This window comes from Spea bombifrons, chromosome 8 (assembly GCF_027358695.1).
Source record: "Spea bombifrons isolate aSpeBom1 chromosome 8, aSpeBom1.2.pri, whole genome shotgun sequence".
Lineage (NCBI taxonomy): Eukaryota > Metazoa > Chordata > Amphibia > Anura > Pelobatidae > Spea > Spea bombifrons.
Genome location: NC_071094.1, coordinates 33,807,726 through 33,879,814, shown reverse-complemented (window position 1 = coordinate 33,879,814; position 72,089 = coordinate 33,807,726). Strand labels below are relative to the sequence as shown.

General features: G+C 39.7%; 1 protein-coding gene across 1 annotated transcript; it reads right to left on the bottom strand.

Annotated features, from left to right (window-relative positions):
• Positions 1-27,716: 27,716 nt before the first annotated feature.
• GPC4 (glypican 4) lies at positions 27,717-69,261 on the bottom strand. Its single transcript, XM_053473451.1, has 9 exons — positions 68,789-69,261; positions 46,011-46,169; positions 40,047-40,438; positions 35,228-35,393; positions 31,018-31,148; positions 30,552-30,698; positions 30,264-30,394; positions 29,960-30,135; positions 27,717-29,867 (listed from the first exon to the last, which is right to left on the bottom strand). The coding sequence occupies exons 1-9, from the start codon at positions 68,946-68,948 to the stop codon at positions 29,644-29,646; spliced, it is 1,686 nt and encodes a 561-aa protein (XP_053329426.1). The 5' UTR covers positions 68,949-69,261; the 3' UTR covers positions 27,717-29,643.
• Between the last annotated feature and the right edge of the window lie 2,828 nt (positions 69,262-72,089).

The window sequence follows — 72,089 nt, the reverse complement described above, 5'->3', positions numbered from 1 at the left end:
AATTCACTAAACATATCACTTAATGTAAAAATTAGCAAAAATCGGTTGATTAATAATACAATACTTTCATTGAATTCAGTTTTGCAAACAAACAAAATTGCTCAACAAATGATTGGTTACATCCTACTAAGGGGATGCTTCTGGATTTAAGCAATGGTTATACGATATTGGGTGACAGCCACTTGTTTTCAGTCCCAAGCTTTAGTCTATTTTATTTATATATATATATATATATATATATATATATATATATATATATATAAAATATTATATGTATATATATTCTATCCCCTCTTAACTTCATTTCATACTGTACATTTCTATGGCTTGAATATGTGCCATTTTTGTGAATTTATTCAGTGATTAGTTCAAAGCATAAGCGGCAATCAATACCTCTAAAAAATTCACATCCCTGTAAAGAAAATGCGTCTCATAAATCATTTTCCCCCTCCGCTATACTTCTAACTTAATGAAACTAACAAACGATTTAAACTCGATTGAAGCAATGCCCCGGTTTTGCCAAATTTCAAAAGATTTGCATTCCTTTACAGAAAAGATTGCCTTATCAAATAATGCGGCCTTCAAATTAGATTGAGACAGAATAACAAAACACAGGCCGTTCCCTCTGGGTATTCTATAGGTGCGCGCGTGCGCGCGATCGAAGCGCTAGCTCTACAGCTGTATGAAGCAATAAAACTTCAATGACATATAGTTCTACCTGAAAGAATTTTCATTTTGAATCATTTTTCACTTATCTGAAACATTAAATTGAATGGAATTTCAATTTAGGCAGACCTATATATAATGGAAGGTAGAATTATCCCACTTTTATTGGCATCTAGAGAGCTATTATGAATTTGGATTGGAGTAATTGTTTTGTACTAATGAGCCATATTTTAATTGCAATGCCTATTTTTAGAATGCAGCTGCAGCTCTTAAAAGTGGAGGTTGGCTGCCTTGTTCGTCTTTTTTTTTTTTTTTTACTGAAGGGGGTTGAATTTCCATTAAAAAGAAACCTTTAAATATGAATACAGAGCTGTAGCCACATACATCTTCTTTGTGAGTATACTTAGAATGTTAATAATCCTTCATCAGCTGCCTATTGGTGCTTTGGGCAAACATTCATGCATATATACAGTATATACGTACATACACACATTTAGATGATTTAGGTAAAAACACTGTTAATTACCTATATGACCACGAGAAATTTACGTTTACAAAGTTTTTAAGTAGATGCTTTTGTAGATATGAACAGCCTTGTATTCAATATATTTTATTCCTTTGTTTTAGAATAGGAATAAGAGGTAAATCTACTATCGCACTCATCAGGCCTTCCATAGATCCACTGAGATTCACAGTGAGAGGGTCCTCAGAAATTTTAGACATATGGCTCAGCAAAGAAAAGAACAAATAAAGAGGAAAAAAAGTGAAAATGATTACAAAGGTATAGCTATGGGTTATGGATCCTTGTCTCCCCCTTTCATATCCTCCGAGGGAGACCCTTTGATCAAATGGTCCACTAAGGAGCTGCTTAATCTCCACGCATGTTACCACGTACAGAATCCCCTAATACTGACTTGCAAACTTTTCAAAACCAAGTAATACTAGTAAAAAAAAATATATACCGGTAATTGACTCCCCAAAACACCCTGTGCAACTTTTCATAGAAAATAATACTAACCAGGGTTAATGTTGGCCCTGAGTTAGCCAGTAAAATAAATACAAAGTGGAAACCTTAGTATGATGCACTGACTTTAGTGGAAAAACAATGTGGCAGAAATAATTGATCAGGTCATTCCTTTATTCTCTCTGAATATAGCCCTTACATCTGTGGCAACAATGTAGCATTTTGGGAGAATATGCAAATTAGAAATTTTCAGACTTTTCTTCCAATATTTTTGGCATTACGGCAAAATATTAATGAAGTCTATGGCTTGACGGCATTTGATAAGCTATATTTACAGGTCATTTTGCTGTAACTGAGTTTTTATTTCTATATCCCTGTGTTCCTTAAAATATTGGGGTTTCATTATATAGTTACGTCAACCCTGCAAAAAAAAACTGGGTTATACGTATGCTGCTTGCACCCTTTCTATTGTAAACGGATGCAGAGTACAACTTTATCATTCTCTGGATACAATCCTGTGTATCATGTCCTTTTGTGAGACAAAAAGAGCCCCAAATAATATAATAGCCCCAAATATATATGATAACCCCAAATAAGTGCATAGATCCTAGATCTAGATCATAGAGCCAATTAACACTGCAGGAATCATGATGAACAGATCTTGATGGGTCTTTATTGATCATACAGAAAACAAATCCTGGATGTGTAGCACTAGCCAAAGAACTGTTAATAAGCTCGTACCGTTTGTGATAAGAATGATATTGGCCAAAATAATATAGAGTGCATTAATACGTCATGAGAGTATCATTTCACATAAAACATACAAACGGTCTGCTTGTTATTGGCTTCGGGAGCGAAAATAAATAAAAGATATTCCGAAAGCACTAAAGCAATAACTCTTCTTAAAAATAAATACCACGTCATTATATCAAGTTTCTGACATTACAGGAAATGCCCATTAAGAACTAATTTACACTGCAAATTTCCACTGCCGCTGAGAACACGGAGGAAACTTGACACTGCTTTGGGAAAAAAAAAACATTCTATATGCTCATGAAGAAATTAAATTCTCAGGTCTGGATATGACAGCATATGCCAGGAAAAAACAACCTAATAGATCATTAATTAACTTATAAAATGGAGCAAATGGTAGTCTGAATAATTTAATACAGGAAGATCCGAGCTGCATTCACAAACCTAGATACAACTTGGCTCAGTAACTGAATAGAATTCATTAACAAATGGAAATATATATCCCCCCCCCGAACATTATTTAACCATTGCCTTGCCATAGTTTTTTTTTTTTCAATACATGCATTTATTTATTTATTTATTTTATGTATTTATTTATTTGTTTTTATCACAGTCTAATAAGCGCAATTGACATAAAACACCAACATTGCATAACTCTTCGCACTCAGATGTAAGCTTATGGAGACTGACACTTCCAGAAGTATGACATCATATCCTTGTGTCATCAGCCATCAGTATTACACCTGAGGTAAGCTAAAGAATGAGTAAAGATCTGTGTGATCAGATGCCCAGGACTCATGTTCAGTTTCATTAGTGTAACATGGATCGGGGACCTAAATATCGGCCACAGAATGAGATTTGGTCACAAGCTCCTTCACACCGCATCAGGTCCACATTCAGATTCTGGTGCATAGAGATACAGAATGGTGTAGTTTGGTTGAACTGATTGTATACAGGACCACAGCTGGTAAACATGAAAATCAGGATTAAATGAATTAAACAAAAAAACAAGGCTGGGCTGAGTTTACTTATTTTTATCTACAATCCTAGTTTGCAAACCACATATCCAATGCATTTTAACAGGGAACAGTAACTTTCAGCTCGGAGTCATTTTTCTTAGGCAAGTGACAATTGTTATATATACCCATATTAGTGCTACTAATAAATATTAACCGATAACAGCCTGACCGCTGCATGCCGCCTGCTTTCTGGATTGTTCAGGCTCACAGGGGTTAAATCAAAGCAAGCTGTTCTAGAATGACAAAATGACCCGGCAAAGTGAAATATCCTGTGAAAAACAAATGTAAAACACAGCACAGATGCACAAATGATTATTTCATTATCTGATCAACGTTGAAGCGACAGATACAAATCGTTCCAATCATATAGTGATGAAAGAGTAATGAACAATGGATTCTTGAATGAGCACAGGAAGAAAATAATGAATTGCTGTTTAAATGAAATCAGGAGTCAATGGAGTGGATCAAAGACTGTCCTTCACATGCAAAAATTTACATTACTTTAAAATGCTACTTGGTGAAGTGTCCTTTAGCGGGGAGAAAAAAATGTGCTAAATTTAAATTGTTCTAAATAGTCTAAATTTAGAGCTATACTTTACTAACCTTACTGAAGAGTATGTTTAGCGCTCTAGAAAAGGACCCTCTGTCTGCTTTTAATACGAGCCGGTGCAATAATTGGTTTCCTGGTCAAACCAAAAGAAAAAGTCACAAGAAATATAAAGATTTATTAACGAGGGAAAACCTTATTTTACAGTTTTTTTAATCTTAACAAAATGCAGATTCTAGAATGTCTGCGGCTAGAAGAGAAGTAATACGAACTTCTCTGCATCTCTGTGACTCCCGCGTCTTCCGAAAGTCAGCGACCTGCCGGTTCCTGTTTGCTGTTGCATATTTTCCAAGCGTCTCTCTTCAGGAAGGACAGTCCCTCTTTGGGATATTAGTGTATAGTGGTCAATGTTACAAGGACGTGCATATAAAGGCAGAAAATGTGTAAGTAAAACACAATGTTCTTCTTAAACACATGACTACCCTAGTATACCCGGGAACTCCCTCCACATATGCCACATATGGGGGATAGAGCTAGCTGAGGGTCGCGGCTAGCCATGTGAGGGATGGGGCTAGCGCCAGATAGAATTAAGTGGTTTGGGAGTAAGAGCAGGGCAGGGAGAAACCATGTCTAACTGCCCCTCCTCTGCCCCAAAGAAAGAGGAGAGTGACCCACAGACCCCAGTAAGCAGAGTTTCACCTGGAGACTATGAGTCAAACCTGGAGATTTCTCAGGTATGATAAAAAGATATCAATAGCTAACAAATTCACATCAAAAAATCCCTGTGGCCACTGGCGTAACAAAGACCCCCGCAGCCCCCTGCACGGCGAGGCACCCAGTCCAGAGGAGCCCCATCAGTGCAGCCCTGCCAAACCCCTCTGAGTCTGAGCACTGGGGTGTGATGTCATTTCCCATCGCTCTGACATAGGCCTCTGAGAAGCATAACCCAAGTCACGCGGTGAGTGCGTGCGGTTAAATTGTTCTAAAAATATATAATAAAAATAATAATAATAAAACAGGAACGGCCATTCCTTTAATAGAAGTCATTCAGCAGCATGCGGATTCTAGCTTGCGATGAACACAGATCGCAGGAGATTATTGTGACATGGAAAGGATTTTAGCTTCTTTCCTGTAGGTTATTACCATGAGTTTATCACCTCCTTTTTACATAAATACATTTGACATTTCTGCATAAAGGGAGCACAGAGCAGCATCAAAGAAGATGAGGTATCCGGCTAAACAAGATAGATAAAACCCAGTAAAGCAAAGAGACTGCACAGTAAAAAAAATTGTAATCTATTTTATAATGCAAAATCTATCTCCTGCAGATAACATAGATTTAGCTAATGGCGGAGCACTAAAAACAGTAAAAAGTTTAAACCTCGCAATGCCAGCTAGAAAAAAGCATGCAAATGGTTAAACTCAAATTTATCCAGATAAAATATACAATAGAGGCACATATGAACGGGGATCTAACTAAATGACAAACACGTGGGATCACACTATAGTCTTGCATGTTCTGGCCACGTGTATCTAGCCCCTGGCTGCAAATTTAAAGGACCAGAACCGCCACATCAGCAGCAGTAAAGGGACGTCACCTGCATCACTTGCCCAGTTTGGCAGACAGCCTGTCCGGACCTGCATATGGATCTCATTGTGTGGCTTACACTAGCCCACCTCTAAACATCACAATTTGGGGGAATTAAGAATCTTCGTGTTCGTCTACTAATCTCCCCGGTCCCTTCCCCTTCTCGCCAACCTTATCTACGCAGCATCGCAGGAGTTAACGGAATGGGAAATCCATAGGTTCTCCGTCATGAGTTAAAGGGTTGTGCGAGTGAGTCTATTGGTCACCTGCAGGGGCCCCCTCTGGCATCAACCAATAGCCAGCCTTCTCCTGATCTCCTTAACCTCATATCATTTTGGAATCATAGAACCCTATACATTATAATTCAGACAATTGGGTTAAAGACTTATAGTTTTCCCCTCACCATTAAAAAAATGGTCAAACTAATTTCAATATACGGTGATAGAAAAAAAACCTATATGTTATGTATGTTACAGTAGCTTAGAACAAAATGCGACGCTTTAAATTAAACGTTTTAAACTTAGTTTCATCATGCCTCATTATTTCATTACGTTGGAGTTGTCAAACTGGCCTTCAAAGGTGGTGACCAAATGTTTCTTTATATACAAGAAATATAAGTAGGATATTTCTTGAAGGTGTTCAACATATTAGACAATAAACTGAAATCGTCATTGATTTATTGTATTACAATTCCATTGCTTAAAGGTAATGGTGAATTTTAAGACTGAACACATTAAATATGACCATTGTAGAAATAAGTGCATAACAGTATGCTCTAACGAACTGAAAGGTACTTAAAAGCTCAGAGGACAATGTAATCTTAAAAACATATCATTAAAAATGTATCAGCCTATTTACTTTTAAGCATAGTTGGAGAATTGGTGTTTGGCATATAATGATGGTAAAAAACATACAATTATTTAGCAGTTTGCAATCAGATTTACAGAATGTGAAAAGTATATATATATATTCAGTTTTGTTTCTGAAAGTAACGTTTCTGGAGCAATAGAAAGGCAAAACTGTGATATTTCTTTATCTTTCGTCAAAAATATGTGTTTTATTTTTTTAAAGCACGAGAAATGCTTAACTAAGAAGAACCTTTAAATATGATCATTGATTGATTGACAGCAGTGGTCCTACAAGGAGTAATGAACATATTGTGCTATGCATGTTTGGGACTTTTTGGTTAGACAGCCTCCAGAAACACACGAGCACCGGGGGTCCACACGTGTGGATATTTTCCACGTGGACAAAGGATGACATTCATTTCTTAAGAACTTGCACCTTATCAATAAGCCCTGACCTCGGAGTTTAAGCAATACACGACCCAGTAGAGACATTTGAGTAATCAATTTCTTACTAGCCCTGGGAATACCAGGACGGGGCAACCCGTTCCATAACTTCTAGATTATAAGAGTGCAGGTGTTGTAGATCACGCTAACAGTGAAACCATAAACTGTTCCAGGGGAAGCTTTCAAAGGTGGAGGAGGTCGGAGGTCTATGTTGGGGCTGGAAGACACTAACTCTTGCCATTGTGAAATATAAGCAAATGAAGACAAAAGGTGTGGAGGGCACCGATTGCTAGACCTTACCGTCTAAAGAACGAAAGCCAACAAGGCCATGTAAAACACATTACAAACTTTGCTATTCAAATTGAAATGCCGTTTCAGATTATTTATATCTGACATTTTTATGAGAATGAATCCTATTTCTGGGATTTTCGCAGATCTGAATATTTAAATCATATCAAATTGTTTTTCAGAACTAAGTATCATCCTTCAAATAACATTATTCTGTACTAATGAGCCCAATTATGTAAATATCTCTCTGTGTAAAGCAGAGGTACAAAGCATCTCATCCTGTTGCAGCGCAGGTGTCATTATCTGTCCTAATATTAATCTAAACCTCAAGCCGACTCCATTTATCAGCGTTAAGTACAATTAATTACCAAATCAAGGTTGTGTCATTAATATCCCACTTCCAAATTAGGCTGACACAACTATTTGCACGGGTGATTTTATTACTGATAAGGTATGAGGCCACTTTATACCTCACTAATTATACGTTATTAGTTTTTAATAGGCAACTACTGTGTTCTGACCACATATATATTTATACAAACAGTACATTTATACATCGAGCAAACTAACTAACTAGACTCAAACTTTAATAAGTGCTTGGTCTCGTCTTAGAGATACTTTGTATTTATATGAATATGGCCGTGTTGCTCTGAATTCACATATGGGCATTTTTCCCAAAGCATTCCAGGAATTCTAGGCCGAGACATGCAGATAAGGACACAAGGAATATCTCTTTTTGAAACCTTACCCACTGATAGATGGGCATACCTGGGAACGTTATGGCTCTGGCTACCCAAAGCCCCCTTGGGGGATGTGGGCAGGAACTCCTGATGACATTGGTGGGCAATCCTGTCCACAGGCAGCCCCACGACCTGGAGTTTTCCGGTGGCAACTCATGGTCAATACAGAGATCTTTTTGAAGATCTCTTTATAAATCATACCTTCCAGGCAAAACACAGAGGCATCCCTTTCATCTCAAACATAGAGAAGATAACTTTACTATAAGGGCAGTTACATTGTGGAATAGACAACTAAAGTAATTTGACCAATTCAATCAATATATTAAAAAAAACATTTGGATGTTTTTATAGATATGAAATTAGATAAGTAAGTAAATTAGATAAGGTTATGTTGATCCAGGGTGAGTCCGACTGTCTTGGAGTCAAGAAGGATTTTTCCCCCCTTTAAGATGACATTACTAGCTCCGTGGGTTTTTTGCCTTATTCTGGATCAATTTACATGGGTTTGTGGAATGGTTGAACTTGATGGTCTATATGTCTTTTTGCAACGTAAACAACTATGTAACACTTTATGTTGTTTCTATATGGTGGTAGAACACTGGGATACATTCATACCCATCAAGCATTCTAAACTCCTAGAAAAGAGGGATATCAGGGGAAGAAAGAGAGTGATGTAGGGCTAAGAGTGAGACTGTCCCCCTAAAAAGAGATACATGGACGAAATAGCGAAATCCACTAATTAGGGGTGTCCACGTACCTTTGATCATGTAGTGTATATCGGGTGAAGGCAGAGGTTGATCAAAAGTTCTAATCATTCAGGCAGCATCTCCAAAATTTGAAGCTATTATTCCTGTTAAAGCTTAACACGTATAGGATGTTTGACGTTTTTCTTCTGTATGAAGAATTTTGTTTCCTTTCTAACGAGCATTTGCAGAGGCAGCTGAGAAATCATTTATGTGCATCGGGTTGATACTCTTGGCTTATTTCAGGCAGATTAGTCTACGGCTCTGTAATGCGGTGGGCTTGTTTCTATCGATATACTACTAATGATGGATTTTGCTGTGTGGTTGATGTTCTCTACATGACTCCTCAAGACTTAGGATCGCATGTAGGATATCAAGTGCAACAATAAAGACAACTGCTGTTTTACGAGGTGTTACACATTGCACTATTTTAGTGGGGCAAAGTTTTTAAATCCGTATGAGATCTCCTTAAAAAAGTATCTTTGAATAAAACATCTAGATCTATCCTGTTAAAGTATTCTCCAGCTCCCCCTCAGTTAAAATACACATAAAAGGGACTAAACTTTATAGAGTGTCATCAGAATCGTATCATTATTAGGAGAATAAAAAGTAACAATGACATTAGAATTGACAAAAACAACGACAATGACTTTGACATGTTACAACATGTGGTACAAGAGCTCCAGGTGCTGGTTCTGAAGAAGAAGAGTATGTTTATGCAGGTTTGGGGTTATATCCATGTATTTAGTTAATTGTACTTGATAGTGAAGATTTTTTGTCACTAATGGTCTTTAGTTGTAACACAGTCAAGAAATGCACATCTATCCAACGCACCAGAGAGCTCTTAAACTATGGTCCAGATAGGAGAACTTGTTAGTGTATTGTTCATGAGGTCACAGACCATATAATCCATCAGATACAAAAAGTGATACATTGGGAGATATTTTTGTCCACTAAATGGTTCTAAACAAATAATGAGACCTAGAAAATTTCAAGGCCCCGAGAGGTCTGTAAAGTTTTGTAGACATACAGTGCCTTTATTTGTCAATACTCACATTTTGATTATCTGGTTTATTGCTGTTTAAAAATAACCCAGCAGAGGGAACCAAATTTTGCTTTTAATAATGAGTGGCACGGAAACTCACAATTAGCAATATTTTGTGTACAATATTAGACCTTGGTTTACCATAATTATATTTAAAATTAACTTTGTCACTCATAAAGTCAAGTTACACAGTTTTGGCGCCACACCTGAATGAAATACTTATTTCACAAAAATAGCTTGTCTAATCTGAGCAGGATGTCTGATTTCCTCCAAAACAGATCAGTGGTGTTTATGCATAAAATAACTTACAAAAAAATCCTAAGATTAACTCCCAGAGGCCAGGCTTAACAACCCTAGATGTAGATTTCAGCCGCAACGGGCCTTGTCATTGTGCTCCAATTGTCCAGGCAGCAGATAGCAAGGTGGGCCACATCTGGGCTCACTTTTTGATGGTAGTATACATATTGGTTGTTGGTTCCATTGTGCAGAGAAAATCTGCCTTGCATCTCACTTTATGGCAATGGAGTTGAGGAGAGTAGAGTTCCCTGCCAATAAAGAGTTAGTGGGAGCATTAAATGTGCAAGTTCATATTTTAACTTGCATTCACACAAGGGTTCTTTCCCAAACGGTCCGCAGTTGATTTGGTAATAAAATATTCTCCAACCATCCTAATTTTGTATTAATTGTCCTGGCATCTATTTCCTTTGGTTTAAACCAGTGGCATGGGTTTAGTAATTCACATCCTACCGCTGGCAACAATTTATAGATGATCATCAAAATCTCTGTTGTTCTAACCTGCCACAAGCAACTTAAACTCTCTAAGTAGCATGCTAATTTTTTCTTTAAAACTTGTAAAATTTGTCATCAAACTTATCAAACACGGTTGTGTGGAGAAGACAGACTGATTTTAGTGCAATCACTTAACTACGATCCTACTAATTCATGAACTGATACTTCATGGAAAAATACGCTTCCCTCGTCTTCATCAAACTTATATTCTTTAAGCAGGAGTTTGAGCAATTAACATGAATTTAAAATCATCTACTCTTAACAAATTCCTTGGACAATACAATCAGGATTATAATATATATATATGTATGTATACAAGCGTATTGACAGGTGTCAATTTTTGCTAAAAAACAAGTTTGTGTGAATCTGAATGCACAAGTCTACTATGGTCCTCAGCATTGCCTGTTTCTTTGTGCTTCTTCAAAAGAACATCTGGAGACCCCCTGTCTGCCTTAAAATTTCCACCTGGGATAGACCTTGCTGATGCAGGATAACTACCTTGTGTCTTGCTTCTGTGCTCAGTCAAGTTTTATTCCTCCCACACAGATGTTTCTGTTTCAGTTAGTGATTGTGTTTCAACATACATATTAAGTTGATGATAATTAGCACATGTTTGTATTATTAATCATACACCTAACTATATGCCTACAAAATCCCCGAATTTGAGCAAATCTACCTAGAACAATTGGTGCTGTTTTGAAGGCAAAGGGTGGTCATACCAAATATTCATTTGATTTTAATTGTTCTTCTGTTCACTCACCTTGCATTTTGTTAAATAATAAAAATAAACTATAAACATGCCTGATATTGGAATCAATCTTACTTTAAAAGCATTTTTCACACCTGCCTAAAACTTTTGCACAGTATTGTATATCATGACCACATCAGCCATGTTTTTCAGGACATACATCATTTTTACATGTGGCTGACCAGCCCAAATTTTTTTTTAAAGAATTCTTTTTGGACCTATGTTTCAGCACAGGGGCGTAGTCATGATGGAACAGGAAACATACACTTGTCATATTGTCTTCGTATGTTGTAGAATTAATATTACCCTTCACTGAAATTAAGGCGCCCAGCCCAAATCCTGAAAACAGCCCCACACCGTTATCCCTTCACCAAACTTTACCGTAGGCATTCCGGTACGTAGCGTTCTCCTGGCGTCTGCCAAACACAGATTCATCCATCAGATTCCCACATAGCGAAGCGTGATTCATCACTCCAAAGAACACGTTTCCGGTTTCCCAGAGTCCAGTGGTGGTGTGCTTTACATCACTCCATCTGGTGTTTGGCATTACGCATACTTTGTTACTTTGTTGTTACTCCTAGACGCTTTCGCTTCACAATTAGATCACCTACAGTAGACTGGGGCAGATCTAGCAGGGCAGAAACTACGCAAACTGACTTGTGGCAAAGGCGGTTGTAGGTTTTCATGAAGGTGAAAATGTAATCTTCTTTCAGCAAGCACGTGATTAAAGCAATAAGTAAAATTGCACTTGTTTTCGCACAAAAGCCTGGTGAATGTTCATGAGATGTGCCACAGAAGATGTATAGCAGAAACAAGTCCAAATTAAAGTGGAAATTTCTAAAATATGTTTGCATCGTAATTAAAATACTATCTTGTGGCCATATTTGCAGCTAAAAAAAAGGTTTTAGGTCATCAAAGAAGAGTTGCCCAATTGCGTGGTGGCCCCTAGCCTTGCGTGTCAGCTGATCCCACAACTAGTTTACTAAACACGACGAAATAGACTATAAATGAAAGACTTTCTACGAATGAAACATTCCCCAGTCCCAGGAACATTCATAGACAGCAAGCACTAGCTGCACATAAATAAATAATTACACGCCGCTACTTTGCAATCTGTGGCTTGGATTATAACGTGAGGATTTTAGTATGATGTAACAGATTACGATGATATAGTAAACCAGTTTCGCTAATTTCTGAATTTTGAATTGAATCATATATAGCCTTTCCGAACTATCTTTAGGCCTTGGTCATCTAAGCCACCCAATATAACCCAACTAATACTCCTGTAATGGTGTACTTTTGTTTTTAATGCCATGATATACACCCCCTGACAGACACTGGGTTACCTGGATGGGATCCTCTATGTTTCAAACATCAAATTACTCTTATACTGTAGATATTGGAGTCTTGAGAGATGATCCCTTGATAATTAATTGGATAGTATCTCCTGGCATTTATTAATGTTAAATCTGTGACATTCAAATTTAATAATAGAATAAACTACGGTGCTTTCAATAAATGTCTAGATTTACGCTATCCTTGTAGCGCCTTTCAGAATGTCTCATCATAACTGTTAATGTATTTCTCCGGAGCATGAACCACTTCTCATTCTGTGTTCCAAAGATGCCAGTATGTTCTTCGAGTTTAGGGCAATAGTAATGCATATGGGGTTAAGTTGGATGAATGACAAGGCACTGCACAGTCAGCATAAATTAATATGTTTTCTTTGTTGTTCTGCCAAATAAAATATAGTTTATTATTAATGACAATTTGTGTATAACGAAAAAAGATTTGAAAATTAGCATGGTCATAAAACATTTAAAATGCCAAGTCAAAAGGCTTAAGACCAAAGAACCGCTTAAGAGAAGCTCTCTGCACATTAATTGTATGGCAAATACACACCTGAACTCATATTTAATCAAAATACTACGATCATATTCTCGGCCATGGATAATGATTTACGCACAAGCAATTAATTTATATTATGTACATCACATTTGGCTGCTTGGGACATTAACATTTAAGATAATCTCTTTGGTGGAACACAGCTTTGGAACTATTGACCTGTATTTCGCTTCAAAGCCTGAACCGGGCAGCAGACGCGGAGTTATAAATAATAGTAGATGTATTCTGAGCGTTCATTTGGATGGGGGGTGAACTGGCAGGGGCAGGGAGCAGGGACGGGTCGGTGTGATGGATAGCAGGAGAGACTTCACACCAGCAGAAGATACAGAATGCAGAATCAGGACTTCTCGTGAATAAACTGAGTGCAAACGTGGAAATAAAATCCAGGCCTGAAATTTGATGTAAAATATACCATATTTCCTATTTGTACATCACCAGAACAAAGCAACGTAGCGGGGTTTGGGACTAGGTAAGGGAAGATGTGTGTGCAGTAAACAATGAAAGTGCTCCTTATACATCAGGAGTGGAATAACATGTAGGTGTCCGTGCTTAAGACCAGTAACAGGTGTGCTCTCTGAGATACATATATGTACACTGCGGGCAAGAGAAGATAATGCCAGCCAGCACCTGTCAGTGGTGGATTACCCATTAGGCACAGTAGGCATGTCCTTAGTGGCCCCTGAGCTCTGGTAGGCCCCAGTGCTCTACGATAATCTGCTGATATTTTGGAGTAAGCGCAATATCATAGTCTGGGGCCCAGTCTTCCCTCCTTGTGTGCATTTTCCAGCCATTTTAAAGCCCTTCATCTTTACATCTCCACCTGCCTTCCTTGTTCTACATCTACCACTATGCTTTCTCTGTACTGTTGTACCCAGCTTTTGCATTTTGTTTGTCCCTCTTCATCCTTATACTTTTCCGGCACCATTTTCATTCTTTCAAGGTCGCGTATTCTTGCTGATCCCTGTATTTATTCCTACTATTCAGTGTCTTTATCTTTCATAATGATTTCTTATCATAACACAAGCTTGCCTGTTTATAAGCCCAGGTGCTCTTTCACCCTAATGGTGGCCCTGGCTTGGGGTTATGTTCCTGTCACATGAAATGTTCGTCATCAGGAAAAACAAGGAATCCAAGGACGTTGGCTTAAAGTAAGTTCACCCAACAGCTATCAGCCATGTACCCTACTGACTGCATGATTATACCACTATCACAAAAAAACCAGCGTGAGTTTTCGGTGAGTGCCGAATAAGATAAAATCTCACATTAGTAAATAATTATGTCTGACGCCTGATTCAGTTACAAAAGTGTTAAATCCAGCAGAGTGAGTGGATAGTCAGTCCACAAAAACAAACTGCTTACTCCTAGGTCCTGACAATGGGCCGCAACACACGCTTCTTCCTCGCAGCTGGAAGGGTTGGGGCCGTACATTAGCACATCATTACAATGGCCATTTGCATTACATCATGTGTGCTCAGTGAAAAATGTTCAATGAATCTGTCTCATCTAACTTAAAGGTTGCTGGAAAGATTATCTCGGACAGGCCTCTTCCATTGTACTGCCCGTACAATATTTAGAAAAAATATCCCCTGTGGTGTATCTAACATCCTTAATGAATGTGATTTGATGTAATCTCAGGCTGTTAGATGCCCAAATTCTCTCTACTTCATGCCCCCTGCTATCATAATAGTTACAATATAACCATTTTATTCTATTTACTTCTTGTTACCAAAGACACCTGCGGACAAAGCAGCTCAGTAATACACATGCAATATACCAATTCAACTTCAGACTCGGGAAATCTGCCTGCGTTTGTACAATTTCAGCACAATGGAGTGGATTGATTTAACCTGAGTGCCCCCTAGTGACCGTTTATACTAACAGCAAGAACACTTCACGCAGCACTTTATTCCTGGAGAGTCAACAACAATATAGTAAAAATGTATGTTTTGTTAAATCACACATGCTCATATACACTAAATGGACAAAAGCATTGTGACACAGCTCTTAATTATTGAACTCAGGTGTTTCAATCAGACCCATTGCCACAGGTGTATAAAATCAAGCACCTAGCCATGCAGTCTGCATTGACAAACATTTGTGAAAAAATGAGACGTTCTGAAGAGCTCAGTGAATTTACGTGCGATATTGTGATATGATGCACTAAGTGGAAGTGTTTGGGAACAGAAGCAACTAAGCCATGAAGCGGAAGACCGCGTAAAGTCACAGAGTGGGGTCACCAAGTGCTGAGGCGCATGGTGTGTAAAAGTCGCCAACGCTCTGCTGATTCCGTAGCTGAAGAGTTCCAAACTTCCACTCACATTAATATCAGGACAAAAACTGTGCGGTGGGAGCTTCACCGAATGGATTTCCATGGCCGAGCTGCTCCATGCAAGCCTCACATCACCAAGCACAATGCCAAGCATCAAATCAAACGCCGCCACTGGGCAGTGGAAACGTGTTCTGTGGAGTGAGGAATCACGCTTCTCTGTCTGGCAGTCTGATGGGGGAGTCTGGGTTTTGCCGATGCCGAGAAAACATTAATGCTTCAGCAAACCAAGACATTTTGGACAATATAATGCTTTGTGGGGGCAGTTTGGGGAAGGCCCTTTTCTATTCCAGCATGGCTGTCCCCAGCGCACAAAGCAAGGTCCTTAGACATGGTTGAATGAGTTTGGTGTGGAAGAACTGGACTCACCCCCATCGTACACCTTTGGGATGAACTGGAACGGAGATTATGACTCAGGCCTTCTCATCCAACATCAGCGCCTGACCTCACAAATGCTCTACTGAATAAATAGGGACAAAATTCCCACAGAAACTCTCCAAAATCTTGTGTAAAGCCTTCCCAGAAGAGTGGAAGCTGTTATAGCTGCAAAAGGGGGGACAACTACATATTAATGTGTTGAGAATGCGATGTCATAAAAGTCCCTGTTGGTGTAATGCTCAAGTGTCCCAATACTTTTGTCCTTATAGTATATATATATATATATATATATATATATATATATATGTATATTTTTTCATACCTATTTGTTACTGAACAATGCATATATATATATATATAATTTTATTTTTGGAAAAATATTAGCAAGGCTTAGTGTATTCAGTATTCCAGCTACGTTCTCCTAATGTGCTGATATAGAAGTGGAAAATGGAAACTTTCTACTGGCCATGACGGAACAGAACTGTTCTAGAAATTTCCCGTGCAGGAAGCCTCTATCTGGTCCCATTGCGTATTTTATTTTACACATCAGGTAACGAGTGTTGTTTCAAAAAAATAAGACTGGCAAAAAAGTATCTCAGTACCTTTTCATGCCGTTTCATGTTTATTAAGTAATTTCCCAGACACAGCAAAGCAAATGGTTTAGAAAAGTAAAAAATAACATAACAGTAAGGCACTTCACCTACAGATGTTATGGATGTCTGGAGCCTGGTACACTCCCGACTAGTAACATTTCCCTTGTTGTGAAGCTAGGGGGATAGACAACCTCCAGAGGCATAACACAAAATGTTGGGGACTCTTGCACGCTGTATTGAATGGTCTCCTCTGTTTTATCAGAATATGTCATTGCACATGTGTGAAAAATCAGAACTAAATTATGTACTGTTTCATCACAGTTCCGATTCATTATTATAGTCATAATTAGGAGAAAATGGCATGCGAGTCTCGTATAATCTGCTGCATCCTTGAACATGAGGATTTTGTACTGAGATGGAGGAATGAAAGACTCTAGAACCCCATCAATCCATTGTACTTGGCATTGGGAGCAATGATGTTGTTTAAAGGTACTAGATTTTAAAGCTGTCCTTCTCTGGATGTGAAAATAAAAATACCTCTGAAGCCTTTAATCAACATGCACTGAAGGTTTTTCCAAGACTGTCTAATATCTTTTCATGGTACAGAGCCATGAACATCTGATAAGACACCTTGTAATGAGGTATGACCACGTCTAATGACTTAGAAAAGGATGAGCATCAGATGTTTGAACTAGACTGCATTTTTCAAGCTAATCTTCTTTCTTCTGAAATTTGATGTAAAACTACCATGAAATGTAAGAAAGTGTCTTGAAGATATGACAGTGAATCGTGTCTGGGTGCCATTAAGGTACATAATTAGGGAAAAACACAGGATTCTTAAAGTATAGCCAAGTTGATCCCTCCCTCCTTGAATCAACATATAATAAAACACAGAGGAGACACACATCTGGGTTGAGATAGACACACCTTAATTACCCCAGCAAATTAGTATTAGATTTAAAGATAAACTTGAAGATAAACCACGAGGAGCGGATTCATTAACGCATCATCCTCTACATCAACCAGAATCTCTAGGCCACGGTGATGCACACATTCAGCAAACTAGACCCTGAAACCATACCTCCCAGAGATAAGCGTCAACCTCCACTGCACCCATCCATAGTGAACGGCCATTGTAGGAATTCAGAAACAAATCCTAAACCGCCAGAACATCCTTGTGACACCTGGTCTTACTCACAAAGTGGAAAGGAGCGTTTACCCCGCAAGTAGTAAGTGATCAGCGCCTACAAAATATCTGCCCCATCGGCGTGATTCTACACGCAAAGCACAACTTCCCAAATAGTAAAAACTGCTGCAAAGTCACCTTTTTAGCCTGATGAACTGCAACCAAATGATCTGCTTCCGGACGAAACACCAAAAGAAGCTCTTTCTCTCTGGGTGGTGGTGCGTGGCCGTTCTTAGTTGGCGGAGTGATTTGTCTGGTTAATTCCGATAACGAACGAGACTCCTCCATGCTAACTAGTTACGTGACCCCTGGCGGTCGGCGTCCAACTTCTTAGAGGGACAAGTGGCGTTCAGCCACACGAGATCGAGCAATAACAGGTCTGTGATGCCCTTAAATGTCCGGGGCTGCACATGCCCTACACTGAAGGGATAAGCGTGTGTTGATGTGCATGTCTTTGTTGTGAGAATAAAACATGTTGCTTTGCAGTAATCTGAGAGTTTAAATTACTGGATTATCACAGTTTGAGGAAGGATAGCCTTTTCCCCTAAGAAAACCCAAGGTTAGTTTGAATATTTGGTGTCACTTAAGGCTTCAGTGCCTCTCTTTCTATACAGTCCAAAAACACCCACTCTCTAAATGAGGGCCCGGACTAGACATCTGCCACACTGGGCAAATGCCTGGTGGACCGCTGGCCTTTGGCTCACCATACTTTCCTGATCTATCGCTGCAGCATATTCTATGGCTGGATCATCAGGCGTCTGCCAGCCATAAAGTGCTAGGGCTGCCTCATTATCCCCAGTCCTGCCCTGTTTATGATCCCAAATACCATGAAGGACAGAATCATGCCCCAAGTATAAAGACGAGTCCTAGTGGTTTCACCATATCTGGGAACTCTCTGGGTTCCTGATCGTTCTTTGTGTGAAGGGGGAAGAAATACTCCGGATCACCACTGTTGATGATTTGCGAGCGGGGCCAGACTGTCCTACCGGGATATCTGCCTACCCTGGGGCTCCCATTCAAACTCCCACTACTCATCTGCCAATGATGTCATATTTGGCACAGCACTGAGGATATTTGACATCCCCCCCCCTCTCCTTAACTGTATTTTTTATACTTCTATTAATAGTCAAAAAATAAGAAATAATGAGTCAACACTACAAAGTGTCCTTAAAATTTCTTATCCTTAAGAGGAAGCTACACATATGTTTCTTCTCATGATTCACACTCAGAAAGCATGCGGTTGTTTGCTTCTGAGACTAAACACAGCATACAATATATACATAGAATTGTCATTCCCAGATAAACGTCTTCGTTGTGAACTTTATCTGTTTACTCCAAGTCCTGGGACCTTTTTTTATATGAACTCAATGAAATAATGTATAATTAAATAGTTTTGTAAATTGCTAGAAAGGTCCAGATTTCTACATTTGATGGGAAAAAACCTCAAAATCCCATTGGACATGTTAATCATCCAAGACTTACCGAAAAGTTATCATGATATACTTTTGTCCCTAATTCCCGTATTAAGCTCATGCAAAACACTTGCTCGGTATGGCAATATGTCATTTACTTATAAGATCGGGGAAATAAAAATAATAGGCATTAAAACAACGCTGCAAAATAATGGTTTTTATTCACAATTTGGGCATATTTATTACACAGTTGTTACATGGTAATTGTAGTAGAAGATGAAGAGCAGGATTACATATGAATTTGTCTTTTTAGTCCATTATCGCAAGGCTTATATTCTATTCGGAGAAAAACTCTCTTTCTCCCTACATTTCCCTGCTTTGAATGTGTTACGATGTCATGTTTCTTTGTGTTGTAGTAAATATAAAGAACCAGATTTATTATTTTTTTCAAGTTTTACTGATCTGTAACCACAGCTTGTAGCAGGATCATAAACTAAAAATGCATGGCTCCAAAGCCAGATGTTTTAGCTAGGCACCCCTGCCCCCACCCCATATTTTCAAGTATAAGTGAGTGGGAGATGTGGAGAAGTGTATTTCTCATATGAAACAGGGATCCCTGTTCAGAGGGGTGATGTGTGCATCCTGTGTCCTTGCAATACTAAACCATGCGGCACTGAGACCATGGGTGATCTCCTGAGGAGGGCGTCCAGTATGTTGAGAACATGGGCTCGGGATAACATATACATCCTGGTCCCAGATGCGTTCGTAGAGGAGTAAAAACTGATGACTTACATGGATTTTTTTTAAATTGTTTCTGTTAATTGTGTTCCAGTATATCATATCGCTAAAGGAGCTGACCAACACCACCTTAAGACCAATTGAGAGATTGTCTTGGGATGCAATGCAAGTGCTATTATCCACCAAAGAAACATGGAAGCAAGTTATCTGGGCCTTAGGATGCACAGAGTACATTTTATGATGTTGTACCCACTATTTCCAGATACATTCTTAAAAAAACTTTCATGGGAATCATAATCTGGACAAGGTGGGTTTCCATCTATCACCCACCATCTGCACATATCATTTTCATTAACCCACCAAAGGCTTCCAGTCCTGTGCTGGATCTAGGGTATTGGCTATGGGGTGGTTTCTGATACCCACTGCTTGATATCATGGTAAAAAAAACCCTGAGAGGTGATCAGTAGGAAGATACAACTTAAGGCCATTTGAACATCTTTTATTCTAAAAACATTCAGAAACACCAAAATCACCACCTTTACAGACAGTTAGTGTGTTAACCTCATTATATGGTTTTGTATAAACATGATGGACGGAAACAGAAATGTTAGAAGAACCCAAGTATGTGATATGCTTTTTATTAAATAATATGCACCAGGTTCTGGTTTATATGTCTTTCCTCCACCCAACACGTGCAATACTATTTCTTTGCCGGCAACAGTTTTTTTGATGTTGATATCTTCACCATTTCTCAACAATACTCCAATAAAAATACTCCCACTGATGTTTGCTAAGAAACCACAGGGGCCCGGTGCGAAAATTGCCCTGGGGCCCCCCAACTTCAAAATATTTGATGTCATCATGCAAGTTGTCATATATTTCAAAATGGAATAAAATGGATTGCTTTGTTTCTGTAATGTTTCGGAATGATTGCAAATTAAACTTTATTAACCACATCATGGGAAAGTATATTTAAAACTTCATTACCACTCTTGTGACCTTGATATTTAATATGTGAACCTACCTTCTTTATACAAATACCCACTCACGGCACTGCATACAATGCTCTTTGTCCACACAAATTCCGCTATTTCTGAACACTTCAACTAAGATTACTTTTTTTGGGTGGAATAAAGCGTGTAACACATTTGAAAGAGATATTGCACCTGTCAAATACCAGGGAGTATGAATGCCTGCTCAGTCTTACTTTTCACCTAGTAAATATCAAATAATTATTTTCCAGAATTACCCTTTCCAGAATTCTAATCGGTTTCCATTAATATCAAAGTTCGAAAAGCCAAAGGAGCAGGAAGTAACAGATTAAAAGCAGATGTGGTTCGTTATTTTGCTAATCACGTTCTAGAAAGCAGCTTAAGGTAAGATCATCGTTAGCTGGCAAACACAAACATCATACAGCGCTGGTTTCAATTTTCTGGATCTCACAATAAAATTACACGACTCCCACCTAAGATGAGAGCTTAGTTCGATATATTACAACTAAATCACGGTTTACAGCTAAATCATAGTCTTGTAAAATAGATTTTGCTCACACAACTGAGAACTAAAAAGGTCTGTCTGGGATAAGTGGAATAACGTGCCAACGGTGAATGAATTCTCCCCACACATTAGTCTGTACACATACTCGGATCCCGAATAAATGGCTTGTTTGTAACCCTACCCCTGACAGTCATAGATCCCGAGGAAAAATGGCAAAGGGACAAATATGAATATTTTCTGGTCAAAGTATTGCTGTTAACAAAAAAAAAAAAAAAATAGGGTGTTTAACATTTACCAAGGCAGACCTTTCTTTTGCACAAACTTTTCCATGTTTTTTGTGTAAAAAATAGTTATACTTTACAATGAAAGCGCTGCAAGCCGGTGTGCAATCTGGAGGGAATGGAGTGAGGAGAAACCTTATGTAAGGAAAATGGGAGAGTACGACAGACACAATGCGTGTTTCTAGCACACATGTATTACGTACTTTCATCTGCCGCCAACTTTTATAAATATTTAATGTACGGAATTGCAAAATAACATATTTGGGAAAATGTTAGATCCGCCTGAAGAATGGTGAGCTGTTGGAGACAGACCAGTGGGCTTTTGAGGCATTGTCCGGGGCATTCAAAAACAGCTTGACAGCAGATAAGAAACATTCGTCACCTCTAGTCCGTCATTATTTCTTCTGTAGAGACCCAGACTTGGTCTGGTATTACGCCCACCCTATGCATGTTTACATCACCTCGCTATATTAGCCAATGACCGGCATCTGTGAAGAGTACATTTGCTCAGTGCACCGGCATTGAGCGCCTGGTTCAGACAATTCTGTGATGTGGATTGCTTGCTTCTAATCATATTTAGTCATGATATGTGATGAGTGCAAACATAACTAGTTGCAAGAATTATTTCAGGATCCATACCCAGCCCATGTATTTATTTTGGGAGCTAAGCTAGGCGTGAACCAGGATGCTACCCAAGACGCCCGGTAACTCACCTCTGCATCGCTGCCCTCATTTCTGAGTGTTGGGGTATGACATCATACACCAGCTCATGACACCGGGGACAGGGTATATTTTGTTATGGAAGCTGTACTGGGTATACGGGGATGTGCAACTGCTTTTGCTGCAGAAGGGCAGCTGTCACCCTAGAATAGGCCAGAATATGGCGCTGCAGAATCCTCCCATGCACATTTGGACTTTGTGGTTTGCCAGGAACAAAAATATTAGCGAGCTATGGCAAATAATGAAAAACACACATGCATTGCTTCTAAAACTAAAGATTCTGGTGGTCGGCGAAGTTCCTTCTTCAGGTTTTATGAGCTCAAAGATCCAACTGCTGAACTGGTCAAGTACCAGATGTAATAACACCATAGATTGAATAAAATAGACCTTGCTCTGGCACTAAAGTTAAATGTGGGTGGATGATAAGAAGCGGGTGTTGAAGTTGAAAGACTGATTTAAACATGGAACGCCTAAAATATATTTTATTTGGAGTGGCTTGGGAAAGGCATTGACATTTTAAGGTGAAGGAGCGCGATTTCAGCATAACCAGACAAGCAAAGCATAGCAAAGGGCAAATATCCCAAGACATTCTGAGGGGTTGGGTGGCTGCGGACCAAGCTGCTGCTAAACAATTCAGGAAAAATGTACCACCACTCCCTCTGCAAAAATATGCATGAAAGCTCTTTTAGCTGCTAGCTAAAGGTTGAGAAAGTAAAAATGTTTTTCATGGAAGAAAAAGTATTTATAAAACATAAGTTAAACCGGGGCCATGCAGCTGTGTGGAACCTTCATAAACAAAACCCCACATTCAGGTTTATCTTTAGCAGAAGACAACTCTTGGGCAAGATAACAAAAGCAGGATGAGATATTGTGAAGTTTCAAGTCAAACCAAGGGACACATAAAGGGAAGGTCTAATTCCATACGCTGCCTCACCAGACTTAAAAAGTACTTTAATACACATACATTAAACCTGTTAAAAATACAATTAAAGCACTTATCATTAGAAGCTGTAGGTCTAGAGCTGCAGTGGAATGCCCTCTCATTTTCCTCTAGATTGTAAGTTGTTTGAGCAGGGCCCTGCTCACTTGTTTCTATAAGTCAAATTGTTGTTGTACATTACTTATGTTCTGTTTACCCATTGTACATCGCCAAGTAATATGATGGCGCTGCGTAATAATAAAATAATTATTATTATTAAATAATTTTCCCACCAGCTGGTTTTATCTTATTTTGTTCCAATAAACTACCTTTATCTACAGATCTCGAGGCTGCCATTGTCGTCAGTCATGTGATATTTTGGGTGAAATTCCCCAAACACCACATTGAGCTGATCCTTCCCACCATATACTTTCATTGGTTAGAGTGTCCTGTGGGGTGAGCCATTCCTGGACAGGCCTCACATTACATTTTTAGGCTCACTGATAAAACTATCTTTATGCTTAATGTCTTCTATGGGCCTACACTGAATACGGTTTCCGATTCGGAATCTATGAATGTAACATTGGCTGTTTATCACATAACGTTGAAGCCCCTATTCTTGGTTACTATACTCTAAATGTATCACTGAAGCCAACAGCACCATACCTGACAATTAATCTCAAGGCCGTCTTTTGTGTACAGGCACATCTCTCAAATCTGCAGATTATCAAAGGCTACATTATAAAGGAAACTGCTTACCATAGAAACATCTTTTCCGATCGCTGCCTGCAGGATTCAAGCAAAACGGAGCGCTTAACAATGCACTTTTCAGTAATTGCTTTTGCATACACTAAGCTATTGGTCAGTGGGTCAGCCCCGTCCTGCTGAATCACAAGCTTTAAGTAGTTTCAATAATAATACAGTGACAGCTCCCCTTTAGTGTGCTGCTTTTGTCTGAAATATTTGCTGTGAAATGGTCTTTTGGTAGTATTTATGATCACACGTAAGAGCAACTGCTTACCCCGGTCAACGTGTAGAGCAAGCAGAGCAAATCTACCAGCCCAATGCCAGCAAGAAGCGGATAAAGAGCTTCCTTTCTGTAAATGGGTCCTTGCATTAACCTTAACGACATGTGCAAGGACCGCCGTATCGGAGTCCCACACTTCTCTCATTTATCCATTTTGAATTATTCACCCGATCTCTAAAGTTAAGGCCTGGTTTAAAAAAAAAGTAGTCTACTCCGAGGCCAATATCCCGTTGAATGTGATGGCACTGTATAAACCAATATATAATCAGAAGATCTGGGAAGATGTCAGTAAAGCTTGTAATGCAGCTCGCATTAAATGTTTTCCAGCGGGCTTTGCCAGGGACATTCCAGCCATCCTATACCCTTTAATGCATATAACTGTGCACATGCAGGGCGGGACTCTGCAGAATCCCCCCACATGCATTTGCCCCTTTCCCGACAGCATACACGAAACGTTGATGAGATGTACGTACCGCCAGTAAGCTCCAGTGCCGGCTCTGCCAACGTGGCTTTCCAGGGAGCACTTTCCTACCGCCAATTAGCTGCTTGAAGCAGAATATCAGTGGCAGCCAAAGTCAGACCACGAAGGAAGAGAGAAGCTGCTGCTGCAGGAGCGCAGCTTCTGTGTTTGCCCAGTGTTTTTTTTGTTGTTGTTTTTTTTTTTATTTAATATATGCATTCTACTTTGGAGAGGGTGTCCGTGACATTAAACTGTCTTCTTGTGTCATGTAATACAAAGCACTGAGATTGCACAGAAACTGAAAAATAAGTTTGTAAAGTTTTTTTGTTCTTTTAATAATGTTATTAAACCGTCACATGTAAATAAAAGACAGATCTGCTTAAGTTTGTTTGCTTGAGACCGATACTAGAGACATAAAAAGTATAACGTATTAAACCAAAAATTGTTAGACACGTTCATTTTCTTTTCTTGTACAACCTGAAATCACTCAACAGATTAAATCTCCGCTATGATGAAATGTCTGGAGGGCACGAGTTCAACTAAACTGACCTTAAGTAAGCAATAAGCGTGTTTGTAACGTTAGTATTAACGATACAAAGAGCTATAGCACATCAAACATTCAGGGGGCTTCTTAAAACAACAAGGTTCATATGATGGATTCTGTTTTGTTTGGTTCCGTTTCAATTAGTCATGACCCAATTTGTGGCAATATAGTCACATTTAACATTGAAGGTCAATGGCCAGCTTAATACCTGCAAATAGATCTGCAAAAAATTGTGAAAATAATCCAAGAAAAAAAAAAAAAGACATGCAAATTACCAAACAAAGCAAAAAAAAAAAGTAGGATTTATTTTTTTCATTTATTTAAAATGTTGTTTGTTGGAACATAATGTCCGGGTATGTAATGCCAGAAATGTAGACAATAAAATAACATTGTACGTGCACATCACAACTAATTAACAAACGTAATGAAATGTGTGAATAATTGGTATATGCAATATACAGTTGCATTTATTTTATTTTTTTTTATACAGGAGATAGCTTTTATGTAGAGTTAAGGATAAAACCTCACATGTATAGTTTTAATATAAGGTCTCAGGATAGTCCTATTGTCTTCCGATTAAAGGACACAAAAAAAAACATTCATTATATTCCCCTGCTAGTAAAAGAGTTGCCAGGACTCTTAACTACGCATATATAGCCAATAAATGCTTAAAATGAGGTTAGCCTTTCATATATATATATATATGTATATTTGATCTCTCCTTCTACATAAAAGTTTTAACGTTCAGCAGACATTTTTACTGAATGATGAGAAAAAAAAAGAACTAATTACGGTCTGAAGAAAAAAAAGTGTAAAAAACAAAAACAAGAGAAATGGCAGAATGAGCAGAAATTGGAACAGAGAGCCACCCGAACCAAAAACAGAAGCAATATACAATTACACATTTATATAATTTAGCATATACCAACACGCCATTTACCTTCCCCATCTACGTCCATTTATAACATTGTTCAGAAAACCCAGGTAATTACAAAACCCTCCGAAGGCCGTCACTCCCCCCTCCCAAATTACTTTATAGTTACTATGTAACTGTCAGCTTTTGCTTTGTGCAAACAAAATTCATAAAAAAGTCGATTCAGTTGCTAATAGAAGCAAAAGGACATAGAATACAACTCAATTTTAGTGCATGTCTAACTTTTTTTTCATTAAAAAAAGGGGATAGAACCAGGAAAGGGATTCATGATTTCTAAACAATTCACATTCATGGTTGCAGAATTTGAATTTAGACCAAATTTCACCTTGACCAAATTTCCATAAGATACTACATTTTTGGTAACAAAACACAGTTACAAAAAAATAATATATATATATTTATAAGAAGAAAACTCCTATTTTAATATCGCTGTATTGGAAGCCACAAATAATTAAATGGCCCAAACAGTTATGTACAATAGATATAAAAAGGCTTTCTGTATTTTTTGGAGTTTTTATTTTTTTTTTTAGAACCTTAGACATGTGGGGGGAAAAAAAAAAAAATTGGACATTAAAAGGCACCTTTATATCAAAAACAAAAATTAGGCAGACTGGCCAATTATTTAATAATAAAAATCCCACGGCTGTTGTAAGAGATTATAGCCAATAAAAAAGAGCAATGAACGAGTATACATTAGTTCTTTAATCCGCATGACCCGATAGGCACACAACCAATATTCCCGTTAAACTTAAAGGACACGCATACAAATCGCTCCATGTGTCAATGGTTTCACAATGAAGTATAAAACGTTACTTTGTTTACCTATTTGGAAAATCTTTTGGGGCCAATATACATTCCAACAGTATTAAAACTTTATATATAGTCATGTGTCGCACTTTATGCTCTTTTAACACAACGCTGGTGTCGTGCGAGTTAAGCCCTTGAACAAAAAAGAAGTCTTATTGTCTGAACATGTGCATGAATTGTATATATATGTATACAAATATATATATATATATATTCACAACTAATTTAATCAGATTAATATACAACTACTTGCTCATTCCTTCATAGCTTAAATAAATATTAAAATATGTAGACATGGCGATTTAAAGGCTTGTCTGTGCTCCTTGTAATACTCGGGATTTGTAGATAACCCTAAAAATCTCATAAAAAGAAAAAGAAGTGGGAAACTGGAGATCGTCTAAAAAAAAAAAAAAAGTAAACAAAAATCAAAAAGTATTTCCAATGTAGAATCACTAAAAAAAACATCAGGGTTAAAAAAAAAAAAAAAGGAAATTTTCTCTTTATGTCGTTCTATACAAACACCTTCTACAACACAACACAACATATTTCAGTCCCTCAAAAAAATTTCAGCCAAAAACCAGAAAAAATTCAGTACGCGTTTAACATGCTAAATTCCTAAGTAATGAAAAATATATCTATAGTTCTCAAAGAAATGCACGGTTAACAGTCTATAAACAGTAATTAAAACATTAGAAAATGCCCAATAAAGGCAGTTCAAATAAGGATTTTTTTTTTTTGGAAAAAAAACCAAACACATATCTAACACTAGTTTATTTTAAAATTATTTTTTGGGAGATATTATCTCAGTTTTTGTGAACTGGCCTGCCAGCTGGTTTAAGCTAGAATGCTTATCCTCCCAGGACCCATGGAAATCAAAGAATCCAAGATATGCTTAAATCCGAGCGTTACAAGACAAGAGAATGATTTGCAAAGGTCAACTTAAAGAACCATTGCAAGCATCATTTGGGGTCCTGTAAAAAAAAAAATTTTTAGCAGCCGATTGTCCCAAAAGCAAATCCGCAGGAAAAAAAAAAACAGCTGGAAAAGGTGAAAATGTTTTAAAGCGAAAGCGATCTAATAAGGTCTGCGGGGACAGCTTTTCTAGCTGCATTACGGAGACCGGATTTCTTTCCACCTAAAGTCATAGCCCTCAAAGCTAAATAGGAAATTCCTCAGAATTGAGGTAGTTGCTAAATATCTGTATTCGTTCCAATCTCGCACGTCTCGACTAAAGCTATTTACAACTTTCCCCCCACGCAACTTTTAACATTTAGATTAATTTTTTTTTCATTATTTTTCTAGAGAAGAATTTTTTTTTTTGTACAAATGCTTGGTTGCCTTAATAATACAGATAAGTTATTGGTTTAAAATTAAATATTCTATGGCAAATTGGTACGTGCGTCTAGGAAAGAACCTCACAGATCTCATTTCTTTACTAGATACAAAATACATTTTAGACAGTCCACAATATATCAGTTTATTCCTTATAACAGTGGGCTTGGATAAATTTGTACAGAAAAGCATTTTTTTAATTGTTTTTTAAAAAAAAAAAAAAAAAGTTAAAACTCAACTAACTTAAAAGATTTTATACAGAGAAACGGGTAAACGTGTGAAATCCACACTCCATTTTACATCCGGAATTTATTGTACGCCAGAATGATTACGTGTACCATGAAAAACCAAATAAGATAAATGACCCTGAGCTGATCATTCAGATCTGAACACTGCTGATTTTAAAACAAGATATATATATATATAAACAAAAAAATAAAAACAGATTAAAGCTAAAAAAAACAACTTTGTAGTTTTCTGCACAATTATTCTGTTGGCAACAGGATGGTTGTTCTTTCGAAGTATTATACGAATGATCAGTACCTTTGTAAATGTTTTAAGCCAGAGATGGGGTGAACTGATTATTTCTTGCGTATCACTCACCCGAAATTAATATTAAAATTGAAGATTTTTGTAACAATGGATATGCAAATGCCCCATTCCCTAATGGGACATCATTTTATATGGATGGCACCCTGGAAACACATTGGTTCACCGCCCCACGCTTCGCTATTTAATACAGTACAGCAATATATCACACACATATACCAACACCTAAGTCACTGAAGCCATGTGTGTTCATACCACTTAAAACCGATGTAAAATCCAATTTCCAGTAGACGTACCCTCCATCACAAGACACGCAGAGTACCAAGCGTCACTCCAACGTTTAGATAAACCCAACATTTCATATACAATTATTTTTTTTAACTCGTATTAACATATCTAAAATTTCAACTGAATCTAATTTTTGCAGGTGGCTTGGTCACCCCCCCTCCAAAATTAAATGATAAATAAAAAAAAAAGCTTCTGTACAGATACCTCATAAAAAAGCGTACTTGTTACATGGTTAGGTTTTACCCTGGAATTAATCACATAGAAATGTGATAAAATACTAATGCAAAGCTACCTAGAAATCTGTATATACACATTTGTCTGCCACGTTCAGCTTACTGTAACCTAACAGGTTGAACAAGTCCATTTTCCATGACAGTAAGTGTGGAGGTACAGATGGATCCAACACGAACCAGTGGCAACATGGTAAAAATGATACACCTTTGCCGGTTTACGTTAAAAAAACAAAATGTCCTTTGATGAATTTCTTTTAAAAAAGTGGAAAAAGGTGCACTCCCATTTTGAGAGAAAAAAAGTCTAGTTTGCTAAAGCGTAAAACAGTCTTCCATTATCTCCACTGCCTCATCAAGAGCAAGGTGCTGAGGAACAACGCTAGCAGCGAAGCAGTGTTGGCACACGCCGCAGAAGGTGGATCTACCGCTACTACAGCCTTGTCTCCCACATGTATCCTTGTCTTGACCTTGGTCTCTTCGGTGGCATTGAACACAAACTCGTCGCTGCACTTTGGACCCTCGCAACCACTACCGCTTCCTTCACCGCTGCTTTCGTCGCCTGCAAAGCCCAACCGGAAATAATTAGATACAGAGCTCTTTCGCTAGGCAGATTTTTATTATTATTATTATTATTATTAAATATATACTCACTTATATCGATAAAGTTGACGTCATTCCCATTGTAGGCATTTCTCATTTTATTGGTCATTATCCGTAAAGCCATGATCTGCTGACGGATCACCATGTCTGGTTTTGTGATGTCCACTTCCACATCAGGATTGTTAAGCTGACTAGCTAACCCATTTCCCATTACTGCATAGAGGTACCTGAAATAAACGGTACAACATTGGATCATTATTATGGCGGGCAGGACACCAGAATGCATACAGAATCAATGAAATTCTCTACCAAGAACATCTATGTTAGGGAAACCCGCTACTAGCCGACTACTAACCTGCTCTTATCGCTTCCATTCCAACAATCATCTTCATTGGCTCCTGAAGTCCAGTTATTCTTGCATATATTGGCCGGCAGAGAAGACCAAAACTTTTTGGCGGACTTTAACTTTTCTTTCACATCTGCCACCTGTATCAACAACACATACGGAACAAAACATGAGGGGACTTGCAGAAAGACCCAGCTTTACAAACGGCTTATAGCGGTTAGATCCTATTTTGGATTAATTTATACATCATTTAAAACCTATAGACCTCAATGCAGCCTGAGCAGAGAAATATCTCACCAGTCTATCCAGACTTGTACCAGCAGCTGTTGTTGGCCTTTCTTCGGGGGAATAGGCTCTGAAACGAGAGTTGAAACCAACTTCTGAAGCAGATCGGGCAGCTCTTCCTTGGGTATTGGGTTTTGGTTGGCCACATCCTTGGAACACCTTTACATACGAAAACGGGAAAGAAAATAAAACAAGAATTACAAAAATATAATTGTTTGCTAAGTACCGTTCCAAGACATCGGACACAACGTGATATTACTAGTGTAACAAGTAACTGATGGATACTTATATACTCTTATGTTATGTATCCTTACAGATCATATACCATCATAGACAGCAGCTGATGAGTTTTTCCCAATAACAACCATTTAACCCCATGTCTTATTAGCTTGAAGTGCCAAAAATATTTCTTAGAGGACGTGACAGATTCAAAAGCTATTGGGATTCTGCATTTTCGGAGTGGAGTCGGCCTACGTACCTTCTCCGAGACCTGCACGCTGTTTTCTTGCATGTTCATTATGGCATCCGAGATTTTGACATCGATGGGATCCATGACGGTCTCAATGTTGAACGGTCCTTCCAAGCGTTCGGCCACCATCAACATGGCATCTATAACGAGGAGACTACAATGAAGTACACTTCAAAAACGCACACAGGTCTCAAGTACGAGCAAAAAAGGAAAACAATTGGGATTCAATGTCAATGTTTTGTTATATCATGGCTGAGGCATTCAAACTAAAAGCTATGCTATTCATATAAAATAAAGTTGAAGCTAACAAATTGTAAAGTTCAGGCAACCAGTCCATACAATGCTTCACGCTGAAAAGCGTACACGTTTAACGATTACGTATGACATTTTTTTTTTATCCCGACAGCGTAAAGCATAATAGCACATACTGTTCAGATTTGGTAAAAAAAAAATGTTATCAGAAGTAAAAAGCAAACTGGTGTAGGCGCATGACAGAATAATATATTAATTACAGGCCGAATATTTCTTTTAAAAGAGCACTTTGTGAAGTTTAGATGTCGTGATTCCAAGACAAACTGTACATTTTGCGAAAGCAGGAAATCTATTCTGGCAGAAATTCAGCCATTAATGAGGCCGGGACCAAGAGCGTTTTGTTAGACTCTTTACCGCCAGAGAGGTCAGACGACGACCCATTAACGAACGTAACTTTTCCGAAGCCGGCACTGAATTTTAGCTAGATGCCACTGAGCTGCAAACTAGCTTTCCGGTCAGTCATGGACAGCGTAACTTTATCATCTCTTTATTGACCAGCAAATTCTACACTCATAACTGGATAAGTTTGGCGGACTAGTTACATGGGAGAGGTGTCGTCTATGTTTATGTATAACATTATTCTAATGTGACTGCCGGCACTCTCGATGAGATTTCATGGCAGTAGGGAACCGGGAAGAATTCTGCTACTAGAGTGTTGAAACATTTATCACTAAACAGACCAATCTTCATCATGACTCATTCTATATCTACTAGCAAACTGGACCGATAAATAGCTCCATTACATTACTATGTTTATTCACTTAGATTTTAGTAAGCTTGCGAGCAGGGCTCTCTCACCTAATATATCGGTTTGTCTTACTCTGTCATTTCTAGTCTTGTCATACCCCTTGAATATTTGTATTGTATTAAGTGCTGCGTAAATTTTTTGGCGCTATATAAATAAAAGATAATAATAAAAATAATAAAACATTTTTTCTATGAAAAAAAAAAAAATTGGATATGAATCTCCACAGAGAGCATCCAAACTATAAAAAAAAAAAACGTGGTACATCCAAAGAACCGCGTGGACTTCCTAGATACGCCTAAAGAACTTTACTATAAATATATGCCAAACCCTCAATCGCTATTATGTTTTTTTTTTTCTTTCCCGACAATCAAGTATCTATAGGGGAATTCAGATTTTAATACAGTATTTTTTTTGTTTTAATAAATTTCCAAAAATCAGAACATTTTGGAAAATTAGAAAAATAGAAGCCAAAATTAAAGACTGCTCCTTTCTCAGCTTTCCATGGAGTCTCAAGAAGGTTAGACAAAGCTTCTCACTGTGGAATTCAATTGATCTGACCCAGAGAGACAGGAATCTGACTAAATGGATATTTTGCTGAAGGGAATAAAATGTAATAAAACAAAAGAGTCACTTTTTTGTGACGGCTTTCAATAAAAAGTTGCTCCAAACCCCTCCGCAGAGGCTAATGGCATGAATATACCATTGTGATACGGGAGGAACAAAATTCTTTTGATGTGTCAAGAAAGCGAAAGCTGGTAAATAGGAGAATGCAAGCTAAGCTCGATGCCACTTCTAATTCTTGGGCTTGCAAAGGGCTTGGTAAATATCGATATTCTCTTCAGGTGCATCATAACTGTTTAAAAGTTGAATTACAGTTTTGGTAAAGAGTTGGCTATTGGGAGGAAATTCCTCCTTCTGGTAACTTTGTATCCCCTCAGTGGCCAGGAAAGGCCTCCAGATCAATAATGTGTTTGTGAAAGGCTGAAAAGAAACACAAACCCAGATTCCTCTGGCTGTTTGGGGTCTTTGTAAACGCTGAGCTAGTCAGGCCATACACAAGAGCATGGGAATTCTGTACGAATCGGGGCTTTTGTTAGACCTGGTGCCATGGCGTTACATGTATCGCAGCTAAGGAATGCAGAGGGGTTTTTTTTCCTCCCTCGCTTTTGACCGGCGATGTAGAGAATGCATTCGGTCTCCAGCTGAGTGCCGAATGTAAGCTATAGAAGACCAGAAGTGTAATAATTGGTCCATAAGCAGATCTTCAACTGTAGCTGTTCTGTAGCAGATAGATACTGGCAGAGGGCAATCAAAGGGAGCTCATTAAATATAGTGTGAGACCGGGCTATGGTATATTTGTTGGGCTCTGCCAGGTTTAAGACCCTCAGAACGTTAAACCCTATATTCCTGGCAGTTGGAAGTACCAGTGGAAACGCATCACACTAGAATGAAGAGCATAAGGATCTAGAACATAGTATTTCTGTGTTCTATCCATATGGACAGCCAAGGAGGCTCCGGATTTTATCTTTTACTAGGAACAAATCTTCCTTGGTTTAGGAACTGTGAATCGTATCGGAAATAAATGCCTAATTAAAGATTCTGTTTGACTTTGTACTTGATTTGAACACATTTTGAACTTTAAGGAAGTTTGTGGAGAAATGTGTAAAGTTTTTGTTTTTTTTAAACTCAGGAGCATTAATACATGAATGTAAGAGTGGAACTGTTTTGTTGTATGAATGCCTCAATTCACGTGATCACATTTTATAGAATGTCAAAATAAAGATAAAAAAGGGGCAAAATAAGTATAACTCCCTCCCCACAAGGCTAAAGTGGTGATGTAATGTAAGTAAAGCCCAGCAAGCAGAAAACAGATTAATTAAAGCATTTAAACTCAGGACATGGTCTCGGGGATTAGCGTCTCTCAATGCCTGGAGGATCTGAGAGCTGATGCGCACTACATTTTTATCATTCGAGGGAAACGAATCCTCGAAAGTGTGCATCTGTATCTAGAGCGTGTGAATAGCGAAGCTGAATTATAACGACTTCACTCTTTAGAAATAAAGATCTGTCATGTCAAGCTTTTATTACGGGGTGCAATCTATAATTTAGCCAAATCTCCAATGCCAGGAACTTGGTTTGGTTACTTATAGAAATTGCGAAATATGGGAAACGTTTACCAAACCAAGAACGGTCCTATGGAAGCCAGACATATTTCTTAAAGCGTTATTAAGAGTTGGGTCTATAGGTTTGCACTGTAATTGTACAGAGAGAAGAATCCATTACACAGCAACTTCCATGTCGTAGGATACTGGTTGAGGCCAGGTGACATTTTTTCTGAATGCGGGCCTTAGGCGGCTGCTGTTATATATACCCGCATCAGCACAACTAAATTACAGTAGCCTTCAACCCTTTGAATGGCACCGATATATAAAACATCTTTCTATCTGCCGAGTTTGCTCATAGGAAATCTAACAAAGCTACAGTTTGATAGAAGATCAAAATGAATAGTGGCACACGATTCCACCTGGGGGCGATAACGTTCCTTCTAACGAGTAAAGTTCTCTACAATGGAGTCTCTTCTACAACCATCATCATCTCAACATTCACCTCAATTTATTACAAGGGGGTTCTACATTTAAAAAAAAGCTTAAAGGCTCACATTAACATTTTGTAGTAAAGAGGACTGCTGGATTTTAGCCCCTTGTAATTGGCAAACTGGATAGTTGCAAAAATAAATGAAACACATTTACAAAAATGTTGAATTCATCCTGTTTCCATTTGATTTTAATACTTGAATTTTATTAGGGAATAATAATGAGATGTATGTATGAACAAGGAATATTAATCTTTAAAATGAAAACTTGCCATTCTTATCCACTAAGATCATCCATTGATTGGGGCTTTTATTTTATTTTTTGAAAAAATTTTATGAAAAGACACCAATTTCCAGTCCCACTTTTTAGGTACCGGCAATGTATCTAGACAACTAAAATACTCATACTTTGTTGTCCTTAGAAGCAACTTCGAAATGATACCAGCTTCTAAAGTCTGCATCTCTCAAGGGGAGATAAGTGAGTACAAAAGAGGTGATAACATGAATGTTCGTTATATTATTTGTAGGCCACAGTCTGGGATCTTTTGCTATACGGTAAGACTTACCAATAAAGCTGTTCCATTCGGAGTCCAAGTCTCCAGGATTGGCCAGGCAGCCCCTCATGACGTTCAGGCAGTAGTTATTGCAAGGTTTTACTGTCACAAGCCCCCGACAGTAAGGACAGTAGGTCATTTTCAATATCGCTCTTACACACTGAGGTGTTGGGTTCACCTAAAAGGCAAAAGTGAATGTATGTTAGACACTCTAAAAACTGCCATTATACAGCAAAACAAAAACACAACTTTTATTAAGCCTAAGCTGAAAACCCCACCGGGACAGTCGGGAATGAAGAGTACTGTGTTCCTATGATCTGTAATGGATTTTTATTATTACAGGAACAGAGTAGCATATACCAGCACTCATAAAATTACCATGTTCAGCCTTCTTCTGAATTAAGAGTCACATTCCAGAACACAGCGTTGTCTGATCCAGCAAAAACAATGTTGTACAAGAGAAATGAGAACACTCAAACAAATATCACAATAACAGATGCCATGCTGTAACGTCATTTCAGGAGCAGAGTTTACACTATGATAATTGTGGTTATAGAGAAACTCAATTTAAGTCTGTGCCCAAAATGTATCCTGCCACCGTGTTGAGTGAAAGGACAACAAAGACAGCCAAAATGTGAGGTCATCTGCCGCAGACCCAATGTCCATATAAGGAGTGCTTTGCTCATATCACCTGCAGGTGATATAGCAAGCAGTCCTCCTGGAGACAGACTCTTGGTAAGAAAAAGGTCTGAAGGCATAAAACCACTCAAGATCTGATGAAATGATTTGCGTTACTCCCAAAATCCATCATCCATAAAAGTAAACCGAAAAGATGGAAGCCTTAAGACTTATAAGATTGTTAAAAATTGGAGTGCGTGATTCCGTAGCTCCCAATCATTCACACAAAAAGCCACAGTATGACAGATTGCAGGGAGGCCACGGACACCCGCTGGGAATCCAGGCCACGGACCTTAAAGTCATATGTGGACAATTCCAAGTATAATAACGACTAAGCTAGCGCTTCTCTGAAGAGCTGTGCAAACCAGTGCGCCCACAGCCGACGTCTGGCGGCCACTGGTCTATCTAAAATAGATTTCGCAGCACACATTCTATTCTGCAACAGTAAATGGTTATACTCTCCCTGCATATAACTATCCCCATCATAAAGCATACACCAACGAGATAGAATGGATATAGCACTCCACTCGGGGAAAAAAGCACATTGTTGAGCATCGCATGGCAGGTTTATAAATACACCCAAGGCCTTTGCTTTGTGTATGCCCCCCTCCCCCCATGACCTTACATTTTGTATGCTTGTAACCACTTAAAGCTTTACAATCTTCCAGGATAAAACAGCCAGGTTAACAATTACCTAATATAGCAAACGGCAGACAAGGTAATAAAAACACAACCTCCTAATTGTATTCAGGCACAATTAAAACACACAACGTTTGAATGGGCCAATCAACTAATCTTATCTACAGTGACAGGTTTATGAACATATAAATGTGTCCTCTACTCCTTATCATACAAAGTACTTGTTACAGGTTAGTGAGGAAACCACACCTGTCCAACACTTAACAGCTTAAAACAAAGAAACCCTATACAAAAACAAAAAACGTTGGTGAAACCGATTATATTGTTTGTTCTAGAACACCTTGAACACAAATCTGGTATTACTCTCTTTATTAGTAACCCTTTTGAGCAACTAAAAGTTCCCTATAACTGTAGTTGAATATAGTTGACAATTTGCTTAAATTCAGCCAGTTTAGATTAGTTGGCCAGGCCAGCTCTAAGCTTTGTGAACAGACCCGATAACATCTGCGCTAATGGTCATAAGTGAACGCGCCATTGAAAAACATTGAAAATCTAGTTGGCTACGGCTGTCTTACAGAGACTGTCTACTCAACAAATACTAATCACTGACCAAGACATGGCTGGCTACTCAACCAGTAAACCACTAACAGCTCCACAAGATCCTGTACAAAGATTTCCTTCTAACATAACCATATCTGCTGACCGTGCACTTCCAGACCAAATGAACCTTGTACTTCATAATGTACTTCTTGCAAAACAAATTGCTAACTCGGCTTTAGTTCCCAACACACTGGCACAAAAGGAAAATAATTCATGGGTAACCTACTGAATGAAGTGCGCGCAGCCCCATGGCGGGCAAGTCCGGTCATCAAACTACCTCCACTGGGTTGCCGCAAAGGACAGACTGTTGTCAGGCAGCTGCATATTAGAGTTCTCTCCCTATTATCTTAGTCCAGTCTACTAAACATCCTGACTGTCATACAACCTGCGATCACCCTTCGGTCTTACCGAGAGAGGCGCTCCAATATAAGTCTGTGGAGGAAAGGATTTCGCTGGACAAGCAGGACTTTATTAGCATTGCCATAAAGAATCAGCCTCGTGTGGCGTTTTAGTAGAGAAGGTGACCCCAAAAAAAACTTTTCTTCAAACTACATTACTTTAAAAATATTCATAGTTAAACCTGAAATATTCATTTTGTTCCATGGATTATTCCGTTTAATGGCACATGTGGTATTTGCAGTACTGTGCTGTTGATAAATCATGCCGATAAATGGAATGGATTGCACTTCTGTGGGACTGTCGTCATTATGGAGAGCTTGTTTTGCTACAAAATAAAGATGGGGGCAAAAATCAGAAACAAAGCAGAATTTGTATGCAATGAAACCCAATTTCAGCAGGACAGGGTGCCGCCATGCGTCCAGATGCTCCTCCGGTATTCGCGTTTAGGTTGAGAGGGCCCATAGTGACGTTTCTTTGTCGTAGCACAGAGAACCGATGCGAGTTCTGTCATTACCAGCCCTACAGGCTGTGACCTGCAGCGGTACGTCTACTACCTCGGGCTGCCAAGCGCTACATTCAGCTACAAGCCTAGGAATCCTTTCCAGTCTAGACAAAGAAATCAAGACTTTCCAGTCCAGCCCTTCAGGTTTTAAGGATTAAACATCTCAGATTCCTAGCTAAACTTTAGCAGATGTACTTTCTCAGGTAGACACTTTCCAGGTAACTGCTCCACCTGCGCAACAAGAATATTAAAACAAACGCAGACGGCCGACTTACAAAGTATCAGTTTTTCTTGTGATATAAGGGCCTGCCTGTCATGAAGTGCTTGTATGCAGAAGATCATATGGATGAGCTGAACTCCAAGCCTAGAGGGTCACACCATTCCAGGATTTTAGTAAATCCTTGCTATGAATGTAAGGGACTTATTTGACTCAAATAATTTTCATTAGGCTACTCGTGTTTATGCTGGGATATCATAAATATCCGGCCTGTAGGAAGCCCTTGAGGCCCAAAGCTTAACCCCCATGCAACAGACCAAATGGGAAAACAGACCTGACATGATAATCTGGGGGCAGGGGTCTCAACCATTCCCTTCAATGAAAGCATCAGCTTCCTGCTAGAGACCCTTGAACTACTAAGACTTTCTGGGACACTATGGGAGGCACAATGAGAATATGAATAAAACATTGGCTGGGTGTTTACACCACAAGTGAAAACAGTTGGAATAATGGCGTCCAGGGGAAGCTACTAACCAGGAAGAACCATTGCCAAAATTACTGACCTAAACACAATAGAACAAGAAATAAGACACCCCACTATTATGTTAGGAACAATTTAATGTCCCAACAAAACCAAATCCTGAATAATCATAACACACGTGAAAGGTGCCAACGTAACGGATGTGTGAACCATCCTACGTGATGTCAATACGAGCCTGAGTTTAACCAACAAGAAGGAAGATCATACAAATTACTTAAATAAAAGAGACCTTTCTCTCTCTCGCTATACTTCTTTCCTCTAAGCCAAAACATCTGGAATAAAACATGTACATTTCCCCAAGAATTTCCAGTCACACCCATTCCAACATCCTTAAACCCAGCCCCAAAACTATCATCTTCATTCACATTTATATACATCCGACCATACAAATATGTTCCAGTCCACCCCATCCTTTACGTAATCTCCAGAGAGCTAGGTAAGTATACTTTTATGACACGGATACGTTGTACCCGCACAGCATTTCCCCAGTCTACATCAGGCAGCACCGTGTTGGGAGTGGGCTGTAGACATTAGATGGGCCATTTATGGATAGTAATACAAACAAGGCTTGTTTTTTTGTTTTGTTTTACACAAAACTGTATCAGTACGTCAAGAGGGTAGTAAATCAATGATACATCAAAAGACAGAATGGTCAACTACAAGGGCATGGACCTCCTCAACACATTGCTGTTCAGGGCCACTTTTATCAACATGATCAGATGGCATATCACAATCCTCAAAAATGTTTTTAAATCAATAAGAGTCATACATCTAATATCACACTTAAGGCATAAAGCAGAAGAGGAGTAGTTATATACCACCAGCCATGCTGAATATTATGTGGCTATTTCATCTACTCAGCTTCACTCATCTTATTTAATAAAACTCATACAGGTAAAGCACCAAGTCCATCAATACAGTTATTATATATCAGAGTTGTGAGGGTGATGTGAGATACTCTTCGGAATTTAAGCAACAGACGGGCCCAAAGGCAGAACACATTCCAGCACATGCAAAGAGTTGGCTTATAACATGGTCTGTGTGTGGTCTCCACTCCTCTGCCAGGTCAACATCATTTACCAGACTATTCCTGCACAGAGCATCAGCCAGAAGATTATATGGGTCAGGATACAAGGATATAGTTCCTAAGATGGGTGCCAAGGATATTTAATTGCTGCCAACCAAAGCTACCAACAGACGTATTTAAGAAAAAGACTACCAGGCTGTGGATATGAAGAAAGGAGGGTTCTCTTACCATGGACACTTTGTTGATCACATCTCTTGCGACTGAAAGTCCTTGTGCGAAGGTGCGAGCTGCCACAAAGGCTCTGGTGACCTGAAGCTTGAGTTTACGTGGTACATCCCCAAAAGGCTTCAGCTGGTCTGTGGACTTGCTGACACACTCTAAATACTCATCTGTGAAGTGAAACTGCGGATTGACTAGTCGGAACATGCGCTCCAGAAGTCGTGCCCAGAAATCGTTCAGCATCTCTTCCAGGTTTACATTGCCACCAACATAATATTTCTTCAGCTCCACAAAGAAATCTTTAAAGAGTTCAGAGTTCTGCATGTATAATCTTCCATAAGTCCTCACAAACATATCATTCAACGATGTTTCGGCATTTTGAAGAAGTTCTTTGAAAAATTCTGGAAGGAGGAAAACAAATTTAATTATAGTCAAAGATCAAGCAATAAGAACTGAAGACAACACAGTTTTAAATACAATCTTAGAAACAAAAAAGCTAAGATTCTGCAAAATATGATTCTTACCAAGTCGAAAAGTAGCCTTTTGTGCAGTTCTGATCTACCCAGAATAAGCAATCTTCCTTTCCACACTTACTTTTAGATTGCATAAATATGAGAAAACGGGACAATTCCTATTGTTCGTTAGCCAGTTTAAAATGTTATCTTTACGATATCGGTTTATCTTTATCTCTCCATTCTAGTTTTGTCATACACCTTGAATATATGTACTGCAAGAAGTGCTGTGTAAATTATCCGTGCTATTTAAATACAACATAAAAGATTATTTAAGAGGGCAAAAAGGAGCCATAGCTGCTGTAAATTTCATTGTGGATACAGATTTCAAAAAAATGTAACTTCCGTGGCTCATAAAAAAATAACGAAGCCAGAACATGTGGGCCGAGAAATAACCCAAATCTACGCATACCTGGTTTCATTTTATTTTTGATTTCAACCCATAAGTTTAGGTGAATTTTGTATGAGACGACGTGGGAGGAGGGACGCCACCAAAAATCATAAATAATAGACGGATTCATCCAATGCGGTAAAATGGACTGCAGTGTGCATAAACCAACTGGGTGGGAACTGACCTAACAGCTGTCTGAATTACGTGAAAGAAAATGTTTTCATTTATAACGAGAGGCCTGCACCTTTCCCACGACTAGCAGAATAAGAGAAGAAAAAAAAGTAATTAACCCTTAGGTATCCCTAAGGAGTTTCATAAGGTCAAAAAGCACTTTAATTACATTCCATTAGATATGTCTGTTTCTGATCTCTCTTCAGCGTAGACTAATGATCGGTAAATAGTTGCTCTATGTTGGGACCTTTCCAAAATATGTTTGCGTTAAGCCTGGGTAAAAATTTTAACTTTGTAAGAAATTGTAACAATAGAAGCTTTCCAAGATTCTCAGAAAAACAAAAGGCTTTTAAAAACACGACAGACAGACCCGTAAAGTCATTTGAAAATCCTTCAGGAATAGAACGGGATGAATTTGGGGAAAAGTAAACGCCGATGTAGCATAAAAGTAATCCCAAAATAATTAAATAAAATCAGAGTATGTTGATTTCCTACGAGTGGCATTTCCTGTCTAAAGGGGAATTGGGTGTTTAGGTTCAGAATGCTTGAAATTCCACGGTGATTTATATTAACCACAAAGTTACTCCGATCGGTATACAAAGACGCTACCTCCATTTCAACCCCCTGAATAGAGCGAGCGCGTGGTCTACCTTCAATACTTCACAACAAACTATGTTAGTGCATTTTATTTAATTACATGGATTCACACAATCGTTAAAAATAATATATATCCCAAACATGATCTATAGAACGAGTTGGTAATTTAAGTCTGGTTTTTTCTTGTTTTGTTTTTTTCTTTTTTTTTTTTCTTTTAAGTTAGGCGATTTGCTTAGGGCACATAATATTTCCAAACACAAACAACCTGCGTGGGTTATACGAGGAGCGGCAGCTTTGGTAAAATAAACGATACATAAATCTAGTGCTTTGTATAGACAGATAATGTACGTACAGTTCCGAAAGGCATGATAAAACATATCTTCTCACCCACAATACAATGTAAATATGGGTGGTCACAATAGATTAAATCCTTAAATGGGGGGGGTTATAGATACCTTGAGAATATCAAAGAGAGTGCCTTTGAGCACATGGCTAATGACTTCCGTATATTTACAAGAGCCGGGATAAAAGAAACAGATGTCATATCAAGATTACTTAATTCCTGATTAAGTGGGTAACCTGAAATGGCCAGCCTATGAAAACAAAGTAATTCTGGGGTTCAACAAATTTGGTTTGGGTCTAGGAAAATTTAGGAATGCCGGCATCCCAGATCCCCCCCCCCCAAATCATGTTTTTAATTTTCATACATTTAAAGTTTTGGTCATACTTCCCCAATCCGTTCTCTGTTCGAAGTTTATGCCCCACCATGATATGTTCCCATAATATATAAATATACTGTATATGATAATTAAACATACATCTCATTATAAAGATATCAAACAAAATAGAAAAAAAATTTAAATAAATCCATTTAATAAACTGATATACATGAAATTTTTAGAAAGTCAAGTTACTTATTGATAAAATATTAACTGCTAAAAACACGTGCTAACGCTATATAATAACAGACACCAACGCACGCACACACTAATCCCATACACTAATACACACACAGTAACACTACATGCTGACATACACTCACAGTCAGACACCCATACACATTAACACCACACATATACACATGCACACACTATCCAACACACACACTGACTGACACTAATTATATATATATATACACACACACACACACACACACACACACACACTATACACACTGGGGTCTAAACGGATCCCCACACTCATTGTTCACCAGAGCCAGCGCTGGAGCTTTCCCCAGCGGTTACCAAGGGACGTCAAATTTGTTTTTGGAGCTAGATCTTTAGCTGATACCAAGGACATTACAAAGTTGGTAGCTTGGTCAAAACAAGGGTGAAGTGTGGGCTGTTCTTCTACACCGCTATGTACTTTTGCCTTACAGCGCTATAGAAAAAGCCAACACGACACAAATACATAAAACTCCAACATAAACACTTGCGTTCTTTATAGAACATAAAGAGATCCATAGACAGGTTGAAATCCGAAGCTTTATACATAAATCATTTAAAATAAATTACATTGATCCAGAGGAGAAAAGAAAAAACAAAAAAAAAAAATAAAAAAAAAATAAAAAAAAAAATCACAGAGGAAATTTAAGCCTATTACTATAAAACTAAATCAAGAGTTGTTTGAGTATGAAAGAAAGAAAAAAGTACATAAATGTTCTCGGCCTCCAATGTCTGGACTTTTGGGTTCCATAAATTAACACCTTTACGCAAAGTCACATACACAGACCTACAAACAGGAATCACATTTCTATTTTGGTTTATAACCGAGCGACAAATAAGCTACAATCATTAAATCAATGCAAATCCCATGAAAAATATAACAAACATTTTCCAAGGACGACAAATCAACTTTTTTTTTTTAGCAGTTTCAAATACAAACAATGCCCCCTATTCACCCGAACACAGTATATATAGGGGATTGTTTGAACGAGTACACCAGTATTCCTGGGAGTTAGATCCCAGGGCAACACCCCCCCTCCAAAAAAAAAAAAAAAACTAATTCTAACCTAGGGAAATAAACAATTCCAGAATTTGCCTTCAGCACAAGATTATTCCTGAGACAGAAAATAATAGGTGGTGATCATTCTGGTCCATGACTCCAAAAAGGTGCATTCCCTAACCTAGAACTGGCCTACAAAATGCTCGTTCGCGAATACAATTTCAGTTATGATTTTTTTTCTCAACACTAAACATATACAGTTTAGTTGTGGGGAACATAGGAATGAGGGGGTCCAGTTTTAAAGTATGAAACTGGCCTTCTTGTTTTTGCTAAATACATCTCCATTCTCACAGAAGCTCCGATGTAACCAGAAATGTAACTCTTATTAAAAGAAAACACGGGTGTGTATCGCAAACTTTGAATCATGGCCTCTCTGTGGGAAGCTTGTATAAACTACTACACGGCCCCACATTTTGGGTGTGTGTAACACTGAGGTTAAACACCAACACCCAAAAGTGAAGCTTTAAAATAAAAAATAAAAAAGTGTACACACACTATACATGCTTGCATACACACACGCACGCAGACATAAATCACACCTTCCAACACTCCCCGTTTCGGGCACTGTCCCCCTGACACGGGGTGTGGAGATCATGGGCTGGTTAAGGGGATCCTTCGATCTCCCCGACTGGCCCATGGAGCTTTAAAAACAATGAAGGTCTGTTGCAGCACAGACATTCATTGTACCTTCCGCATGGCCAAGTTGCAACGCTCAGCACTGTGGCTAAGTCAGTAAGGCTAGGTGTGTCTCGTTTGGTACATATGGCAACCAAGGTTATTTGCTTTTCAACAAAAACTCAAGAATCTAAAAAGGGATTCTTAGGGAAGAAACACGCCACTCTGGAATTTATTAAAGAAATCCAGACAATACCCGCCACTCCTCAGAAGACTGACTATAGCCACAAACCCTCTCCACAATACAACATGGCTGTGGCGGTGGCTCAGTGGAGCCCCAGAGCCTTAGAAGTGTCTTGGTAACCCTTTTCAGGCTAATGTGTCTCTTGAATGCAGTAGATTTGGAACCCTTTGTGCCGACAACTTAATTCTGAAGGCAACGGTCAACATTCATTTGAATTCTATAGGGCAAACCAGGCCTGATTGTTTTACAAGGTCTTTGAACACTTGATCCTTATAATGCCTTTCATTGGGCTCAGGGGCAGGGAATAATAATATTTTAACACTTGAAAACGGCCTTTTTGATTACCTAGCACATCAAACAGATGAATCAAGCTCCAAATGTTGGGGTCTCCAAGGACTCCCTCAAAATGATCTGATAAAAATATGTAAAAATCAGATGGAGTCAAATATATTTTCACAAAATTGTACGGACATTATGTATGGACACTAAAAACCCACTTAGCAGCTTAGTCCACTCACAATCGCACACGCTATAGTACCATGCAATCTCCAAACAGATGTCCAAGATATTTTACTGCCGTCTTTTAAGTTTTGTGGTTTTTGATTACAAAAGACCCATTTTAGAAGGAATTCATTATCTGGTTGGAAATTGAATTACATTTGGTTAAGTAGCACTTAAGAGCACATAGCGGCCAGTGGCAGCTGGGGCAAAAAGGGATGAGAAACTAGAAAAGAGGAAATTAAAATGATTTCTAAATTAAGCTTGCTTGGGTCATCAAAACCTCAACTCATGGAGCAGATGCCTTCCAGTATGGTAAAAACATGTACTTGTGTAGCCAAAGCTGGAAACATTAAAATAAATTGGAAACGTTTTACCTTCTACAATTTGCTGTATTTTTAGGGAATGCTTAATTGTCATTTGACACGTGTGAACACACTAATAGGTCGCTGCTATATAAACTCAAAAAATGTAAAGTTGGTTTCCTTTTAATTAAAATTTCAAGCAATAAAAATAATCCTGCTAAGACTGTTGTTGCTGTGGAAGCACCTAAAACCGTTAAAAAGTCTTGATGATTTCTTTAAAACAAATTGGGATGTTCTGTAGAAAACAAGAAAAAAAACCCACTGTGGAATTAGAAAATTTGTAGGACTACAATGAAAGCCAACTGGGTGCAGGGAATAAAAAAATATATATAAATATAAAAAAAAAAAAAAAAAAAAAAAAAGCGATCTATAAAAATCTATCAGGCCGAGGACCGTTTACGAGACATTTTTCATGTGTCCGTCTGTTGGTTTCAGCTCTTATTAGCACATTTCATCCAGAGGAGTGGTTTTTCTTAACCACTACCTCATAATTATAAATATAAAACATATCTATATAATGAAATGAATATAAAACACCCAGGAGGATTGAGTGGGGGAGAGAAAGAAGCTACTCACCATCAAACTTGTTGTATCTGGAGGCGAATATATTTTGCATGCTGCTGCACGGGTCGATGACCGCCTGCTTGAAGTCATGCTTGCTCTGTTGACTGTATTTTTCCTCCATTGCCTGGGAGCAGCATGTGTGTCCTTGTGGACATACTTTCAAATGGTCACCTGGAAAATATGAACCGTAGCAAACATTTAATAAGAGAATGTCACAATAATATGCCTTTACATAGAATCAAAGATCTCAACAGCAGGCGAGACCCATTTGGCTCATCAAGTATTTTCCTGCCGACAAGTAATGTAAGAAAGTCTTGTTTCCCCAGTAAGATGGTAGATAAAGAGAACGGCCTTCCAGTAGAAGCGAGTGAATTGAAACATTCATGATCACATATGGCTATCCCGAATACAACATCAGACCAAGTGACATGGCTTTTATAGCAGGGAAATTGGGCAGATTTGATTAATTGCAGATTAAAACATTTTGAACGATGTTGGTAATGGAAAACAAATAATTTTGACAGAGGTTAACAAGCATTGCCTTTTTTTTTTCTTCCAAAGATGCCTTGCGCATGAGGAGACACAGGGGAGGCAGGGGAGGCAGATCTTTCATAACAAGTCTGGACGTTAACGCCAGAAGCAGCTCTTGTGCCATCTAGATCTGTTGGGTCGGGGCAAAGGTTCATTCAATAAAGGACAGCAAGCACATTTTTCAATCATGTCTCCTGGTTAGGGGGCAGATTCACAAAACCCTGAACAGCTGAGTGAGGCTATCAAAGGATCGCTTGTGTTGGTAATTGGCACATTTTACTGCATACGGCCACGCAGCGGCCAGAAGGAAATTATCCTTGTAAAAGTAAAACATAAGTCAGATGTAATTTCATCGTTCTAAAAGTGTCACCTAGTTACATTCGTTTTCCTAACCTACCTGAAGCTTAGAACTGAAATTATTTCAGGACGGTATTTAGTTTAAAGGGGATTTTCCCTTTGGGGAAGATGAAATCAGAGGCAAAAAAATACATTTTATAAAATTAAAAAAAAAAACAGAATTATACAAATTCAAGAAATTCTAGTACTCTCAACAAAAAGGGAAAATGTGGCTAATTTGGGTTTCACATTGGTGTTTGACTGAAATCTTTAGGTTATATATTTGGGTGAACCCACCCAGCCTACAGCCAACGTCCCAACGTTGCTGTGCTGCAGGAGGAGGTAAAGGCATGGATAGGGTATTCATTTAAAAAAAAACACACCCTTCTAATGAAGAATAAGCAACAAGGACAGGCAAAGTCAATGCACCGAAAATGTTCCATTCACATAGTAAATGTCGAGGGAACCATCCGCTTGGGAATCACTGCATGATGGACATGTACAAGTAAAATGGTGCACGGTGGCGAGTTGTCATGTTTGTTTTAAGTAGGAGTCACTTTGCGTTAAAGTCTTTTTATGGCTGTTGTAACGTGGGAATAAAGTTCTCCCTGTGATGGCGGCTGCCGTTTTTGTGCCCACAGCGCTCCAGAACATGTCTCAACCGCGAAGGCATTTAAAGCGTGTTGCAAACAATAGAGGCCTGTGTGTCTAATGAAACAAATCGCGGCTATGAATTCCCTATTGATTTTTAACCACGCATTGAGCAAATTATAATCGTTTTACTGATCACCAGCAATAAAATCAGGGAGTGGTATTCAGATTTGGATAAGGGACCCTAGGGTATAGAGATAAAGAAAACGGCTATAGATTCACATTTTATTACATTTTGAAAGTACTAATGGCTAACTGGTGTACTCAATTTCAAATGAAATGACAAACCATTAGAAGAAAACCTCCACCAAAACCCAATGTGCAAAAGAGAAAAACATTCAGGGATTTTCTGTATGGACGATGTCACGGCTCTTACTCCAAACCCAACATTCTACTTCCCATGACAAGAAGACCGAGGACCATCACTGGTCTCATCCCGTCTCAGAGAGCCTTAAAGTAATTACCATATTATTTGTACAGTAAGTGGGATTGTTCAAAGGAATCCAAGCCTTTGCGGGGAAAAAAGTTAATCTCTTAGGTTTGTAACCAAAGCGAGTGAGCTATATGTTGAAATTCTAATTTGGAAAAGGAAAGCCAAAGAAGAATATGTTCAAAAACCACCAGGCAGATTACTTTCAAAGCAATCTAATAATAAAACGACTCGACAAGCGGGATGTATATTTTGGCTGAATTGATATTTAATAAAGTGATATGTCAGCTGGACATTGCTAGCTACACCCACGGCTTAATTCTGCATTGTCCATATTTTGTTAATAAGCCGCCAATATAAACACTTAAGAAACTGCATCGACCCAAGTCAGCATTAAGGCAATTTATTCTATTACCGCAAGCAGCTTTATCCAGAACCCAAGAAAGGCTTATGGAAGGAATCTCAAGTTAAGGAAAACTACACTGGAAGGAAAAACATTTTCAATAGGTTTGTACAACGCTCAGCGTTCTTTGAACATTGTTCTTTTCGACATAGAAAATGTATAGAAACCATCTAATACTATAATGCATTTAAAACAACCCTTCTATGGGAATTACAATGCTGCGTTCCCCAGCTATCCAAGAGAACAATGCAACACTTCATGGCAATTGTAGTTCAACTTAAACTGGGGGTATTCAGGTCGCCCAGATCTGTCATATACCCAGCGACGTATACTTGCCTTGGCCGACTAGGTTGGGGCGGCAGTAAACTCATCCCTACCCTCTCATACTGTTCACCTATAAATCAAATTCAATTACCAGATACATTTGCACAAGTTTTTTTTTCTACCTAAATACCCATATCATGGAATATTTTACCCAGGGGGCAAAAACTGAAGAGTAGGCATCTTCATTTTCTAAATATTAGAAAAAATTCCGACCGCAAAGGATAACGTTCTAACTTTAGACTCGGGGTTTCATGAACCCCCTCAACCGAGCCGCTGGATTCCGAGCTTACGTTGACGCCAATGAAATCATTAGATACAATCCAGCAATTATTTCAGACGACATTCTCGGGTCACTACTTACAGCTTTTGTTTATTGGAGCAATTTCCTAAAGCGAATTTTTTTTTGTGAGAGAAATAAGTAAAATATAACTCCTTTCGATCGCTAGCAACACATGCCAATTCAAGCTCCAACCGCAGCACAACTGGCACGTCAAGGTCTACAGACCATTTAGTCAGACACAATGCACAGGGATTTTGTTTGTTTTATAAATTTAATAAGAAGCAGAAAGATAAAGACAATGGTTTTATTGTAGAAAATGTATTTCTGAACTTTCGTACAATGATAAAGATTCCTTTTTCCACAATAAAATGTTGCTTTATGTGCATTAAACACAACATTGTCCACTACCTTAACTATACCGGTATGTATTCATATTTAAAGGTATGCCAGGATGAGAACATGATGATTAAACATAATATTGTGGGTAACTGCCAGAGGGTTGATTTGTAAAGTTTGACTCCTCACTAGAAGACTTCTTCCGATAGATGTCCAATTAACAGTTTATCTCCCTTGATGAACAATTAAGAGCTTTGCGAGCTCTTAGTAACAAGAAGTGGATTTTATTCCAGAATGACAAGGTGATAAATTAAGTTATAAAATACTCAAAAAATAAAAAAAAGTTAGGTTCTGGGTATACAACCAAACACGGCCCCTCTAAAAGAACCCAAAGGCTCCCCCTATCCATCTGCCTCCTGATTTCCCGGTGCAATCCAACATACTCGAACAGACCACATCTGGAGCAATCTTATGTTTTAATAAAAGAAAGATGGCCAGAAGTTCAGTTTATCCTATGATTTGGAAGAACACCAAAACACTGATACAGAGGTGTTTGTTTTTGCACAAATAATAAAGATCAAGCTAACTCAAATGACAAGACGAAGACCACATATTGCACCTCTTTGCGCGTGGAGAAAAACCCGCTCCTGCATAGGTGACCCCCCTATAGAAATCCAACGAAATCAGCCCATCAGAACTGTTACAGAATATTTTACAGCCATCAATGTGTATATAGGGACCCAGCCTCGCTTGCCACTAAAGTGTTAATATCACAAAGCAGTAGAGTTGCACGCGCAGCACAATTTGCGGGAGACACACCACTTCCTCAGACAGCGGCCCTACAGGAACGTTCACATGAAACCACGACGTCTGCTAACAGGACAGCACCCATAATTACCTAAACCTCCACGGCGAAGATGACAGCGCGTAACACCGGCACATTCACCGCACATTAACATCAAAACTACAATCCATTCATTAATAGCACAAGAAAACCGGTATAAGCGGCCTAAAATCTAAAATGTCACCAAAATGTGTGTAGATGGATCGCACACATTGAACCTGTAAATGTAGAGGCAATGCCTGCAAATATAAGCTCCTTAATTAATGTTACAGACAATTCCCCGCATCAAAGGCCACCTAGGCCCAAAGCCCTTTCATGCCACAGATGTTAGCGTCCTTTCACCTCTGTTTATTTAGCAGTCTGCCCCATGGGAAAGGTCAACTGAGATACACCTGAGGCGTTTGACCCCGTTTCCTGCTACTAAATTAACCCATGATACAAGTAACTAGATAGTGTCAGGGAAACAGCCATGTGTTACAGGAGCGGACACAGGGAACACAGTGTAGTTTCAACACACTTTTTTTTAATGCACAAGCTACATCCATGCGTGTATATATTTATTTAAATAATCTTTATATATTATATAAATATTTTTTATATAAAGTGCCTATATCTTCACTCAAAGCAGCCCACCAAAAACTCAAGGCGCCGGTAGTAAAACGTTAGGAGCCAATGCTCCTGGAATGCGGGACATAGAATCCAAACTTGGATAACTACAAGAGAATGTAAAAGTTACGAGCTGTGACGGGAAAATCAGAAGCTCATTAATCTTGCCGTCTCTCTCCCAGACAATTTCAAGCCATCTGTAGGTAACTGAGAACATGTGGCTTCTCCATGTACGCATAGAGCCCAGCAAGCAGGAACTCAGACAGGTTTCATAACCAAGGAACGGAATGACCACAGAGATAGAACCATCTCAACGACCTTCAGAATTCCATCTACGCACACTACAGTTTAGAAAGGAAAATATATATATATATATATTAACTCGTGCTCAACTTTTGGCATTGCACCAAGTCAATACCTTACACCGCAACAAAAACCAACATAACACATTTTCTAAATTGCTCGCCTCCCTGGGGGTGAGAGTGTTAAGCAGTTGTCCTACCATAAACAAAATAGGAGACGCTATTGGAATAGTTTCTTTAATTACAGAGTTCCCTTACAGACAGGAACCATTTCTTCTCGGCATGGGACCGGTTCCAAGGATGTTTTTGTCATTAAGCAAATTTACAAAAAAAAGTGACAAAATAAGCTTCATAAATGTTACTTTGCAGGATTTCATTGTTTTAATAAAAGGGCTGCAATTTTAAGTAGCATCTCTAATGCCTGAGAAGCATTAATGCCCGACAGCCACAGGTAACTTAACAAAAGGCTCACATAGTTCCTAGAACTTCATGTTACCAACAACCTAACCATGGGAAAGAATTTTTCTTTTCCTTTAAAGAATAAGCCTTTTTTTCTTTTTTGGTTGAACAAAACCAATGCTTTCATTCCAGTTTTACATTTTTTGCGAGAGCTGGGATTTGGTGTGAACAACTTATAACGAGTATATGAATAGGAAGGGGGGGGGTATCTGCGTCTTCATTTTCTGTTACAAAACCCCCTTGATAAATTGCATTCTCCCCCAAGTATTCTGACATCTCATTTTACATTTAGAATGGAATTCCGCAGACGCATCGACCAGGAGAGATGTTCTTCTTCGATGGAATTCAGTCTTGGAATATAATGTGTGCAGCTGAAGGAAGTTCTAATTACAAAGTGCAGCAGAGCAGAAGAAACGATAGGAGATCCAAGCAGACTTTATTAGCTACGACAAGGAAACTCTTTTATTCTTCTAGGCGAGCCCTCAGAACTTTACAGAGTGTGTAGGGTCAATGAGAACCCAACCTCTACCATTGTATGGAATCTCTGGTCAAAGAATCTAATATAAACATTCAAGGAAACAATTACTTCTTTTGCTGATAAAGGGAAAAAGGAAGTAGATATTTAACAAAGCAGCCATATCAATTACCAGGGGGGACAAAAACAACGTTTGTGGGGTCTTCATCTAGTATTTTGGGTAAACAGTTCCCTACTGCTTGAGGAACTCGGCAGATTCACGGAAAGCAAGAGCGCTTTTATAAGGGCATATGAAGCAGACCGACCCCAAGGACCCTAATAATAAGGGATCACAATAAACTGTTTAAAGAGCAAATATACTTTATTTTTGACACGGATTAATTACTGCAGTCCAAAAAAAGGAGACAGCAGCAAGTAATTGATGATATAGGATATAAAAGCTGCTATTTTAACCCAAACACTTAAGCTAACAGTTGTGCAAACCTTACTTTTCATATAAGTAATATTTGATTAATGGTTTCCTAAAGGCATACAAGTACACGGTTTAGGTCTTCGTAGCAGGAACCATGTCTGACCTGAGAAGGCATATTAGGGCAGTTAAGGAGAGAAGCATGGCATTAAGACGTACTGGCAGCCTTCTGTTACTAGCCTAAGGTCAGAAGTCTGAAGTAACCCGGAAAAGCGTCTGGCAAAGGCTGGTGGAACGAAATGGACTCCAATAAAAGCTACAACGTTTGCACCGGAAGATAAAGAAATATCTTGTAGTACAATGAAATAAAGCAACTGTAGTGAGCTTTTTTCTTTAAGAATTTAAATAAAATAAAAAATCCAGCCTGTAGATTCTTTATTTGCCTTGAACAAAAATAGAAAACCACGAAGTTTTTTTTTTTTTTTTTTTTTAAAGAAAAGCCTTGGCTTTTGTTTTTCTTTTCATCACGTAGATGACAAACAGACTTTAAAGAATATGAAAGAAAGACACAGGAAAGGAGTGATATGGCAAGCTGACAGATTTTAAATCCCAGGATGGACTCTCTGGTATCCATGAACAAATAAGCAACAATTTGCTAGATTTCTGAGGGCCAGGGTCGCTAGAAAGAAAAACACCATCTACACCCCGCTGACATTTCCCACAGAACGAAGGAATCGGGTCTGTGAAAACAAGCCCATTATGACATTAAAATATGTGCAATACGCAATCGGGGGCTCCCGCCTTTTCTCACAATTAATAATTTGCAAGATAACCTCAAGCGAATAGTTTCTCGTGTCCAAGTCTCCTTAAACAGTCTTTACCTTTCCCATACCAGGACCGTCAATGGCCTCAAAAACTTCTCCCACACACACACATGCGTACACTCAAATGACTCTGTGTCCTTACAAAGTCCTGTCGAGCACTTGGCCATATCTCTTGGCTTCGGAGAACAGGAAATTTTAACTGGCTTTATATGTATATCTATTTGCATTCGAACAAAGAACATTCTCCAGGACTTCAGAGGCACTTCATATTCGTCAGTCACGTTATTGGTATGCAGAGGGGTAATGGGGGGGGTGAACTATTTCAGACTAGATACTCCCCGACTTTCAATGTATCAAAAAGTTCATTTCCAGAACGCAGACATCAGTACTTTGTTACGCAGCCCCCGGCCTGCTGCTAGAAAAACCCAAGTTTGCCATTATAGACCATATGTACCACTTATCGTGGCTGTGGTTTAATAAAAATTATGAAAAAAAAAACATTTAGGCCTACCTTTTTTGTAATATGGTGCACACATTAAGAATTGTATTTAAAAAAAAAGATGAATGCAGATTACTCTTAAAGAAACAAAAGAAGGGTAACATGTATCACCATGAGACGTGCTAACAAAATGCCCCAGCAATATATATTAACTCCTTACTAAATGTATAAAAGATTATTTTTTTATTATTATTTTGACCCGCATTTGGAACGCTATACTCACAAAGCCGTATCTACTGGTAAGATTTCCACTCTGACCAGATATGACTAAGAAAGGACAGGCAGAATATGAATAAGAAAAAAAACAGGCAGGAAATGAAGGAGACTAAGATAATTAATTTTAACAATCGTGTTGAGCATTTCCTCGACATTCATTTTTTTGGGAATGAGGCAAGGTACTAGCATTAAGATCCACCAGTCCAACCATTCAGCTAGGCTTTCATTGTATAAAATAAATGATTCAATTCATATACATCTAGCTCGTTCTACACTTCGACGTTTTGATAGCATTTGCATTGTGGTATTGTTGTTGCCGTTGTTCATCTGTTTGTTTAATAAATGCATCTTATTCTCTCTCAATCCTGCTTTCTATAATTTCTTCTCTCCGCTAGGCTTTCTATAAAGCTCACGTATCCATGGTGGGATTTATCAAACATACGGGTAACAGAGAATTTAAAATCAGTTGATTAAAGTATCAGGTGGTTCATAATCGTTAAAAGATGAGAATGGGTGAATTCTCTTTTATTTGTGGTAATGCGGTGCACTGAAACTTTATCCAAGCAAACAATGGCTGGATATACAAACGGGACATCTGGGTGTGCTTGTTGACACAAAAGACCCTTTCTAATCAGGAAAAAAATCCGACTTTTTGTTTGCCACAAGAGTACAGATTTCTACTACGGTCAACTGAACTTCGGGTCAAACCCGTTTACTTTTGGTCAATCATTATGCAGAAATCGAGGCAAACAGTTTTCCTCATTCCTATCAAATTACTGAAATGGACTTGGTATCTTGCCGTCGTTATTAAACATACAACAAAGTTTTGTATTAACGTCATTTGCAAATTAACACAGGAAAAAACGTACTTTATACTACGAGTACCGCCATATACATCCTTTGAGAATCCCACGTGACATCCCCCTTAATAATACAGATCAAAAAAGGAGAGCTGCACGCTGCCCAACCCTGCTCCAGCGTATAAAATAATACAAGCATTCCTCTACAATGATGCTATGAGAAGAACCCTGCCAAACCCTCAATATCATTCATATTGCTAACACGTGTACAGATGCTAAACAAAAGCACAAAGGGGGTGATCTACATACATTATATATACATATTCAAGGTATTATTGCCATTTTATGCCAATTATCCAACATCCTGCATTCACAGGTCCTCTTTATTGCTCAGTCTTTAATTGGAAAGGATTAAATGTTTACTGTAATTATTATTACTGCTTTAAGTTAAGCGACCAATGCAAACAACAGCCAATATTAGCGTGTTTATGTGTGTGGCCATTACCAATACTCACTTACTAGAGAATGTCTCCAATTAAAAAGAGGACGTTCACCACATTATTAAACTTCGAATTTATCTTAAAATTAGCGGAAAGTTACACGCGGGCGACAAACGTACGATCCATGTGTCGAAGACCTACATTTCACAAGGTGGTAGACGAGATGTAGTTTGTTTACCCTGCATTAAGCTAGTCGAGACAGAACAAGCCGCACCTACGCAATGGGGTATGTTAAACGTTTGAGTGTCACTCATCTGAAAAAGGTTTTTTTTTTTTTTTTTTTAAACCACGCTGAATACACAGAAAATGTTTTAACTGCCAAGCTGATAATGTCATAAATCCACATCACACTTGTAGAGATAGTACACGAGAGGACGGGCAGCCTGTTCAAACAAGTCCGCACTCAAAAACAACGTTGAGCAACAGACTTAGTGGGGGAAAACATTTGTAGGAGAAAAATACGTTTTGTCCTTATATGATTGGCAACAACGTGCAGTGAAGTGTAAGAAAAAAATAATTAATAAACCAAGACTGGCTGGATGTGGACAACGATCACAATGTTTTACACCAGTGACTCTCAAACTATGGTGGACCTCTAATCATCTACTGACTTCAAGGAGGTCTCCAAGGACCTTGCAAATGGCACAAAGGAGGTGGCTCAAGACACAAGTCTATGTCTACAGAGGTCCATGAACAAAGTTTGAGAAGACCAGTCTTTCAGCTTACAATATCTCCCAGCAGGGTATAGCGAAGACTTATCCCAGGCTGATACACATGGGAATTCTCTAGTCTGTAACGAGAGCCAAATAAGTACCAGCTGTGGGAAAATAGGTTTATAAGCCAGGCATTGTGTAGTTTTCCTTGGACTTGATCCATTAGGACTTTCCTCCACATTGTCTATTTGCTAAGAAAGAATCTGCGTCATAAACGCATCCGTCGAGCTCGGCTAAAACACTGTTACATATACAAGGTAATTGGGATCACCACCCCTGGGGTATCCACTCATGACCATTATCTCCTCCAGTAGGCTGGGTTTCTTAGATCTAATCCAGTCCACATGGGCTTTAGTAGAACCTACAGACAGCCTGAGGGAGTCAGGAGGAGATGTTTCAGGTATGTATCCATTAGCTTGGTCCCATACTGCCAACAGGTACATTACGGCAGGCCTATACAATACCAACTCCAGGCACGGCATAGACATCACAGGAGTCAGTGTGATCATAACACCTCTTTCCCAGCAAGTATGTGGGGGTCCTTCCAGTTAGAGTTAAAGGTATGGGTTAACTTTTGCCCTTGAACCCAGGTCATTTAAATTATTTAGTTGTGCCTAGGCACGTTCTGACTTGCTTGGGGAGCCCGTAAGACTCAGAGCATGTCGTACCATGGATTAGACGCACTGCTGGCCAACAGATCCTCCATGCTTGTATATGGATGAGTAATTGGATGCTTCATATTAGATAAGAACAGTCTGACCTGTTCAGTCCACCATTTATTCATCTTATGCTATGATTCTATTGCGGTATTAACCTCTTCCACTGCTACTACCGCAAAATTATTCAGGTTCAGAATGCATCATGTATACTGAATGGAGTGGTATGCCAATCACCACTGAGAAGGGGCAGAGGGGGTTAAAAATAAATTCAGACTATACAGATCTACATAAAAATGTCAAGGGCCCACTGGACAGATATAACAACTCCCCGTATACAGACAAAAAGGATCCTCCTATATAAAACAGGGGAGGAATCACCACTCCTGCAGAGAGAATTACACCAGTTAAGGACCTACTAAAATGTATTCTCAAATTTAGAATGTTCCAGCATTCAGTTAAACGCAAAATTTACATTAAAAGGATCACGGGAAGAAATTTTTTTTTTTAGTATATTATTTGGAATATAATATTTCACCCTTAACAAAAGGCTTTTTTTAAGCTTTTACCGTCACTTTAAGCAAAAGGCAAATACTCACTTAAATATGGATTCCTCCTAAATTATTCAGACAACACACATCAACCTGACATTTATCACTTTCAAAACAGCCTTCAAAGAGGGTGTGAAAACCAGACGCAACTACATCAGCCTCTAACACCCGGCACCAACCCGAAAACCAAAATAAGTAAAAACATAGGAATCCCGCTGGCTTTCAGTTATATTCCCAACTGCGGCTCGTACATCGATGAAAGAACCCCCCCCCATTTATGTCCCAAGACAGCTGTAAACAAAAATGCTTATATTTTGGGAATTCACTCTTTCCCACCATGCTGTTGTGCAGGATATGCTGGTGTCATCTAAATAAACACAAGAACAAAGAAACGCATTCACAAGTCCGACACAAAACGTGTTCAAAGTTAAAAGAAGGGTGTTTCGCCTTCCTAAGAGCAGTGAGGCATGTTCACGGTTTGGCTAAAAAACAGCAAAGCCAACAACAAAAGGCTTTATAATTCTATGAAATCTATTCTGGATTCTCGGCACATCACGCAATTTATTCCACGATGGTTAAAAACAAAAAAATATATATATATAATTAAACAAAAGTCCTCCTCCCCTAAACATAGAGAGAAGCAAGCGGATCACCCAGCAGAACCTATATGGATCTGTGCAAATTAACCTCCGACCTCCATGGCAATACCGATTACATACATTACACATCTAGGATTTCAAGCTCACGCAACGGCAAAATTGCCTGAAATAGAACGCTTTTCCTAGAACGCGTTCGCTCGAGGTGCTTAAAAAAAATAATAAAAATGTCACCAGCTCTCAGGCGAGAAACAAAAAAAAAATAAAAAAAATCAAAGACGAGCCTAAAATAAATTAAATTGAAATCAGATTTCTTTTAGACTCTTCATCTGTTGAATGAAGTCTGCGAATAGCAAACAAGTTTATTGCATTTATTTAAATAAGACTGACGGCTCAGAAACGTTCGAAAAGTTCAGTAACGTTCATTTCGCACGTTAGATTTCATCGGGAGCCACAGTCTGTACAAGCGAGCAAATCGCATATCGCAGGGGAGGTATAATCTAAAAGCCAGCAGACCAGCTGCCCCGGGACGCGATTCTTTAGAAGGGAAATGAAGCAATGGAACACTGCCAGCTTTTACTCCTGATAAGGCAACGTTACGAGCCGTCAGCCATCTTGTTATCGTCAAAGTTGGTGATGTGTCCTTGGCCAGCACGGAGCAGTAAGGGCCTCTACATAGAAGTTACACCCAGCATGAAGTTAGAAGTAATATTTCTGCTATGTCCTTCTGACCAGTTAAGGACCTACTGACCAGTCAAGGACCTATTAGGATCGTGAGACCTCACGATACGGGGGTATCGAAAAATAGCTGTTCAAGTTGGGAATATATTGCTTACATAATGTGTCCAAGGCTTTTAATTAAGAATCCTTAATCTCTATGCAATTTTTCAAGCAACATCAGGAAGGCAAGGGTGGCTGCCATATTTGGCCTTATACGTCTTTATTTATTGAGCGCCAACAGATTTACTTGGCGCTTTACAGTATAATAAAGGGCGGCGCCATAATTGACGTCATATTATAAGTAACAGCTTACAGGGCTCTTGATCGGGATACAATAGGTATGAATACATCAGGAAAGAAGGCCTTTTTAACTAATCAGACAGCTAGTTATCAATGCAGTGGCCACCACACTTAAAACGGTTAAACATGCGGAACAAAAATCTTCAGACTAAAGCCATTTTATGAACAATTAGTCAACCATCTAAACACGGTGAAGGTCAGATACAGCGCTTGCTTGGATGCACTAAATGTCAGTTCTTATTACATTTATTTTTAGACCACATTAATAACACCCAACTTTGTTTAAGCAAAGACAATGACCGAGAATAATCTCATTTCTGACCCTGGTGTCGGCCTGAAGAAAGCCAATCATTACATTACAAGAGTGCAGCTCTCCATTATCACATACCCCTAGGCATAAAGCCCACTTACCCTTTGCAATTATTACACCCGTGGAATTAGTTTACATGTTGATCCATCATATTTTTGTATCTAATCTGGAATTAGACAAAGCATGAAAGCTCCAAGGAGAATAAACTAAATTCGACGATAACCAGTACCAAAAGGAAGCTCAAGGGCTAAACAAGACGTTGAAGGCACACGTGAGCCCATTTGGCCCGCGTGCAAAATAAACGCAGACATTAGGTACTGAAGTTATAACGTTTAACTCCTCCCCCTGCCGCCTCTACTGGAAGCGGGGAGCATACCGCCGTTTGCTTCTTGCACATGCTCAGTAGCACTCCCATTCTAGTCAATGGGAGCAGTGGCTGCCAATCACATGTATGTTATCTGAACACTGATGTTTTGTTAGCATGCATATGATTGGCTGGTGCTCCAGTGACTGCTACTGAGCATGTGCAAGAATTGTAAGGTTTCGCGGTTTCAGTAGAGAGAGCTGTGGGAAGGGCTGCAGTGAGACAAAGCTTATTTTCTGACACCAATAACTAAGCAATGCATGCACCAATTTACATGCAGGAATAACAATGTTTGAGGACTAAGCGGTTCCTTTAACTTGGTTAACTTGTCGAGGAATGTAGTTATTGTAATAGAGCCATGCGTTGAGACCAGCTCACCCAGTGAAGTCACATCCACCGCCCAGTATCGAGGGACGGTGGGCAGGGGTCACATAAGACTGGGCATGTCCCCAAACGCTGTTAAGCCAACAGGGCGGCAACATCTCACAAGCCTCATCACTGTAGCTCAACAGCAACTAGATGCCGGCTTATTGCCCAAGCAGTTTCTTCTTCTGTCTCGCAAAAGAGGATAACATCACAAGCTCATAACCTAAAGGGTCAGGGAGCAAAGTTTTACTTTATTGAGAGGATGGTACATAAGTGGAACAGCTTCCCAGCAGAGGTGGGAGAATCGAATATTGTTTCTATATTTTAGTTTCCCCAAATGTATGCTAAGTGAATATCAATATTCTTTTCTAATTTTTTTCTTTGGGACATGTGAATAAGGACAGTTTCCTAAACACGTGTCTTATTACAATAATTGTAGATTTAGATCTAATCAGCAGAATTCCTTAAGAGCACAAAGGAATGAACACGTATAATCGTATGTTTTATTGCTCGGACAAGCGGTTTTAAAATAACCCTTTCTTATGGATGGGAGACCACAAAGTCATCAAAATCAAAAGGAATTTGTTTCACTGGGCAAAGGGAAGGCAGAGCTCTGCGGTGGATATGGGGCATTATGTCCTTATCTGTGTAATTATGACAAAAGGGCAATAATTTGACAATATGTTGCAGCAAATAAGACAACTGCTTACTCTGGCAGAAACAGCTCTGCTTCCTCTGAAGTGTCTGCCAAGGAAAGCGAGACTCCCACTAACCGGACGAGTGAAAGCAGTTACTGTTAAGCGCCAGATTAACACTGCAGAGTATAAGGATACCACGATCGATCGGAACCAAGGAATTTGCTGGCCTGACAAAATACGATAAGCGGGCAGATATTTCAAAAATTTGGGAATTAAAAAGCCACAGAGAAGATCAGAAGACCCCAAGTGTCCGAACAGCAAAAACTAATTGCTTTCCGTGCTAACAAAAGGAAAGAGACAAGCAGACAGGAAGACAAGCGCTAAATGTCTGACACAAACAAAGCCACAACCCACTAGGACCGAAAGCCAGGCAATTAATAGATACCCCTCCGTAAATGGGCTGGCAGGGTGTGTGAAAAGGAGGCAGTAAGGTAGATGAACCGTTCAACAACGATCACGAAAGCCAGTATGACGTAAAATATTATCTACCAAGCTGCCATGCAAATAATAATTTGGGGCAATGGGTCTTTTAATTGTTTTATTATAGCGCCATCATATTCTGGAGCGCTGTACAATGGGTAGACAGGACACAAGTAGTATATAACAATTTGACCTACGGAAAACAGGCGAGGAGAGCCTGGCTCAAACGAGCTTACCAACTAATTAGCTTAATCAATTGAGACTAAAACATGATTGTCAATAAAAATGTATATAATATATATCTTAATACTTTTAATATTGCTTTATTGGACCAGCCTCATCAGTTGCTCATCTCACTTTAACAGCAGGTACCCAAAATATACAGAGAGATGTGCAGAAAGCCATCAAGTTCACACTTCAGTCAAATAAATAATTTTATAAGTCTTCACCAAAAAAATGGCATTTTAAGAAGCAGAAAGAATATTTCCGGGAACCCATCGTACGCTCGGACTGTTAGACGTGCGTCTGTGACGTATCGAGCTTCTGCTCCTTTAAATTCTAATTGCATTTGGAACAGAGACAGCGCATTCACAGCTATCACCCCAAGCCTCTACTCCAATATCAGCCAATCAGAGCTATTATAACATGGGTTTATTCCTCCCCACACCCATTATCGCCCTTATTCCTTATTCTTGGGGACATGCAACGCCCTCCATGCTAAATGCACCCGCCGTGATGTTAAGTAGCCGCATTTGCATTGTAATTTCATGTGTTTCAAACGACAACATACATCTTAGCGCTCCATTAGCGTGAAATGTCAATGGGACAGAAATAATTTACAGGCAGCAATGAAAGCCGCAGCGTTACACGCTAACCATCTCCAATTGGGAAAAGATTCGCTAATGGAAGCGTTCTTCGGAACCAGACAGAAAATGCACTGCTTGCTAGTAGTCGTCATGGCCCTCAACGGCAACCATTCATTTATATACCAATATATATACATAAAGAGTGATTTCCCAAAAAGTATTTATAGCATACTCCTCAAAAACATACATATTTCTAGGAAAAAAGGGGCTTTATTCACTAAAGTCTGAATTGGCAGGATAGCTGTGTTCCGGGTCCTTGACATATACACAATGAAGGGCCAACCCCATTGAGCAGGAAGAGCTTGGCTGGCCCTGGATAATGTATAGACAAATCAGTGAGATTTCTTCTAACACTCCTCACCTCCACGCTAACCACAGATACACAACACATTGTACAGGGGAATTTATGAACCAACTTGGTTTTATTACCAACGCAGATCTTAAGAAATTAGTAAATTCAAGTTTAGTAACTACCAATACTTTCTATGGGTGTCTAAATACGAAGTTAAAGCAGTGCGTCGCTCATCAACCTCAAACCCAATGACTTCACCTGTACAGAACTTGAGTCTCCATTTCCTCCTCATGCCTTTTTGTGGAATGTGTAAGCCGCCATCTTGCTGTAGCATCATATGAGTTTTTTTCGTTTTTTTACATGGCTGTCTGGCCCTCGGATATTTTTATAATAGCTTTACAGGCCTACAAGGGCCGGCTACAAGGGTTTGATAGGATGTCATGGGAAACATGGGGGAGTCTGCATAAAGGGCAGCGTCTCTAAAATGGAATTTATCATAATAGATGGTTTTCAGTTCTGGATTCAGTTACATTTTCCCCTTGGACAGGACAGTTTAAAAAGGTTTTTTTTCCACCCGGATCTTTCACGCATTCCCTCTCAGTGTAAACGCTGTCAGCCCATTTACATGGCGCCTTCCACCAAGCGGTGTTGACTAAACCCATATCCAAATAGATTCCGTCCAAAGGTATTTCCCCCAAAACATTAAGACTAAGCTAAGCGTTTTTTAAATTAATATTTACAAAAGCATTAGCCGACTCAGTGAATGTATGGCCGGGTACGAACGAACAATCCAAGCCTCACCAACACATCCCCAAAAAAATCCCGGGACTGTCGGGTTTTATCGCTGGTATGAGATTTCCCCGGTCAGACATATTTCTAACGTCTCCAGAAAGGATTTTGAGAAGCAGAATCCGTATTCTGTCAGATAAAGGCCACTATAACATCGAAGGAGATTCTGGACTACAAGTCCTATCATCCCTAGTAAGTTAGCATTTTATAAAGGTTGGGAAGAGCGGCCAACATTCACGTGGGAGACTGCCCTACATCGTGCCCAGCACAGAGGTGGCAGCGTAGGGCTGAATGATAAAAAGTACCATTATATTTAACTTTCTACACACTTAAAATGTCATTTACTGGAAAGAAGCCAGGCCGAGCAAAAAATCAGGCCAAACCACAAACATGCAAAGTTTACAAAGGCCTCGGGAACTTACTGACATTTGCAGCCATGAGTTATTACCGTGTGAGATCGTACCTCGCAGCCTAGCAGGAAGTCATGTGGGTTTATTCACAAAGCAGTAATGGCTGTCCCCCAAATCAATAAACATGCGCTGGAGAGGAGCAGACTGAACCGAAGGAGAACATATGTATTAAAAAAACCTGCGTTTTAATTATCTTACATAACATCTTAAGGGTCAGAGGCTTAGATGTAATATATGGATGTTTTACTGAAAGGGTGGTAGATAAGTGGAACAGCCTCCCAGCTGGTAAAACAATGGATTTATCAAGGCTCCATGGAGGGGGAAAAAAACCCATAGAATGGAATTAAATATATTATATATTTTATTTTTCTATTCCATTCTATGATGATGTATTTATACACACATATACTCATATCTCATGTGTCTGGTACCATACATGCACGACAAATGCTAAATATTACGCCTTGTTGTATGTTGGCGTGTTAAAGGTGTATGCGTGGATCTGTCTGTGTTGTGACAGTGTCCTAGACGTAAGTGAATACCTCCAGTCTCTCTGCCTTTTTGAACCATTCAGCGATACATTTTTTGTTATTGTTGAATGGGGTGCGAAATTGCAGTGGGTGAGCTCCAGTCCTTGGTGGTCTCTCCGGGATTCATCTTCTTTGTTCTCAAGCAGAATGCTGTCCAGTGGGGTCATTGAAAAGTCCCAATAAAAGCAGCGCTGGGAGGGGGAGGAGGAGGAGAGGGATGGAACAAGAAAAGGATAAAATGTGTTCTCTCGCTCTCGCTCTCTTTCGGGGTGGAGTGTGGGACTAAAGTTGCTGTTTCCTATAGCGAGCCTTGCAAAGGATTTGACGCAAGGGGTCAGACAATTTCTTTTGTCACCACAATGATTAAGCACAGGTCTTGGCAAGTGCAGACATCCACTGTTAGGCTGCGAGACCCATCACGTGGCTGAAAGTGATGGGAGTGAAACGTCAACGGATGACATTGCCGAGCCCTGAATTATACAAAATCTTCATTTACTAAAAACACTAGATTTAAAATAAACCTTAAATTAAAAAACGTCAGAATATAAAAAGTTACATTTTTACTGCCTCTCCTCTAATATCACAATCCAACATTAATAAACAACTTGGAACGGAGGAGGACGAGCACAGGCCACGTATCCAGACGAGCAAATAACGTCTATGTCCCGGCACAGATGAATCGAAGCATTATGGGCAGGAAGGAGGCACCAGACTTTCCATGGCACACATCCCTGGTATGAAGGGAACTATCCAAAATATTACTGAAAAAGTAAACTGGGGTTTTTTTTTTTTTGGACAAGGATTTCCTGAGCAAAATCTGCAATTAGCACAAGATGTCCATATGACAGGGCCAGCAAAATATCACGAGGCCCTGTCATCCAGACGAGGCCTTGTACCCCAGGTGTGTGTGAAAAGTTTCAGAAGTGTTTACACGGTAAAAAAAAAAAAAAAAAAAACACCACGAGGTTACACAAGGATAACGAGCTCAATTTGAATTTCGAGCTGCAAACAGCAGGTGAAGACACAAGAGGCTCTTAGAAACGCTAACGATCCACCAATTCCTGGAGAATTGTGGTAATTAGCTTAACGTGGCACGATTACCCAGAGCGGGGGTAGCCTGTGCTACTAGCTAGAACCAACAAGCCCTATTTGCCCACCTATTAGACGATGAGCATTGTACCCCGTCTCGTAGCATAGCGGTACGGGCGGTCTCATTTGTACATTCGCAAACCTCTGACGTAACCCCCCGTAATCAGAGCTCCTTAGAACAGCGGTCTCCTTTTGGAGTACTTCTGATGGGTCCAGATGGTACTTTTAATGTAACGGCATTAAATGGGTGCTTTCTAAGGAAAAGTTGTAGATTGGGGGGGCTGTCTGAAGAAATGAGGTCCTCCGGGTAATTGGTTAGAAAATTGTTGAGAAACTGGCCGTTCCGAGCCTCCTTTGTAAATACGCACACAGCAATTTGACTGCTTTGCATTTTAATTACGACAGTGAAAGAATGAGCGAAGCCGCCTGTGTGCTCTCCCCAGGAAGCAACCATCGCAAAAAGTAGAAACATCGCAAGCTTACAAGGGATTTCACGAGCCGTGTGACTAAGGTCCATTTTTGATGTCTGGTGGGGGGGGCACACAGATAAGACCGCTAGCATATGGCCAGTGCCCACGTAGAGTCCACATCCATGTATAACTTCTACACGTATCTAGCCGGGGCGTCTATTAACAGAGGATGTAAATGAATGAGAAAAAGGAGTCCATCAGTGGAAAGAAAACTTGACTTATATGAGCAACTCAATGTGTTGTTTCTTTACCCCATTAGCATGCAAAGGGTTAAAAAGAGAGGTTGTCACCCCCGCCACAGAAAATTACCCCCCACCTCATTTGCATAACCATCTCTAAACAAAGGAGATTAGGGTTTCCTGTAATTATTCCTTTCAGGAGCCTCTAATGGCATTTGAAATGTACCCCAAGGCTAAACAAAAACCCTAGTCACACAAGTGCCATTCCACGGGGGACCTCCTAAGAAAAGTTAAAAGAAGCCGAGGTTTATCGGGCTATAAATGGCGTCCTAATTAAAAAGTCATTTTGGCGAAGCCGTTCCCGGGCTGTTTTCCCTCTGTTGCTCAAAAGTTCTGTTTCTAAGCACATTTTTCTCATTCTGAAGTCACAAATATTTCTGAGCGGCTCAGATCAAGTTTCTCTTGTAGAGAATTCGCCTCCCTAACTTGGGCAGACAAAGCCGGAGAGAAGGGGAGGGAAAGTTTTGTGCAACCTTTTAGGAGTCTGGTAGCGGAGGGCCAGAAAGCAATGACACTGCTGTATGGGGCAGAACAAAGAGGGTCAGTGCTCCCCGCTGTAAGAGGGGGCTTCTAAATGTGGCTGCAGAAGGTCCCTGGCACTTCTGCAGACCGGGGAAGGCTACTGAATAAGGATCCACTGAGCTGAAGGAGAGCACTTCTACAACAAGGCTCCTTCAGTTCACAGCTTTTTTTTTTTCCTCCCCTTTCTGGCCATTAGTATGGAATTTAAAATGGCAACTTTAACACTTTGAGTTCCGGCATACTCTCAATGGGGCTTAACGTCACAAAAAAACACTAGCCTTTGTTACACAAATCCAGAAAGAAAAAAAAGAAAAAAGCTGCGGAATCTCAAGTACCCTGATAAAAGCCCTCCGCTGCAGGAAGTACGAGGCTCGCCGGAGCTCCTGAAATAGAAAGGTCTATAAAGCTCGGTGATTTTAAGGAGCGGACGGAAAGAGTAAAATCATCCACGGCGCGTTATGGAAATAAAAAGGTGTTATCCTCGAGTGTCAGGGTATGGGCAAATCCAGCAGGCATACAATGGGTTAACGCGGCACCCGGCACTGTAGAGAGACAAAATCCCCAATGTCGCAGAGAAATGGGCCACTTCATTCTAGAATTATTATTTTATATAGCGCCTTCATATTCAGCAGCGCTGTACAACGGAACCCAAGAGCTTTTCAGTAGAGTTGAGCGGACTTTGCTTGATGTGGGATTCAATTGGGATTAATTTGGGATACTTAATAAGAAGAAAAAATAGAAAATGTCTTGGTCACAACCAAAGGCACTTAATGTATCAGCGCATTCTGCGCTAGCAATAGCATCTTAGCAGAAAATATAAAAAAAAAAAATTTATATATATATATATATATATATATATATATCTATATCTATATATCTATATCTATATATAGCACTAAATGGAGTGATGGGCATATTGCCCATTAAAACCAGATACAGAAATGCTAGCATGTTACTATTTAATATTACAGTGTTTCTTTGCTGAAAGAGTAGTAAGTATCTGGAATGGGTATCCAGTGGAAACCGTAAAAATGTACCCAGCAAAGAGAAAACAAAGGGGTGCAAAGGAACGCAAAAGCAAATACAGGGTTGTATTGCCATACAGATAAAAATAATTCATGCGCAACATCAGCCATACAGAAAGACTCCTGTGCTAACTATATATGTTCAACTTACTTCCAATATCACGAGTTTAATGTATGGGCACAGCTACCGGCAGATCATAAAGGGATTTACAATATGCATGGCAGACTGGCACGGAAAGGGTTCTAAATATATAATCGATGAAGGTCTTATTAATGAGGTCCCTCGGCACAAAGGAGGCGAATACAGAATTAAAAAAAAAAAAATACAATATCGCAACTCAATTTCAAAAGGGCAGGCTGTGCAGCCGAAAGGGTAATTGGAGAGTTACTATCACCATATGGGGCAGGTCAATACAGCCCAGAGCAGCCCAGCAGCCGCGGCAGTTACCAGACTTTGCACCCTGCCGGAGACTGCCGGACCACCGCAGGGAATGCCTTTCTAGCATCAAGTTTAACCCTTTCTCACATTCAGTTTGGGCCATTTTCCTACTCGCTGCTGTACAGGTAGACGCGCAAGGAGAGGCAAATCACATTAATACGTAAATGCATTTAAAAATTGTACAGAGATTTGAACCAAGTACTAAAAAAGGCTGAATGATAAACGTCATTTACAAGCAGTAAACGACACAGATTTGTTAATCGCAGCAGCGCATCGTGTGATTTCCTAACCTATATCTTGATGGTAAACGTGGCTTCTACCTACATAAAAGTACCGGGTCGAGGGCGAGTTACCGTGCCAAGTACTAGAAAGCGACCGCAATCATACCAGTCACTGAAGAGGAAATGCACTTAATGGACTTCTTACAGCTGACTCAATATAACCCAGGGGGCCGAGCCTACCCCGATCTGGGTAATTAGGTATCAGAGATCATAGGGGTCTCAAGCTTGGGCAACCCAAGGGTGGGCAACTTAATGTGGGACATGGCAGCCAAATGAAAGGAAGGTTAGGAGTGCTGGATGTGCCTATAGACATCAACATAACATAGCAGAGAATGGAGTCAGCTGTTAAATAATAATAAAAGTCCCTGGTTTAGCCAGGAATATTTCGGAAGTAATTCCAATAACCCCCAGACAGGGTGATGGGAGTGGCGACCCAACAACTGCTGACCGGGGACTTCTTTTTCCTATGTCCCCGAGTCACTCTCCACAGCTGCCCCCAGGGGCTCAGAGTTTTGCCCCTTCTTACCTGGCCCCACATCCAGTAAGGGAGGGGGATGGATCTGCCTTCTCCCGGCACCCTCCTCTTCCCCAACCTACCCAGGGCTACTAACAAGCGGAGGTACTGTGCAGATCCAGCTAACTGCACGGCAGGCCCGCGGTGTGGCCCCGATCACAGGCACATGGAGCCCTGCTATAAGGTTTAAGGAGGGGGGGGGTTGCCTTCCTCACCTCCTATTGTTTGCTCCACACCAGTCCACGCATTACCCACTCACACTGAGCTGTGAATCAGGTTAACCCTTACCCTGCCAGGCCACACAAAAACACCCCCCCCCGGGCCCTTTCATTCTGATAAAACTACACGACCCAAAACCCATACCCCTCACCCCCCATAAGACCCCCGGACTCCGGATCCACTCACCGTTGATCTCATGATAGGGAGCATCGTTCTGGTTGAAACCCTTGGAGATGTAAAGTCTCCGGACCTCCGTGCAACTTTTGGTCTTCAGATCAGCCCAGACGGAGAGGCAGCAAACTGCTAAAGTGCAAAGAAGCAGAGGCGAGAGAGCCATCCGGGCCATGGCGAGCGAGAAACTCACAAAGGGTGCGAGACGGCGGGGGTCCCGTGAATTGCAGGGAGAGGAGGAAAAAGGCGATGAGACAGAGATGATAGCGACGAATGCAGCGCTTCCTTGCGGCTTCGGCTCGCCTAGGGCTGGCTCTCAGTCTGTGGCTCACACAAGGCGACCTCTACTTGCCAGAAGAAGTTTGCAAAGTGCCGTGGAGCCCGTGGCTCTGCCCCCGCTGCCGCCTCCTGATTGATTGGCCGGAGCTCTGCGCTCTGCAAACTTGTCCCCCTCCTCCTCCGCCTCCAGCTGCTCCAGTTCGTGTCCGGGGCGCACTGCGTAAAGACCTGGCACCAGGCGCTGGGCGCACGGCAAAACCAGGAGCGTGGAGCGCATGTGCAGACGGAGTCGGGAGCCGGCATGGAATGTGGGGCTGGAGGGAGGGGCTGGGGTGCTCAGCTGTTAACCCCTGCAGGGATCGTTACACGGCGTGCACCAGAGTAACAGCTTAACCCTAACACTGAAATCCGGTGACTGAGCCAACTAGCCAAGTATGAATTATGAAACCCAGATTTATTACTCAGTTACATAAATGATGTCAGGCACAATCCGTGTCTAAAATCGGGAGGACAGAGTGTTACAATTGCCCCTCTTCCCCCCATGGGGTACAATGTAGAGCTGCCACTGGTTATGCCTGATGGGTGCCATTCGTGGCCCCTGGTTCCACGGCCCGTGGTGGACACGGTTAGGACACGGTTACTGTGTATCTGCTCTCACTGGGCTTTTTCATTTATATTTATGAACAACACTAGCATTTCGACACCCTGCGATCAGGGTAAGGAGGAACGGCCTACTAAACTTCAGCGCTTAGGATATGAGATGGTGAGATTGAGATGGTCTCAGGCACCATGGGAGCAAGATACAACACTTTTGCCTTTTTGTGGCCTACAAGGGTGGTACATAAGTGGAACAGCTTCCCAGCACAAGTGGTAATTAGGGACTTTAAACATGCATAGGACAGGCGAGACCAAAAACAGACCCACAACATTGTGAGGTGTGCAATTAGACTTCTAAAGTGCTGTATCTTTAGACTGGCAGCAGACCAGATAGGCCATCCGGCACACAAGGCAAATGACCGGTGAACCACTGGCTAATACTGCCACGCTATTACCCACTCCGCCGCGTGGTGCCCAGCCACACGCTAGGTGAGTATTAAGGCAAGTGTGCGGCTGCACGTATCCAGCCTTCAGCCGCAGTTATACCATCAGGCGGCCGCTGGCCTTAAAGTGCCAGGGTTGCAGCCCCCAGCCTTCCCAAGCCTACATTTTTACGTAAAATACTCTGTAGAGGCCCCTTTCTTAAGTTGATGGCGCGTTAGCGTGTTTATGGAGCCATTGTGTCAGGCGAGTGGACTGGGGATGCCGAAGCGACACGGGCCATTTAAGGCCAGCGGCCACTAAATCCGTAAGTGAGCCCTAAAGCTGTATGTGAGAGCAGGCATGTTATGCTTTTATGCTCACATAGTGTGGGCCGGGTGTATACAGCCGGTGGCCACAGACTGTAGCACCCAATCTGCAGTTTGGCTAGATAAGAAATGATGTTGGCCGGCGGTGAACCAGATGGCCAGTGCGGGCCTTAACTCTTCCTTTTACGCCTCAGTAGCTGAGAATCTAGAAAGCTCCATTTATCGAAATAATAATTTGTATTTGGGGAAAAATCTTCCTACTTACTCCTTAGATGGACCGGTCCAAAATGGACCGAAATAATTAACTCTATGTTACCCGGCACAGAGTGCGGCACACACACAATTTAACATTCACCAATCTCTTAGAAGGGCCGGTTGCAGAAAACAGTAATAGAAACCAGACGGGGTAGGTAGTTTTTATTCAAGTGCTGCCCTGTCTGGCATGGAAGATCTTAAACCTTTAATCACGTCCATTACCTAAAGAGAAGCCACCAGAGCATTACTCCACAGCACAAAAGGAACGCCGGAGAAGTGGAAAAAGCAACCATGAGGTCATCACCAAATAATTATGACAACCTCTAATGCTGCCTCGGGCCCGGTTCTCGGTGCGTGCCATTCTAGGAATTACTCACAGGACAAATACTTCAACGGGGCTGGGAAACTTGAACGACAGATCCTATCATGCTAAGCCAGATTCCTGAAAGTGCCATAGACCCAACGCTTCAGTTTCCCATAACCCACGAGTGGGAGATATCACCTTTACCTGACTGTTGACTTTCTAAGACAGAAGTTGTTTTTGCTGCACAAATTAAGACTCGTGATTTATGATCTCCCTTAGGGCGAGATTGGGCCTGGGATAAGACTCTGGAAGCGTTTGTTTGTCATCCCCAGTATGCAGTCTGCTTGTTTCAGACAGAGACTTTATGTTTGCGAATCATGTGAGGCATTTCCTTATTCTTCCGGGCAGCCAGTAACTCGCATTCCGCTGCTTTCCCAACGTACGGATATTTCATTCCAACGGAATTGTGGCTTTGGAAGAAGTATGCTGTGCGGTCTCATTGTGCGTTCTAAGTTCATGGACCAAAGGTTACAATAGTTTACGAATAGGTAGTTGCCTGGTGTGCCTCATGTTTTAAGGAAAACTTATAACGCAATGATTTTTAGCTTTAAAAATCTGTTTCCTATTAAGAGTTGAACGTTGGATATTTCTACCCAGCAAGCCACAAAGAAGATGTATCAGAAGTATACAAATTCCCTCCTCACTATGTTTCTGCGTTTTCTCCTAAAGTAACTAACTTCATTTATTATTCATAGCTAGGGTTTATAGATTTTGTGTTGTAATCCATGTAATTGCTAAACTTGAGGGACGTTGTGGCAAAACATGGCAAAACTTAGCCTTTCTCATCAATCGTCTGCCCTGAACTCATCTTCTGTCCACAGTTATAAAGGTTGCCTGACTCAATCGACAACAATCAGCAATATAACAATAAGGAAGAGAAAATGTAATAGGGAGGAATGATCATATTGACTTGTGTTAATGTTATTGTTGATCTTGTATTTTGTCAGTTTTAAAGTTATTGTTAACCCCCCCATTGTAATAGCACCCTATTAGTAGAATGTAACATGCACACTAGCACACATATTTACACACACTAACACAAATGTACACACTCATCCTAACACACATGTTA

Excerpts from the sequence above, each read along its gene's own strand:
- GPC4 (XM_053473451.1), bottom strand. The coding sequence starts at position 68,948 with ATGGCCCGGATGGCTCTCTCGCCTCTGCTTCTTTGCACTTTAGCAGTT. Across the intron at positions 35,394-40,046 it reads TGATCAACAAAGTGTCCATG|GTGAACCCAACACCTCAGTG; the intron begins GTAAGAGAACCC and ends TTTGCCTTTTAG. Across the intron at positions 30,699-31,017 it reads GCGTGCAGGTCTCGGAGAAG|GTGTTCCAAGGATGTGGCCA; the intron begins GTACGTAGGCCG and ends TCGTATGTAAAG.